This window comes from Narcine bancroftii, chromosome 2 (assembly GCF_036971445.1).
Source record: "Narcine bancroftii isolate sNarBan1 chromosome 2, sNarBan1.hap1, whole genome shotgun sequence".
Lineage (NCBI taxonomy): Eukaryota > Metazoa > Chordata > Chondrichthyes > Torpediniformes > Narcinidae > Narcine > Narcine bancroftii.
The window spans coordinates 148646654-148718742 of record NC_091470.1 but is presented as its reverse complement, the minus strand read 5'-3'; the positions used below and the strand labels follow the sequence as shown (position 1 = coordinate 148718742).

General features: G+C 39.5%; 1 long non-coding RNA gene across 1 annotated transcript; it reads left to right on the top strand.

The window, feature by feature from the left end:
• The first annotated feature begins 40393 nt into the window (after nt 1-40393).
• On the top strand, nt 40394-56668 carry LOC138752480 (uncharacterized). The gene is made up of 3 exons (XR_011350679.1): nt 40394-40615; nt 40945-41017; nt 56581-56668. It is a non-coding gene; the product is annotated as an uncharacterized lncRNA (long non-coding RNA).
• Nucleotides 56669-72089: the final 15421 nt, after the last annotated feature.

Sequence of the window (72089 nt, the reverse complement as noted above, 5' to 3'; positions counted from 1 at the left end):
GTAGTGTCTGTGGTTCATTGTCCATTCAGAAACCTGATGGTTGAGAGGAATAGACTGTTTTTGTAATGTTAGGTGTTTGGCTTCAGGCTCCTGTACCTCACTCCTGATGGTAGTAGTGAAAGCCCTGGGTGGTGAGTGTCCTTTGATAGAGGCTGCTTTCTTGAGACACTAATGCCCATAATGGCACTGGTTGAGTTATCAACCATCTTTAGCCATTTTCTGTTCTGTACATTGGCACTTCCATACCAGACAATGATATAACCAGTCAGAATGATCTCCACAGTACACCTGTAGAAATTTGCAAGATTCTAAATCTCATCAAACTCTGAATGAAACATAGTCGTTGGCAAGCCTTCTTTGCGATTACATCGACATGATGGCCCCAGGATAGATCATCAGAGATGTTGACACCAGAAATCTGTTCTTTACCTTTCCCACTGCTGACCCTTTGATGAGGATTGATTTGTGTTCTCCTGGTTTCACCTTCCTGAAGTCCACAATCAGTTCCTTAGTTTTGCTAATGTCTAATTCCCTTGTTGACATGTCTGTCCATAATCTCATGCACTGCCAGACAGAGACCACCCAAAAATTAGAGGAACATCACCTCATCTTCCATCTGGGCACCCTCAAACTGGATGGCATTAAAATTGACTATTCTGGTTTCCATTAACCCACCCCCACCCCATTTTCATCTTCTTCCCCTTGTCACCTTCCACCAGCTCTCTCTTTCTCTGTCTGCCTCCTTTCACAGATCCAAAATCATCTCACCTTTCCTCTAATTATGTCCAATTAACAACTCATTGATGACCGAGAGAAAGTAGATATTCCTATTCGTGGAGGGGAGAGGTCCCTTAAAATCAACGCTGAGCCGTTCGAATGACCTGGATGATTTAATCAGGAGCGCTTTCGCGTGGCGTAAAAAGTGCAGCTTGCACTCAGCGCAGACCTGGCATGACCTGGTCATTTCCCTGACGTCTTCTATTGAGTTAGAAATATTGCGAGACTTGACAAAATGAGCCATGCGGGTGACCCCTGGATGGCAGAGTTCATTGTGTATGGTCTGCAGTTGACCAGCGTGTGCGAAGGCACAGCATCCCCTGGACAAGGCATCTAGAGGGTAGGCAATGTCAAAATTGTAGGTGGAGAGTTCGATCCTCCATCTAGCAATTTTGTCAATCTTGATTTTACCCCTCTTGCTGAACATGAGTGCGACAGAGCGCTGGTCCGTGAGGAGCGTAAGCTTTCTACCAGGCCTTACATCTTCTACAATAGCCTGAGCCTCCTTTTCCACTGATGGGTTCCGGAGCTCATGGCATTGAAGCATCCGTGAGAAAAAGGAAACTGGCCTGCCCGCCTGATTGAGAGTAGTGGCCAGGGCTACATCCCAAGTATTACTTTCCACTTGGAAAGGTACATTTTCATCTACTGTGTAAATGGGGTCTTTTGCAATGTAACTTCGGAGGTAATTAAAAGCCATCTGGGCTTCGGCCGAAAGGGGGAAAGTGGTGGCCTTTAAGAGGGGATGAACTTTGTTGGCGTATTCCCAGGCATTCCCTCAAACCCTTTGTGGTTCCAGGGAGGGGGAAGCTCTAACAGGGGGAGAGGGGAACCTATCAGGGTCAGGGCCAATGATGCCATTCTCCACCATCTAGCCAAGGATAGCCAGTCGTGTAGTCCTGAATACCGACTTGTCAGAATTGTAAGTGAGATTCAGGGCTCTTGCCGCATGGAGAAAGCGATGGAGATTGGCATCATGTCTTCCACGGTGTGGCCACAGATGGTGACATTATCGAGGTATAGGAAGGTAGCCTTCAACCTGTACTCGTCCACCATCCTGTCCATCTGTCAATGGAAAATAGTCACCTCATTGGTAACACCAAAACGGACCGTCCGGAACTGATAGAGTTGACCGTTAGCCTCAAATGCCATGTATGGGTAGTCCTTGGAATGGATTGGCAGCTGGTGATAGGCAGGTCGATGGTCGAATAGGCCCGGTACTGCGTGATACCATTCACTATATTCGAAATCTGAGGGAGGGGTTATGTATCCAGGAGTGTGTACCTGTTAATTGTTTGGCTATAGTCATCACTAACCTGGACTTGCTTTCGCCCTTTACTACCACCACTTGCACTCTCCACAAGCTGGTGCCGGGTTTGATGATCCCCTCCTCCAGCAGGCATTGGGTCTCTTTCTTTATAAACTCCCTGTCTGCCACACTGTACTTCCTACTCTTGGTAGTGATGGGCTTACAGTCAGCAGACAGGTTTGGGAATTGGGGGGGCAGGGTGGTTGATGTTCAGCATGGAGAAGTTGCAGGTGGGTCCTCGTTTTGAGGGCCCTCTGTTCTAAACCTTTACCAGGGTAAGGGGACCAGAATACTCCAAGGTCACGCTTTTAAGGTGACACAGGAAGTCCAGACCCAACAATAATGGAGCACACAATTCATCTAAAATGTATGTGCAAAATTTACAAAATTCCCCCCCCCACCCTTCAAATGGCAGATGAACTATACAATGTTTCTGTACACGTGCCGACTGGGACGCTAGGAAGATCCAGTAATTTGAAGGGTAGATTTTTAAGTTATATTTTTGCACAGTCCGTGAGGCTATGAAACTTTCCGTGGAGCCTGTACGTGGAGCACTTGGTTGAATGTCCGTTTACCTTCACTGTCACTATTGAATTGATGAGCTGGTGAGGTCTATTCTGGTCGAGGACCAGCAATGCCAGGTCGCCAGAGACAGTGTGTTCTTCCCTCCGTCCTTAGTCGACCTGTGCAGGTACGATGATGCTGACCTCGTGGTGCGGCAAGATGGCCGCCGTCCTTCTTTCTCTGACAATGATGATGCTGAATTCAAAATCTGGCTACTGCAAGATGGCTGCCGAGCCTTTTTGTCCCATTTCTGTAGGCGGCAGGTTGCGCAGCAGGCGATCTCAGGCAAGTCCAGGGCAGACGGCTTGGGGCTGGAATTGGATCCAGGAGTAGTACAGGCTGTGGACTTTCCTGGACATCCTTCGTGCAGCAGACTTTTGTCCAATGTCCCTTCTTCCCACAGCTGGAGCACACCTAGTCTTTGGCCAGGCAGCAAGCATGGGAGTGCTGTCCCTTGCTGCAGAAAAAGCATTCTCGGGCTCGGGAGTCGGCAGCTGTTAGAGCAGGGGCCACCATCGAGGGAGCAGCTGGTCCTCTGAAGTGCTCACCTGAGAGCGCGAGTTCACTGGCCTCAAGGTCGTTGTTCTCGAGACTGGCCTTTTCCAGTGATTTGGCCAGCTCGATGTGGCTAGTGAGGTCCTTCCTTCCCAACTTGAGCAGTCACTGCCTCACGTACCTCAAGTAGCTAGAGTGTCCCAGATCTGTTCATTTTCCCAGATGCAACCTCATACCTGCACTTCTTAGCCAGCATCCACAGATCTAGCAGGTAGTTGTCAATCAACTCTCTGGACCGGTGCCTCACTAGTACCTTATTCAGGGCCTTCATGTAGTGGTCCTTCAGCACCTCAACGATGGCCTCGTACATTGGGCAGTCTCAGATGACTGTGTACCCCTTCATCCCTACCCTTGAGATGAACGTCAACCTCTTCAACTCATCTGGAACTAGTCGTGTTCAGGTAGGCCTGGAAGCAGTCTAGCCAATATGCAAACACCTCAGCCATGTCAGGGGACTGGGGCTCTATTATAAGCATCTGGGGCTTGAGTAACGCCTCTATCCTTGATTGTAAGCTAATAAAATTGTAGCATAGATAAAAGCTCACACTCGACTAGAGGGAAAACAAATGCTTTTGTTAGCTTACAACAAAGGTAGAGTTCATGAACAGGCTTCAGAGGTGTTTAGGTGGGAAACCAGGGTTATATACAGGCCCCAGGGGGAGGAGGCGGGACCAGTTGTCAGTACAGTACACTTCTAGTGAATCCCAGTTCACTACACACTGATAGTTATGAATCTACGTGGCAGAAGCATGCTAAAATCTACCATAAATTGTGTAAAGGAGCACTTCACCTCATGAATCACTCATCTACCCACTCCTTCAAGCATCTGGAGCAGAATTGGAATTCAACATTGGCTTCATCATTCACCTTAGAATCCATAGAACAGAAAGTCATCCTCAGTCCTGAATGGTAGCTTCAGAAGTCATTGTAAATTGAGTGTTTTAAATTATTCTATGTGGTTCAATAACAATTATTTTATTATGTTTTGTAATATTTGGTAACTTATAAATTGTAAATCTAAGAATGATTAACATTATCCTTCTCAGTTTTGAGTGAAACAACATCTCATGCCCAAAACACTGGTGATATATCTTGCTTCCTATCGATGCTGCGGGGCCTGCTTAGTTTCTCCAGCATTTTTGTGTATTCTCCTTCTCAGTTTTTGTTTCTTTTCTTTCATATTGACCAATTTGCTTCCTCAAAGGATAACATTCTGACTAGTTGCATCACTATCTGGTAAAGAGGTGTCTATCCTCAAAACAATAAAAAAACTCTAGAGGGTGGTTAACTCGGCCTGCGACAGAACGGGTATCCAGCCTTCACTCCATTGAGAACATCTACAAGAGGTAGTCTCTTAAGAAAACAGCCTCTATCCTCAAGGACCCCCACCTCCCAGGCCATGCTCTCTTCACTCTGCTACCATCAGGAAAAATGTACAGGAGCTTGAAGACAAACACTCAGTGGCACAAGGACAGCTTCTGCCCATCTGCCATCAGATTTCCGAATGAACAGTGAACCATAGACACGACCTTACTTTCTTTTTCTTTTTATTGCACGATTTGTATTTATTTTTTTAATCATTGAGAGATGCTGCTGTAAAACAACAAATTTAATGGCATGTTTATGACAATAAATTCTGATTTAAAAAAAAAGGCTACAACTTTCTAGAGAGAATTGTTAACTGAAATGGATATCATTCAGGTTCAAGTATTTGTCTGAATATGGCCTAACAACAAAGAACATCTTACAGAAGCCTACTTTTGCCCTTATATAATGGAGACATGGAAAATTCTCTGAAAATTACTGATCAGTGGTTTCATATCCTGCTGGTCTAGGATTACAGCTGGATCGAGATTAATTGGGAATGGCAAATGGAATTTAACTCTGACAAGTATGTGGTATTTCCCCTCAGGTATGGTGAAACTACACTTGGAGTACTCTGGATTCCATAAGATTATGTACAGTCTGGTCACCGAGCAAAAGAGAGTTATCATTAAGCTGGAGAGAGTGAAGAAAAAAAAATCACAATAATGTAGGATTGGTAGGCTTGAAACAAAGAGAGGCTAGATAAGGAAGGACTTTTCTCCCTGGGTGGGGGGGGGGGGGGGAGGGTTATGGGGTTTAAAAAGTCACGAGGAGTATAAATAAGGTAAAATGGCATTGTCTTTTTCTCAGTGCAGCGGAATCTAAAATTAAAAAGGTGTAGATTTACAGTGAGAGCCGGAGGATTTAACAGGGACCTGAAGAGCTTCTTCATGTTGGTGAATTTATGGAGCAAACTGGCTGAGGAAGTGGTAGAGGTGGGGACAATTGTAATATTTAAAAGACATTTGGATGGGTATGTGAAGAGGAAAGGTTGAGAGCAATATGGGCCTAGCTTGGTAGTCATGGACAAGTTGGGCCATAGGGCTGGTTTCTGTGCTTTCTATGATTCCCATCACCTTCCTACTCTGGGGCCAATCCAGCAACCATGCAGCCACAGAACTCTAAAGATTGAATGGCTTGTGATGCATTTGCACAATATTATGTGGGGGATGTCAGCAATCATTAAACTTAATTGCATTTTTCATGGAAAAAGACCATATTTTTGGAAAAGAGGGGAAACTATTTGACCAGTGATCTCGTCCACAGGAGATGAAATTCGCATGTAGAAGCTACTTTGAGCATTTCAAATAGATGTTCGCTACATTGTGATTAATTTGCAGCCACGTAACTTTTAACATTATCTTTAACTGCTATTTTCTCACAATAGGCAGACTAGGAAGATGTTATTTCAATAACTGAGCTCATTAAAGAGCTGGTATTTTCTAATATACATATGTGCTTATGAACAATCCAAAGAAATTCTGCACAATTTGAATGGTTTGGTTAATTAAACATCATCAAAGTGGTTTCTGATTGAGTCTTCCATTTAGAGAAGGAAAGGATTCTTTCCTAGCTGCCAAGTTGAACAAGAGCATCATTCACTGAAGCACATAAACATTACCTATGTTTATTTTATTTTAATATGTAATTTTACGTTAATAAAACATTTTATGATGGATTCATTTTAAGGTCCCAATCAAATTATTTTTTTTTAACCTTGCTGATCTTTATTCTCCTCTACATCCCTTGAAGGCCCCAATGGATCCCTTTCATTATCCCCACCTTCTTTTCTCCTCTTCCAAGCCTGGCATTCTTGACTCATTCAGGATTAGGTCTTTAGACATAACTTGTTTTGCAGTACAGAACCTTGTACATTCATGAAACAGTTTCCACCACAATCCTTCTTATGGTACAGAGTAAAATTATGATTTCTATTCAAATATTTTTGATATTGTTTACGTAACTGGTTCGTCTCATCTGAGTGTTGTCGCTAATTTGTATTTAAATGTCAACCAGGAGATCACTTCAACACCTTTACCAACTGGTCACATTTATAACAGTATATATTCCCTTAGTACTGCAACTAAAGGGCTAGATCAAGCAATGTGCTAAAAGGCAGATCTCCACAACTGGCAGGTATATTGATGATGGAGGGTTCATGTCTGTACAGTAGCTAGTTTGAAATTGGGACTATCAAAGGAGAATCATCCTAATTTAAATAGTGGAATTAGGCCTCAATAAAATAATTCCATGCACTAGCCATTTTAACTCTAAGCTTGACTTGGGTCTCAAGCTTGCAAGTGAAATCTGCTCAGGTGCCAGGTTTGTGGATTTTATGTTTTTAAAAAAATTGTTATAGATTCATGAGGAGTGGAAGTGTTTTTTTTCCCATACTGTCTCCTCTTCTGATTGGAGATACCTCTTGTTCATTTGTTGCTTGGGACCTTAGCTGTGTGCCCTCATTATTGACCTGACCCTACACCCATGATACAGATGCCTAGCTTTGGCTAGGCCTCAAACTTAGGGTAATCAGAAAAGGAATGAGAGTCAAATATCTTGAACATCTGGAAGCAGTAGAGAATACTTTGGTTTCCATGTCCCCTACTTCCATCTTCATTTCAATTAAACTTTTAACTCTGAAGCAAGTTTGTTTCAATTGACCCAAAGTGGACTCTGAGTTAAATGAATTATTTTCAACATTACTTCCAGTTATGCAAAACTCCACAAATCTGTGCTAAAAAAAAAGGCCCTTCTGTAAATATAGAATCACTCTGATAGCTCTCTAAGGGCCCCGAAAGGTATGTTATCACTTTTGGAATACATATTATATGGAGACGCACACTTGTGTCCATAACCTTCCATTCAGCAATTTTTAGGAAAAACATCACTAGGATGACCCTTGCCCTTACTCTACTTCATGCATGACCCTCTTCGGAGATTATGATGGAGCCGCCTTGATCACATATAGCCAGGTAAGGGAAGGTTTATATCTCACTAATGTTTCATACTGATCACACTGGACAATCTTTTTCAAAAGATTTGCTATTTCCTTACAATAGTCAGCCTAGAAAGATGTTACTTCAATAGCTGAACTCATTAAAAAAGTTGGGGATAATGATAGACAACTTCAAGCTGAAGACCATGATAATTTTAATTTGCTGTATCACATAGGAAGTTGGAGAAACATTAAATTAACTTTTATTGAATTTAGCATATTCAGTCGCATAATAATGCTGTCACATTGCATTAGTTTGACTGACCCAAAAATGTTTTTCCACCTATTTTTATTTGTATTCAGAATCTGATGCCTCTTGTGTCAGTGATGAACAATATAATAATAGATACAGGACTAGAATATTTGTTCTATTGCCCAGCACTGTCACATTGATATTCAAAATGCTCGAATTTTGTTGATCATTTAACAAAAGGGTTGTATTTTTGTCTTGATTCATGTTTGCCATCAGCACCCAAAAATTAATATTGTCTTGGAGGTTTAATTTCACTCCAGAACTTGATATAGTTATGACACTATCTTCAACGTACCAACAAATTTGTACTGATGTTTGCTTCCTCTAACCCAATAAGGATTCCATGCCCATGTTCCTGGATGCAACAAAGGATGACTGTTACTGGTGTTAGTATAAAATTTAACAGAATATATTATATTCCTCCAGACCATGTAAATATATTCTGCATTGTCTGAAAAGAATGGCACACTAAAGCTCATTTTACTTGTAAATTTGGACTAATAGATTTGTATTAAAGCTGCAAGTTATGCTGAGACCATCTAACATCATGTTCACATGGATTGAATTCTAAAGGATACTTTATTAACAGAGAGAAAGGAAAATGCTGGACATAACACAGGAGGTTAGTCAGCATCCAGAAACATAAAAGAAAGTTTAATTAATTCATTCTCTCTGTCAGAATTGGAAGCTAGGAAACAAGTAAACCTTTATGTAGAGGAACAAAATAAAGGAAGCAAAGAGAATCATGAGTATTTAAGATGAGTGTCAAATATATTGACCTGATTGGACAAATTGTCTGTGAATAGACGGCCTTTTGAAAGTTGACTAGAAGTTCTGGATTGTAAGTCAAAGATCATTTCACCTGGTTGATAATTAGAGCACAATAGTCTCAATGCCATCTCAGTATGTTCATATAAGGAAAACTGAATTTGTGTATTTCCATTCTCAGCTTTACAATGATATCTCCCACAGCTTAAAACTTCCTCTTCACTGTAAAAATTTTGCATTACTAAAACACTTCAAATTCCTCCCTATGGTCTCAAATTCTACATACACTTGAGAAGACATAAAAGACTGCATATGCTGGAATTTCTCCATCATCACCTCCCATCTGCCTCATGTTCTACAGATATAGCTTGACCTGCTTAATTCCAGTATTTTTGTCCCAACTTGCAATTGTCTAGTTAGTATTTCATATGCAAAGCAGTTTGCTAAGGCATTGCCAAGTTGTGGCTCATTTTCTTGCATCTGAAGGTATTTCCGGTGATGATGTTCGTCAGTGATAAAAGAACTCCATATATATCTTTAACTATAACATTATGTCATAAAGCAATTTAGAGCACATGAAGCACAATTTTTTAATGTTTATGTAAAACATAGAAAACAGGAAGCAATGTTATAATGACTATGGTTTGTTTAGGTGCAATTGGCTGAGGAATAACTATCGAGCAGGATACCAGGTGAATAATTGCTTATCTCTTCAAATATCAGCTTGAGATTATTTGCATTCTCCCAAGAGAACAGGAATATGTGCCTGATCCTAAAATGAGACCCTAATTTGAATTCACGTCAAAAAGGATGTACATCCACAGTATTACTAGTGTAGTGGCAGCACAGTTAGCATAGAGTGTCACACTTGGTGAGGTGGTTAGTGCAATGCTGTTACAGCGCCAGCGACCTGGTTTGAATCTGGCACTATCGGTAGTGTTAGGTCTGCTTTGTTCATGAATGAGTGAGTCAAACACCAGACTGAGTCGAAATCAAGGTTCTTTGTTCTTTATTGCCGGATTGTAACACTTGCAACTAACAGTGTTAGTTGGAGAAGGCGCATTCTGCCGTTATCAGCAAGTGGTGTTTTTTTTATACCTCAGGATACGTACTTAGTAAATGATCATACCATGACATTGTCCAATGAATAAACTGTTGCTCTCCTTCTCTGTTAGTCTGCTGCACATCATTCTTGTTAGTGCAAAGCTTATCTTGAGTGAGTGTACAAGGTCACATCTGCATTCTGTTACTCCTTAGTACTGGGTGACTCCTTCTCCGGTCCCATCTCATGATGTTTTTACCTTACAGTAGGAATTTGTACGATGTCCCCGTGTCTTCACAGGTTTCCTTCAGGGGCTCTATTTTCCTTCCACCTTTCAATAAATGTACGGGGATTGTAGGTTAATTGAGAGTAATTGGGCGGCAGGGGCTCGTGGGCCAGAAGCGTCTGTTACCATGCTGTATGTCAAAAATCCAATAGTTCAGGATTGTTATTGGACATTTCCAAGTTTTTCTGCAGATTGTATGATTGTTCTTTGAGAATTATTTGAATCCACAAACCACTGACTCAGAGGCAAGAGTGGCATACCCAACTGTTATTTGCAGATTAATAGTAGATACTACTGTTCTAACCTCTCAATTTGTTTGTGCATCTATCATTCTTGTGCAGATGTTGGAATATGCCATTGCATGCTATTCAATAAAGGTTTGAAACATTTCCTTGAACTGTTAAGCTCTACTTAGTTTGTGAAGAGATCAATCAATTTTATATCAGTAGCTCAATCCCCCTGCTGAAAGGACAGAAGAATAAATGCTCAGAGAAGTGGATTAGAGAACAATCCACAGGACCATAAGAATGGCAGAGATGATCACTGAAGTCTCCTTCCCACCCCATCCATGAAATCTACAGGGATCGTTGTCTGAAGAGGGTATGCAAAATCATTGAGAGCCCCTTCCACCCTGCACACAGCATCTTTCAGCTGCTCCCATCACGGAGTATCAGAGCCAGAATCACCAGGCTGAGGAACAGGTTCTCTGTGAGAATGCTGCATTACCAAAGGAACTGCTCACACTAACCAAAGTTTATTTATTTATTTATTTGTATTGATGAAATACTTGCCCTCCATATGTATTGCTTGTCTGTATGTGTGTTATGTCTGGTTGTGTGTCTGCACATTTTGCGCTGAGGACTGGAGAACACTGTTTCGTCAGGTTGTATTTGTACAATCAGATGTCAATAAATTGACTAAACTTAAAAAAAAGTGTAATTCCTGGGTTATTGAATTGATCCACCTTTGGATCTATGAATTTCTTCATTTATCCCTCATCAAATTTTAGTCACACTTCTGATTACAAAATGAGCTTTCTCTATGCACACTGTTTGAATAGACATTCCGGAGATGAAAATTCTATTCTTTTACCTGGTTAGAAATATTCAACCGACTTGTATTCCCCAAACCAAAACATAATTCTTACCATGTTCAACATAAAGTTCTCACTTTTATGCATCAATTGCTTCAAAATCTTGTCCCTTTCCAGTTCTAAAATTTGTTAAAATTCTTTCCTCCAATATCTAATGCACAGTCTGATGTTACACTGAACTATCCCTATCTTCAAGGACCCAAATTCATTGTAAGGTTTCTGTTGAGTTACTATTGGGAACTGCTAGACAGTTCCAATACCATCAACTCAACCTTCAACTCAAAACTGCTATAAAATTTCCCTAACTGGAAAATACACAGATCATCTAATGGTGAGATTAACTCAACCGTAACAAAAAACTTAAAATGGTCTATCAAAGTTTATCATCATGGTTCACATACGGTATTGACAAAAACCAACCAGTAACATTGGCATGATGACTGAACAATGACCAGTACCTTAAATGTGAAAAGAAGGAAAGGATGACAAGTGTACAAGGATGTTGAGGAAGTGTGGTAAATAAAGAAGAGTGGTTATTCACCATGTACTGCAATAAAACTATGACAACTGCCTCCCAAATTAGCCTGTACTCAGGAGTTTTATTACACAGTGCTAAGTAATTTATTTTTAAATCAAAATTTCCCTAGGTTTCTTTAGCAGCACTCTTTAAAATGTTTGCTACAAGGGAAGTTGATGCAGTACTAGGTTAGAGATGAATGTTACTGGGTAAACAAAAGAGGAAATTAGCAGAATGACAACCCCCATCTTGGCTAATAGCATCCTGAGGTCATTTCTGCAGACCTGTGGGTTAGTTCATGAAGGATTAACAATTGACCTATTGGCAACATTTTGGGAATATGTGGGGAGGGGTGAAGAGGGAGCAAGTTTGCTATAGATTGAGACACAACTCTAATTTCAGAGCCACTGAATACAAAACCCTGAGCAAATCTTTTAGTGACAGCAGGCATAAAACTTTTGCACCTCTAGTTGTGCTTTTTTTTAATAACTCACTTCCTTTTATTCTTTGTCTCCTGTATCATTTTCAGCGTAAAAGACCAGCGATTTAAGAAGGCCATTAAATCAAGTGGCCCCTCATAAATCTGACAAACACATGCATATATTTAATGGCATCTGGGCACCATAAAGTTTGCACATAGCTGAGAGTCTGGTTTAATGATGGGCTAACATAAAATGCAACCCTACAGCAGGTCTACATGCATCTTACAGACGATTGTTAATGCTGGATTAAGGTTTAAGTAACTGATTACTTCTTTGCAATGACTGTTTCAGGAAACAGACCCCTCAGCACTCTTCTAATTTAGTCATTCCAAATGGTAAACAGTTGGATTTATGCAGATAATTCCAAGTTTGATGATAGAAACATTTCTTATTCCATTTTACTGCATTTAATTTCAAAATAATTTGAGGAACCACTTTGAAAAATCCTATTTTAACCATTAAATAAAACTTAAAATAATCTGTGAATAATGATCGTCACATTTTATGGATATTTTTCTGCATTTTGTTTGAAAGTAAAATGTTTATTGTGTCCTGCTACTTTAACAAACATACATTTATATAGCACATTAAGCATATACAAATATTAAATTTTATTTACAGCACGGATGAAGCCAATTCTAGCCACCAATTATACCCAAATTTATCCACAACTCCATACATTTTGGAAGGTGGGAGGAAACCCACACAGACATGGAGAGAACTTACAAACTCCTTCGAGGCAGCGCCAAATTTGAACCCAAGTTGCCTGCACTATAATAGCGGCACACTAACCACTACATGAACTGCGCGACCCTAATTCAACTTTTGTTCTTTGCGGCCCACATCAGGATTTTTGTACAAACTGTTATTTGATGACTCATTTTGTCGAATATAACCTGTTGCTACATCATTGGTATTATTCACCATTTGAAATAGTTAAATTTACAGGACACAAATAGAACAGCACAGCACAGGGATAGGCTCTTTGGCCCACATGTCTTGGTCACCATGATGTCCAAATCAAAATAAAAACCAGGTGCTGGCACTTGTCAGAAATCCTTCCATCCTCCTCATGTTCATCGGTATATCTAGAATCCTCAAGTGCTACTATTGGATATACTTCCATCATTACACCTGACAGCCTTCTCCAGGTACCTTCTGCTCTTTGTAAAATATTCACCCGAGTGAAACACAAAAGTCTGTAGACGCTGTGATGTAGTAAAAACATCCCGGCATGCTGGAGGAACTCAGCTGGTCTTTTCAGCATCAATAGGAGACAAAGATATATTGCTGACATTTCACTCCTGAGCCCTTCTTCAAGGAATAAGCCACATTATGCTCCCTGTCACTGTCAACATCCTTTTCTTTGGTAAACACCAATGCAAAGTACTCATTCAGTACCTCACCCAGTTCCTCTGACTCCAAGCATAAATTCCATCTTTTGTTCTTGAGTGGTCCTTCCTATCCTCTCCCCAGTCTTTGTGCTTTTAATGCAAGTCTGAAATGCCTTGGGCTTTTCCTTAATCCTACTCACCAAGGTTATCTAATAGCCCCATTTAGCCTTCATAAAGTCCTACTTGCTATCTTTGTACTTCTCCACAGCCCTGTCTGATTATAGCTTCCTGAACTTTATATATGTCTCCTTTTTCTTCTTGACTCTGTCATGACCTCTCTCCTACCTTGCCATTCTTATCCTTCCTTCATACTAGAACATGTTGGTCCTGAGCTTTTATTAGCTAGTCCCTTAAACAAGTGCCACACTAATTTGTGGGTTTGCCCAATAACAGGTGCTCCCTATTAACTCTTCCTAGCTCCTGTCTAATCAGGTCATAATTTTCCCTCCCCAAATTTAATATTTTTACACAAGGCTTCACCTTGTCCAGAACTATATTAAAAGTTTAGGAAGTGTGATCACTATTCCCAAAATATTCCCCCATTGAAACTCCTATCATCTGGCCTGACTCATTTGCCATTACTTTCTCTTCTCTCCCTGACCATTCACCCATGCCTTTCTCCTTTCATCCTTCAATCTGTTCTCTACACTATTCACTTGGCTTCTTTCATCACAAAGCAATGAAAGGTAACATATGAAACCACTGATGTTAGAAATTTAAATGTGGCTGCTCGTCATTTCCACAATGCATGAATGTTCACACCAGTGCAAGCCCAAAGTTTGAACATGCATTTCTGTTGTGCTATGTGCTTCATATTAGGAAGAGAAAATCTGAAAATTGCCCCAAAGATTGATAAAAAGAGTATACTGTATAATGTAAATCAGTCTCCAGTTCCCATTGAGATGCAACCTACAGTATGTTTGTATTTTACAACAGATAATCCAATTCTACATTTTTAATAAGTATATTTACTTGATATATTTTGTTAACATAAGAGAGGAGTCAGAATTGCAATAGATAAGCAGGAATGATTTTCAAACAAATAGGTGTTTAAAGTAATTTATCATGAAATATAAATGGATGCTGTGAACAATTTGACAGGGAGTATAAATAGTGTGCTGAACACATGCAGTGATCTGAGATTCTTCATTAATATAAAATTGATATGCTGGATTCAAAAAGATTATGTTTTGGGCAGGGAGTGACTTTTGCAGTCTTCTTTGATGAATAATTCTGGATTTCATCAGAGCTTGGAGAAACTATACCAGACTTACTATTCAAGGAGTAAAATAATTGTGGATAAATTAATTATCACACTGCTTGAATAATTAGAAACAATTGTAAAAAAGGAATACCCTCAGTCTGCCTCAATTAGCAGACTCAAAGTGCAGTTATATATCCACAATATGTTGACAGACAATACAAGCAGCCAGAACAACCCTATCAATTACTATGTAACATAAGCAGCTATAATACATTCACCTGCTGTATAAAAACAACCACTTGCATTCAAATGGCATTTTAAATGTCATCCAAGATGCTTTATAGAAGCAAAAATAACCACCATAAAGCACACAAGCTGAAAGCAATATAGAATGAAAAGTTTAATTAAATAAATAAGTTTTAAAGAATATATTAAAGGAAAGGGAAGTTGGAAGAAATTGCTGAGCCGCAGCAGAAAACATCCTCTGATGAGAGAGCAGTGAAAACTGAGTGATGCTTTAAGGCCAGAATTGGAAGAGAGCGGAATTCCTGTGAGGTTGTCGGACTGGAGAAGCTAAGAGCAAGGGAGGGATATGAAAATAATATAAGAGTAGGAGATATAGAAGTGACTATTATTAGTACCAAGAGTAACAGGCACCAGTTTTAAAGAAGGTTGCTTTGGAATAGAATCACATTGTGCCAATTTTTGTGCATCTTGCAATTCTTTACTCTTTAAAAAGAATGATAGGTAAATAAAAATCAGACCATGACAGTATCATATGAAGGATTCTAAACAACTACAGTAGTGTCCAGGATGTTGTAGCATATTTGAGCACTGTATACATACTTTTTCATTGTAAATGCCTGGTCTGTGTCATTTGGAGCCAACCTGTTGGAGTTCAGTCACCTTTAAACCTGCCATCCCTAAACATGCCTTGAGCTAACACAAGAGCAAAAATAAACTGCTGGAGGAATGCAAAGAGTTGGACAGCATCTGTGGAAGGGACAGAACTGCAGATCTCTCAGGATGAGACCCTACATCAGGATTGAGAGTGGAAGAGAAGATAGCCAGTATAATGAGTAGTAGGGGAGGATTTGAGACTGGGGGTGATGAACTGAGTAAGTATGGAGTCAGGTGGGAGTGGAGTAAGAGCTAGAATATAGAACAGGAACTGGGGCTTTTGTCTGTGGCAAATTAAAAATTAAGCTAAATCTCATTGTCTGCCCATGATCCATATTCCTCCATTCCCTTCATCTCCACTTGTCAATTCTAAAAGCCTCATAAACACCATATGCTTCCATCACTAGCCCTGGCAGTACTTTCCAGGCACCAACCAATCTCCATGTAAAAAAGTCTTGCTCTACAGATTTCCCTTAAATGTTTCCCTTCTCATCTGATCTTGTATTTGACACTTATACCCTGAGAAAAATAATCAGACTCTACTGTATCATAATTTATAAACTTCTGACTGGTTTCAGTTCAGTTTTTGACACTCCAGATAAAGCATCCCAAGTTTGTCTAATCTCTTTTTCTGGTTCATATTTTTTAATCCAGGCAACATCCTGGTAACTCTTCTGCACCCTTTTCAAAGCCTCTACATCCCTCCCACAATGGAAGGATCAGAATTACAAGCAAAAATCCAGTTGTAAATTAACCAAAGTTTCACATGACTTCCTTTTATATCCAATGCCTCTTCCAATGAAGGCAAGCATGGCATGTGCCTTCTTTATCTACTTGTGTATCCACTTTCAGGAAGTGTTAGGATTGTAAATGAGGTAGGTCAGTGGTTGAAAACAGATAAGGGAAAAAAATGGAAGGAAAAGCAGGGCAGATGGTACCGTGGGGGAGTGGAAGGCAAAGTTGGAGAAAGAGGATGGAGGGTGATGAACAGGGCTAAAAAGGCTACGTGTTAATATTTGACAAGAAAAGAAGCCTATAATGGAAATCCTTTAAGAGAGCAAGGATGGTGATGGAATCCAGTAGGTAAAGTGCATGGACAATAGATGGATGGAACCAGGAGTGGAGAAGAATGGGTGATGGGTCCTGAAAATGGGTCTGTGCATAGGAGAGTGGAAAAATGTGGATCAGGAGAGAGATAAATGACAGGCTGAGTTATCTGAAATTGAAAAATTCAATGTTTGTATCCCTGTTCATCACCCTCCAGCCTGTCTCCATCTTCCCCCCTTTTTAAAAAAACTATTTTTCCCTTGTCTGCTTCCACCTATCACACATCTATTACCCACCTCCACCTCTCCCCTTCCCACTTGCATCCATCTTCTCTCCTCGCTCCTCATCCCTCCACCATTACCTATCACACACTGCTCTTTCCCTCTATCTCTCGCTCCTCTCTTTATGCCAGCTATCTTTCCACTACACTCACAATACTGATTCAACAATATCACCCCAGATCATTGACAATTTTTTTTCCTAACCCTACAGCTGTTTGTTCTTTGACCCAGAATAGTAGAATACTGCATCTGCCATCTCATGCATCTCAAACTAGCATTGGGAACATTGAGTTATGTCCACTTGAAGAAAGCTGCATGTCTTTATCAGATAACTCACTCCATCTCTGGACCAAAATCATTTTTGGGTACCAAAGGACGTGAATCCTCTACAATCTCTGCTAATCTCATGTAAAAATTAAACTTTCCTGGTGCTGTGTGAAGTAATTGGATTTCGGTAAAACTCAGAGCAATTCAGAAATTACAGACTCAAATTGGGTTGACCAAAAGTATATCTGCTTTTCTGTGGCTATGCTTTATTCCAGAGCTTCTGAATCAGAAGGATCATAGATCAATCATCCTGAAGCGAGTAGGAATTTCTCTAAATTCTGCACCAGAATATAGTAACTGAAAATCAAAATTAAAAGAAATTTGCACAGAGATACATAATGCCTTCCCCAAGAAAAAAGACAATATAAATGCTGAATTCTTAGTTACAATGCAGTACCAAAACCAAATCAATCACAATATTTAGAATGATATTAGATACATTTTTGAAGATATTTAGGTAGGGAAAGAGGATAATGCAAATTAAAATGACTACTGTGGAGTGACTCTGGCATTACCACAATGGATCGAATAACCTCCATTGACATGTTTATGTTGATGTGATTGAGCAGAAAAGTGATCAAATTTTACATTTGCTGTGCAATAGTTTTGCAAATTTCTGTATTTTATTTTGCTCACGGGGCTTTCTGCATCAGATGCACAGGAAAACCAAGGCCCTGGTTAAAAAAAAAATTAGCATTCCCAGTCAGTTGCAGTTAATTGTGGAGAAAAGGATGATATATATTGCAAATTAGTGCAATATGTTGTTTTTGCTCCACAAATCAACTCTGGGTCTGCACATGTGAATAATTTGAAATTTCCTTCTCATAGTAAATGTATAAAACAAATTCCCCACTGTGAGAAAAAATAAATACTTCAGACACTGAAAGCATTGAGGAGCAGAAGCTGCCTTCTATTACTGTACATGATTCCTAGCAACTGTTGACAGCAGATATATGAGATAATTCCTGGATATATACAATAATGATGCGCAATGTTACTTAGTCATATATAGTAATGCTATTGATTTGGTTTTTTTGTGTGTGTGATAAAGGGGAATGGAGCTGTTTCATTTTTCCTGATGTGGTTTAGAAATACTCCACCTTCTCAGTGTACATTGCATTAAGGAACTGTTTTGAAAATTTCTAATATAATCAGTATTCAGTTATGAAGGTGGGGGACATCAGTACTGTGTAAAAGTCAACCTCCCTTTTTTGGCCCAGAAAATGTGCATTTTCCATATAATCCATGTAAAAGTCAACCCCCTATTTTTGGTCCCAACCGCCTACCCACCGAAGCTCCTGATGCTCTGACTGCGAACCATCATCACAGCCACCCACCCATCTGAGTTCCCGATGCTACAAGCGAAGACTTACCACCTGGTCCCAGCCATCCAAGCTCCCGATGCCTTGAACAATGCCTTGTACTTGCCATGACAAAAGATTGACCTGTGTAAAAGTCGACCCCCCAAATTTGACACAAAAAAAATGGTCCAAAGACTTGGCTATTCTATGAGTATATATGGTAATTGAAAATGGATCCTTTTCCAATTTTGTAACTTATTGTCATCAATGAGCATTTCCATTTCAAGTGCATTATTGCTAGAGTTGAATAAAGCTTCTTTCTGCACCCTCACAGAACAATACTGATGCAACCTTGCAGGGGGAGCAGCGGACCAGTGCAGGGCACCAGTAATGAGAACACCCCTGTTGAGAAGGAAGAGCAGAGAAAATGACCCTACAGGGTGATGACCATTGGACCAGCAAGGGGCTCTAGCTGAAGGACACACACATGCGATGAATGTTGGCAACTTGCAAGTGAGGAACTCACACAGGCCACTGACCGCTGACAACTTGAAGTCAAGACTCACAACAGGCTGTGGGAAATTGTCTCATGAGAACCGGGTATCAGAAATGGGATTTGAGAGGGCAAGAAGGGTGCCCAAAGGGCCCTGGACACTGAAGGCTTCCTCATCATGTCAGAAGTTTGAATCTGGAGCTTGGGTTGCTGATTGTTTGAATTGCACAGGAGTCCGTACAGCTGCAGAGGATGAGGGAGCACTGGAGTTGAATCCATGGACACTCAGTGACTCTGAAGGGACTCTCTGTTGCTTCTCTTTCTCTGACTGTCAGGGGCACCAAGCAATGCTGATGGAGAATATTTGCCTGCCTTATGCAGTCTAAAGGCAATTTTGTGTTACATTACATTTCTGTTTTATTATATGTCAATAAGTGGGTTCTGATAGAAAGAAGAAATTTGTAGCTGACACAAAGAGCTCTTTAGCCTGCAGAAATGCCATGACCTGAATCTGATGATGCAGTAAATAAAACAAACTGCTGGAGGAACTCATTACATCAGGCAGTATCTTTCGGTCAAGCTCTTTCATCCATCTCCACCCGAAACATCGACCATGCTACCTGACTCGTAGAGTACCTCCAGCAGTTGTCTTTTGTCTTCTGTTGTCTCTTATTCCTTGTTTCAATATCACAGGTGATTTAATCCTTTCATCAGATTAGGAAAGACTTCTAAAAACCCAGAGGATGTTGAATAAAAGCATTAAGACACAAATCCAAACAGCTTTCCTCTCACACTGCTTAGGTTAAAAGGATTGTATTGCACAGAAGCAATAAAACGAGAGCGATGAAAGAACAGTTGTACAAAATATATTTTTACATAATGTTGAAGTATTAGGTTTTTATTTTATAGCTGACACAACTCTCTGGTTCATCTGCTTACTGAATGACTAGTTATTTTTTAACATATGGAATGGAGAGACCCAATGGCAGTTGGACAAAGCATGTGTGCTTTGATTTAGTACAAGGGGACACGACACAATAGGCTTTCCCTGAAGATGATAATTATGGGTATTGCTGCAAGCTAACAAGACCTTGCAGCCCTCAGACATCTCACACAACCTCTGCAGCGTCACAGGCTCCAGTTCGATCCATTGGCAATCTCAGGTCCAGATCCAAATCTCGATTTGATCAGGAAGCCTTCAGGGCCCGAGGCTTTTCAGGAGCCCTTCTTGCCCTCAGCAACCTTTCAAATCCCGGTTCCAAAACTTGGTTCCCATGAGCCAGTCTCCAGCAGCTCGCAGACAGCTGCGAGTCCTTTGACTGCAAGTCGCCAGCAGTACACAGGCTTACATTACTGCTGACTGTGCTCCCACAGTCTGCAATGCATGCAATGTAATTTTAGTCCCTGCAAATCTGCAAAGCAATGCATGGTGCCAGTGATGTGCCCGCCCACCCTGGCATTGAAGCACTGCTTTTTGGACACATCACTGAATATGAGCTTTGATTCATCATCTGCTGTCGTCCCTGGTTCAATTGCAGTTTATTCAGCATCTTGTGCAGACCCTTGGCCTGTCATACTGGGAGATTGCTTCGTTCATCATCTTGGGTCTGTCCACTGCAGTGGCAGAGATTGCCCAGTGACCACTCATTCAATTCCTTTCCCCATTTCTATGCTGTCCATAGTTTCATGCAGTTCCAGACTGAGACTACGTGCAGATTGGAGGAGAAACACCTCATATTCCATCTGGATGCCTTGTCATAGATTTCTCTGGTTTCCATTAGCACCCCTCCCCCACCTCTCCCCTTTCCCTATTTCTCCTTTTATCCATCTCTGTACTTACAGAGCCACCCTCTCTCCCGATCATTTCTCACCTTTCCTGTCCTTTCCTCCTATGTCCAATTATAACCTTTTGTATGTGGGCCTGTGCTCTTTCCCCTGCCCTTCCTTCCATTTTCCCCAGCCCTTTTATTCAGGCACCTGCCTGCTTTATGCTCAGACTGTGAAGAAGGGCTCAGGCCTGAAACATTGGTTATTTATCTTTACCTTCTCTGTTTGCTGTGAGATCTGCTGAGCTTCTCCAGCATTTTTTGCATTTTTAGTACTTCCTTGCCTGCTGACTTTCAGTTTTTCTCAGAAACCTACTGACTAATAGTAGATACAAAAGTGAAGATATTGAGCAAGGTCTGTACCAACTCCAAGAATCATGGAATCATTATGACAAAGGAGGCAAGGGTACCTCTTGTACATCAATTTTGTTAGTTCCATTTCCCTGCTCCTGCCCTTTAGTTTGCAACTTATTTTCCATTAAGTACCTATCCTGTTTGCTTTTGAGAGCTCCAATTGCCTCTGTTCCAGCAGCTCTGTCAGTAGCAAGTTCCAGATTGTTACCATATATTCTCTAAAGGTTTTTGTCAGATTTTTCTCAATTTAAAACTTTGTACTGAGGTCCATGAATAATCCGCTGATGGCATACCATCACCTTACTCTGTTTCATACTTGTTTGATGTTGCATACTTCTTCCCTCAATCTTCATTTCACCAAGAACAACTTTGGGTTCTCTTGTCTAACCTTCACAGTGAAATCCTGCATACCTGGAATCTGATTTCTTTCTGCACCTTTTCTGGGTCTGTCACATCCTTTCAAAATGGAATCAAATGCTCCAATTGTGGGCCAACCAGAGTTTTATAAAGATCAAAAATAAATATGCTTTTGTAATTTATGTCTCTACTTTTGAAGTTCAGACTTCCATACACCTTTCTAACTGCTCTCTCAACAGATCATGCCACTGGACATAGTCTAAAAACTACAACTCTGCTTTCTGCCGTTAAGCCAAATTTTTATCCAAGCTTCTAATGATCTTTTTATTCTTCGGATATTAATTTTGCTAAACAGCCTTTTTGTCATGCTTATTAAACATCTTTTAAAAATCCACTACAACTTCTACTACATCCCCTTCAGCAATCCTCCCTGTTACCTCAATTAGGTCAGTCTAAAACATTGCTCAAAAAACTACTAATACAACTCCAAAAATAAGTAATTTCAATACTGTGGATCTGCCATATTTGAAGGGGTTACTGTTGCCATCTCCTCAGCCATTTACTCTTTCTCTGACCATGTCAGATGGTTGAGAGTTAATTTCAGAGGTTTCAGGAAACTTATGTGCCCCCTGAATTATAGTCAGAGCAGCAATTAAAATCAGTCATTATGATTAGTAAATAATTTTAATAGAAAAACTATCTGGAAGATATGGTGTTGGCAAACATGAGTGGTAATGACAGTGGAATGCAGCATTTCCAATCACTGTCTAATGACTTAGATTAAATTTGAAACTTGGCAGATATCCAATATCTGTCTGTTTGGCAGGTTTAAACCTTGTCTTGAAACCACCCAGTCTGAAAGGCTACTGTGATAAACCACAGTGTGTATATCTATCTGTTGGGGAACACCCATTGGCTGATTGTACCTGTGGCCCCTCCCCAGATCCCTGAATAAAGATAATTGTTCCACAGCCCCCTCCTCAGTTCAGGACAGTCAACCATCATGAACATGACTGCATTCTATTGTAAATAAAAGCCTATCAGTTTTACATAACTTCAGTCTTTTGGAGTTATTGATGGTGCATCAATTTTATTCACAATAAATTTGACATTGGAGCAGATTCTGAAGCCGGAGAAGTTGAAAATCGACCTTCAATCACCTGAAGCCTCCACCAACTCTAGCTGTGCTGCTTTGAGGCATTCTTGCAGGCATCATCTGCCATCCTTCAATGGCTCTCCAGAATATGGAAGCTTCCTCAGACAGCGGTTGTCTCGGACACCACCATCTTGGGATGCGCTGCCACTGCCAGCACCACCAGTGATCTGACCATGGTCACTGTACTCCATGAGCACCTATCTCTACTAACATCATGTCCCGCCAGCAATCTGACCACAGCCGCTGTACTCTGTAAGCACCCATAGTGCTACTTCTGCGGCCTGGGCAAGGACCCGAGGAAACATTGCCTGGTGAAAGTCCCAAATGGCAGACCAGTATGAGCTGCAGGCCACATTCCTGTATCTGGACAATGTAACTATTTGCGGCCATGGCCTGCAGGATTATGACGCCAACCTCCAAGTATTCCTCCAAACCGCCAAACTCCTTAAACTCAGATACAATAAGGATAAATGCGGATTTTGCTCAACCCACCTTGCCATCCTTGGCTGCATCTTGGAGAATGGAGTCATTGGCCCCATCCCCGATCGCATGCACCCACTTTTGGAACTCCCCCTTCCCCTCAGCCTCAAAGCCATGAAAAGATGCCTGGTTTCTTTTCCTACTATGCCCAATGGATCACCAATTATTCAGACAAGGCTCGGCCCCTCGTTAATTCTACCTCCTTTCCTCTGGCACCAGAGACCTGTGCAATTTTCAGCTGCATCAAAGCAGACATTGCCAAGGCTACAGTGTTCACCGTGGATGAATCCATCCCATTCCAGGTGGAGAGCGATCTATCTGACTTCACCTTGGTGATCACATTTAACCAAGCAGACAGTCCTGTTACTTTCTTTTCACGCACCCTCCAGGGTCCCAAAATTCGACGCTCCTCTGTTGAAAAAGAGGCCAAACTATTGTCAAGGCAGTACGGCACTGGAGACACTACCTAGCCAGCAAATGATTTACCTCACTGATTGGCTAACAGATGATGGCTTTCATGTTGAAAAACCAGCTGTGGGGTAAAATGAAAAAAAATGACAAGATAATTGAGGTGGAGCACTGAACTTTCTACCTACAACTACGATATCTTGCACTGGCTCCGAAACATGTACCAGCGCATAAATGGACCGATTGCAAGCCCTCTACAATGATCTATGCCACCCTGGAGTCACCAGGTTCTTCCATTTTATATCAAAGTCTGCATTTTATATAAAGAGTGCAAACCACACTTCTATTGACCAGACAGAATGCAACTGATAAAGGCCACCCACCCCTTTAAATGCCTGAGCATTGATTTCAAAGGACCCCACCCCTCCTCTGACCACAATGTGTACTTCCTCAATGAGTGTTCACATTTTCTGTTTGCCATCCCCTGCCCGGACATGACAGTTGCAACAGTCATCAAAGCACTACACAGTCTCTTCACTCTGTTTGGGTTCCCCTGCTATATCCATAGCAACCAGGGGCCCTCCTTTATGAGTGACAAGCTGCGCCAGTACCTGGTAGCCAGAGGTAATTCCACGAGCAGAACCACCAGCTACAACCCCCAAGAGAATAGGCAGGTAGAGCACCACCATCTGGAAGGCCATCCTCCTAGCCCTGTGGACTAAAGGCCTTCCAGTCACTCACTAGCAAGATGTTCTCCCCGAGTCACTCCACTCAATCAGATCACTCCTTTGTACCACCACTCCACATGAAAAAAATGTTTTCCTTCCCTAGGAAGTCTTTAACACAGACCACATTGTCAGCCTGGCTGACATCACCAGGGCTGGTCTTATTCTGGAAGCATGCGAGGAGATTTAAGTCTGACCAACTGGTTGAAAGGGTCCACCTCCTCCACACCAACCCTCAATACCTATGTGGCTTACCCTGATGGGCCTGAGGACACAGTATTGGTTAAGGACCTGGCACCCTCATGGGTTCCAGAGACCACAACCAACCTCCCATACCTCCTTATTCTATCTTCACCCATGATGCACCAGAGCCATGGCAGTTTACCCCAGCCCCAATGGATGGCATGCCAGACTCATCTCCATGCATCCATCAAACCAATGCTGATGACTGCATAAAAACGCCCAGATTGTCCAGGATCCCATTGCAGCAACTCAGCCACTGCTGGCACTATGACGGTCATAGTGGCAAAAGGACTTAATTTGTGATAACTTCTGATGCACTTCATCTTCCTGGACTCATTTTTTTTAAAAGCAAGAGGTTAATGTGGTAAACCACTGTTTGTATATTTATCTGTCGGGGAACACTAATTAGCTGATTCTACCTGTGGCCCCTCCCACAGACCACTGAATAAAGATAACTGTTCTATGCCCCCTCCCCAGTTCAGGACAGTTGACCATCATGGACGTGACTTCATTCTATCGTGAATAAAAGCCTATCAGTTTTATATAACTTTGTGGCATGTTGTAAGCCAGCGCAGTGAAGAAACTGAGACAACAGGCTGTGTGTGATCTCTGGTATCAAAACTGCTTTAATTTGAATCTCACACTGCAGCCTTTAAGCCTTCTTCCGTTCCACCCCTAAAGTCCCAACGCTTGCTTCCTGATGGACCTGGACCTGGATAGACGGTCCTGCGACGCCATCTTTGCTGCAGCTGCCCTGCCGACCATGTGTGATAAGTGGGGCCAGACCGTCGCTACAAGAATGTGCGTCGCCATAACCTCAGTCTTTTGGAGTTATTGATGGTGCATCAGTTACAATCCAGCACACCTCCCAAAGACAAAAGTACATTTGAAAACAAAGTCAAAAACAAATGCAGAGCCAGTTCATTGTTCTGCTTCAGGGCTTACCTGTTGAGTGGAATCACTGCGGGCTGCCTTTCGTGGGTAAAATCCACAGTACTCATTCATGTTCCCTGCTATCCTATGCAGTTTATCTTTGACACAAAGAGCAGAATAATTTAGGCTGCTGTCTGTCCATCTAAAAGTGTCTTTATTCTATTTGGCAACCAGAAGAGCTTGAACATATTTGCAATCTGATGAGATTGAAAATGCATGTATTTATGAAATTTTCAACATTTTTCATCCATCCAGCAAAGCAGAGCTGTCATTCCAAACTTTCATGATTTGTCTACAAGCCTTTTACATTCATATCGTACTGTGTAACATAGTGGTAGGACCCATTAAAAATACATTAATGACTTTAGTTTTCATGTCTTGTTTGTTCGTTGTAGGCTTTCTTGCAATCTAGGTTTTCTCTTCAATTGGATAAAAATTCACATTTCTTAGTTGTTTTAATATTCATACATAGAAGAGTGTAAAACATGCAAAGTTCATTTATTATTTACTCCACATTTCCTTAATAACATACATTTTGTTCTCTTTTTATACTTTCTTGGCATGCTGTTTCCATTAGTTGCCTCTTCAATGATTAAGTAGCGTTCTTGTATTACCAACCAAAGAATCCAGAGCAAACCTGTACCACTCAATTAGTCCACTTCTTCAGAGCAGTACCCTGGGAACAAGAATGACTTGTTTGCAAAGGAGCTGAGCAATAAAAGTGGTCCTCCACAGTTTTATTTTTTGGAGTTATCGATGAATATTTTGTTAGATAATTCTTCGGAGATTCAAATCATCTGTTGCTTACTAGCAATCTATGATTCTAATTTCTTTGATTTGAGGACTTTTCCACCCTGAGATTACCAAAGCATCCAACCAAGCGCATAATTATGCCTTCCATCTTATTGAAAGATTGAGTCATCTGGGACTGTACTCGCTGGAATTTAGAAGAATCAGAGGGGTTCTTATAGAAACATATAAAATAATGAAAGGCACAGATAAGATTGAGGTAGGTACGTTGTTTTCATTGGTGGGGAGACCAGAACTAGGGGACATAGCCTCAAGATTAAGGGTAGTAAATTTAGGACAGAGATGAGGAGGAACTGCTTTTCCCAGAGGGTGGTGAATCTGTGGAATTCCATTGAAGCAGTGGAGGCGGCCTCTGTAAAAATATTTAAGACAAGGTTGGATAGATTTCTATATAGTAGGGGAATTAAGGGATATGGGGTTAAGGCAGATAGGTGGAGATGAGTTACGATCTCATTGAATGGCGAAGCAGGCTTGATAGGGCAGATGGCCGACTCCTGCTTCTTTTTCTTATGTTTTTGTGTTCTTATGTTCATCTGAATTATTCAGTTTGTGATTTTCCACAGCTGGTAACAACAGTCTGGCAAATGCCAAAGAACAAAACCCTGATCTACATTTTATTGCTTGATGTTACAAAGTCATTTTCAAGCAATAAAAGTGATTTAAATTTACTACTTTTTTTTATTCTTGACAGGTTCACCATTTGCTTTATATTATTCAAGTCAGTGACATTTTTGAGAAATGACAGGGAAATTATAAGCTAAATCAAGAGATATCGATCAAATATTGGCACATTTTGGAATTTTTAATAATCTTCTTCATGCATCATTATCAAGCACTTATTAATTTGTTACGCCAGGATTAGAGGCACAGAAAAAAACTATTGCGCTCCTGCATCCTTGCAACATTTTGTATTTCCTGCTTTGATCTTCAAAAGTCTGTGAAGGAGTTTCATTGTTTTAGGATTTGTGAAAGAATGAAAAAAGGCAAGATATCAATTAGATGATTAAATCAGGCAGCATTTGACTTACCTCCCATATCCCATACTGGATGGAATGAGTAGGGATAAATGAGCCTAAGCCCATATCAGAGGGGTGTCCAGTGAGGCATAACAAGACCTTGGTGGTGAGCAGGTACAGCTAATGCATCCAGAAATCCTGGCATAAACTATCCAGGATTTGTAACATAGACACTTAAAAATTATTAAAGTTACTTTAAATAATAAAACAGTAACACTGTCTTTGGTATAGTTAACACTTTATAGTTAGAGGACCTGCTCTCCAAGGGTATTCCAAAGAAAGAGCCAATTCATTTTAGACCAGTAACTAAATGAGAGTCCAAATCCTTTTTCAACAATGATAAAATCTTTGAAACTTTTGTGAGAACAGGGGAATCAGCCTAGAGGGAGAGGTAAGATCAGTGAAAAGGAGCCAACAGTAATTTAATATATTGAGGCATACACATTGTTTTCCAAGGTCACCCAGTAAAACTGTATTCATGTCCCTGGCTAGGACCACCTTCTTGGTGTATGTGTATACGATGGCATGTATTCTAAAGTCTCAATGCATCTTTCCTGGCATGTCAATGTGCTAATTCAAATCAAAACTTATGACACAGCGAGAAACCAGACAATTATCGACTCTCGGTTAAGCAATTCAAATTTCCCTCTCCTTCTTCTTTACACCCTCTCACCTTCCCTTTGATTTTATTTTCCATTAATGGGTATTATATGATGTTTGGGATGTCAGAGGAAACCAGAGGAAGCTCATGACTCAGTCATGAGAAAAATGTGAAAACTCCACATGGACATCAGCTCAGCTCCATGCAGTCCTTTTATTTTACTAAACAAAAGCAAGGAAGAAGTACTATTTTGATATTTATTTATTTGTAAGGTGGTTTATTCTTGCACCATTTTTATTTTTCAAGGTGGTTTATATAAGTGATTGCATTATTGATACTGCTGCAAAATAATTTTTGTGGCATGTTCATAACAATAAATTCAAATTCTAATAAAGCTGAGATGTTCCAATTTTCTTTGGTATTCTGAAGTACAGTAATGGCTAAATGATTCTGATCAGAAACACACAGTTTCTAACAAAAGGTTAGTCAGCCTACAGCAGAATTATCTTTGACTAATAATGTAACAGATATCTCCCAATCCCATTAATTTGACAGTAGGAAAAGTCCTTGGCAGTGACTTCATTCTTCTGATAATCAAATAATATTCCAACTCACAGGATGGTGTAGCTAAGGTTAGTCAGGTTCAGATTCAATTGAAATTCAGTCCATCGTCCTGTAACACTTTAAATCAGCATTTTATTGGCTTGACCAGAAACAAGCCTTCAAAGGTTAAGCAGAGGCTTCCACATTGGCCACTGTGATAACGAACCCTTTTGCAGGTTACTGAGGTTACACACAGCTCTCTTACTCCCTCTAGAGCAGCTCAGTATATACAAATTTGTATGCGCTGGCTCTGACATGTGACATGATAAAGACAAAAGACATTTAGTGCAATAATACATGCAACTTTGGATGACAGAAGTTTATCTTTTGTAAGGAAACACAAAAGCAAAAAGATTTGTATTAAATGGGATATCATCTCACCATTGACCTTCAAGCCCAGTTCTCGATATATAAACCTATTATTTAAAACATTAATGTATAACATGTACCCAGTTGTTCCTCAAAAAGAATGTCTTTATGTTATAATTTTGTCAAAGGAAGTCAACTGGAATAATATTATTTTGCATTAATCTACACTAAAATTACAATTTTAAAATTCAACCATGTAATATTTTCATATAAAATACAAATAAAGCCTTGATGTAACCCAAGGCCTTCGCTAAAGGGCTTGGCTTTTAAACCAGAGCCTTTTCTGTTAATGAGAACAATTAACAGTGTAAAGTATGCAATTAGGAGACACATGGGACTTGTAAAGAAACTGCATTCTCCATCGTCAAATCCACAGAATCTCCTATAAAAGCTGGCACATTGTAAAAGCACAGAATTTAAAAGGCACAGGGAAGACAAACTATTTCACTACATGATGTTTGATGATAGAGTCAGTACTGAGGCAGTTAAGATTTTTTTTCTCTTTTTCCTGCTTTTACCTGCTGGAAGATGCTGGGCTTTACATTGCTACATCTCCAGGGCAAAGCAGTTTCATCAGCATTTCACCTTTAAAGTGGTGCACATTCAGAACCATCATGGATCAGATTCCTGGGTGAGTGAAGTAACATTTATTATAAGTGGCAGTCATGCCTCTTTAGAGGTGTAAATACTGTGCAATGTCAACCATATGTACATACTGGACTATGCATCTCAATACTTTAAACACCTGCCAGCAATTAGTTTAAATCCCTGTATAGTGTGTGCATATAGTAAACATCCAGAAACAAAAAGTAGATGCTGGCACCTCAAGCAGACAAAGAATCACTGGAGGAACTCAACAGGTCAGACAGTATCCATGGGTAAAAATGGTCAGTCAAGGTTTCACATCTGGACCCTTTCTCAAGACTAGGGGGAGTGGTGGTGTTATGTACATAAAGGGGGAAGGAACTGAGGGAGGGGCCCCAGAGGTGATATGACAGAAGGTGTAAGAGGTGGAGAGACTGGTAGAAAGAGAGGCTGCTGGGAAGGGAGGGGGGGGGGTGAAAAAAAAAGTTAGAGGTGGAAAAATAAATGCAGGAGTATGTAAAGAAGAGATGGAAACAATGAAACCAGGTGGTTATGGGTGTTACGAAAATGAGAAAAAAAATCAGTGTTCTTGTCATTAAGTTTAAGGCTGTACAGAAAGAACATGAGATGTTGTTTCTCAAGTTTACATTGGCCTTCCTTCCTTCCCCTCCCCCCCCCCCTGCCCCAACAATGAATGAGGCCAACAGGAGACATATCATTGTTGGAATGGTTAGGGGAGTTAAAATGGTTGGCTCCACGAAACTCAGATTTCAACCCATAAATAGAGCATAGGTGTTTGACAAAGCAGTCATTGGTGAGACGAAATACAGATTGGGTGACTACTCCCTACAATGACATAACTGCTCTTGGCCCTTTCCATTGTCAGGGGAAGGCCAAACACAAGCATGAGGCATAACACATCATATTTCTCCTGGTCAGCCTTAAACCTAATGGCATGAACATTGTTTTTGTTTCTAATCTCATCCTTCCCTTATTTCAGGTTTATTATTATCATTCAATTATATAAGTACAACTAGATGAAACAGCATTCTTCAGTCCTTGGTATTAAAATATGCAAACAGGAATATAGACATAGCACACATTTAAAAGTAATTTCTATGCAGTTCATATTTAAAAATAAATAATATTGTTAAATAAATAGTAGAGTCTCTAAGGGATTGTATGAGAGGTTCATCAGTCATTCAGCAATCTCAAATGCAGATTGGATGACACGTCTGCTCATCCATTGTCCGGGGAAGGCCAAATGCAAACATGAGGAATAACACATCCTATTATGGGAATATAGGAAGAAGTTGTTTCTCTGTTTGATGTTCCTTGTTCTGATACTTCTGAGTCTCTTTCCTCACAGCAGTAGCTAGAAGATGATGTGTTAGGGGGCCCTTATGATTTTGAGAGCCCTCTTCAGAGAATGATCCCAGTATATCATGTGGATAGGGGAACTCCGGTGATCCTCTCTGCCACCAACTGTACCACACTCTCGATGGACCTCCTATAGAAACTTGACAGGATCGTGGCCAGTACCCTTGCTCGTGTCAGTCTTTTTAGGAAGTGCAGTTACTGTTGTGCCTTCCTGTATCTATGATAGGTCACTACTTAAGTGGGCTCCAAGAAGCTTGACATTCTCTACTCTCTTCACTACAGAATTATTGATGTGTGGTGGAGGGTAGTCATCCCTAGTCCTCCTGAAGGCCACAGTAATTTCTTTTGTCTTGTCTGTATTGAGACTCGAGTTGTTATTCTCGCATCATAACATGAGATTTTCCACCTCTTCTCTGTAGTACGACACATCGTTGTTGCTGATAAGGCCGACGACTGTTGTTTCATCTGCAAACTTGATGACTCTGTTGGAGTTGGATCTGGCGATGCAGTTGAGAGTCAATAGCATGGACAGTAGTGGGCTGAACATACAGCCCTGAGGTGCACTAATGCTCAGCAACCTGGACAGACTGTGGACTTGCCTACTCCCATTCTTTCTTTTCTCATCACTCATCCCATCCAGTGGTGTTTTCCTCAACCTGTCTTACCACCTTGTGTGCAATCACCTCTTAGCACCACTACAGCTTCTCTACCCTCCCATTTGATAAGTGATATTAAAGCTGACAGATCATTTTCTCCCATTGATGCTGCCTGACACATTGAATCTTTCCAGCTTCTTGTTGTTTTCGTTTCTCCATTAAACCACGATTCTACACACCCCAACCAGGTAAATATAATTCCTGCATCTACCCTCTCAAATATCATTTGTGATCTGTGCATGTTAATGAGATCATCTTTCATTCTTAAGATCAAGGAAAGAAGGGCTCGCACTGCCTAATCTTTCCTCGTAGGACAAATTCCTCATCTCATGAATAGATCCAATAAGCCTTCAATGCTCTCCCTCTTAATACAATTATATTCTCTCTTAGATAGAGGGATTAGACCAATCTACAAAATACCAGGTGCAGTTTCACCTGAATTCTATATAATTGATACATAGCATCTGTACCTTTGTACTCTAATCCTTTTGCAATAAAGACCAACTGTGTGGCTTGCTAATTGCTTACTATAAATGCATTTTAACTTTCAATGAATCACATACAAAACAGTCAGATCCCTCTATACACTAACACCTTTCAATCTTTTTTTTAAATGCTCCACTTTTTTATTGTTCCTACCAGTGATTGGCCAGTAATTAATCAGTACAGTTCTTGGAGAACAAACTTGATGAACTCCAAGCCAGACTTCAACGTCAGAGAGATATTAAGGAGTGCTGTGTAATGTGCTTTATGGAAACATGGCTAAATGTGGACATTCTGGACACAGCACTGCAGCCCAAGGGCTGAACCCTTCATTGTGCTGATCAAACACTGGCGTCTATAAAAACTGGAGGAGGTGGCGTTCATGTCATCATCAATTCATGGTGGTACAGACATGATGGTTATCTCCCAGTCCTGCTCCCCTGACCAGAAATATCTGGCGATCATGTGATTCCCATTCTATCTGCCGAGCAAGTTCACCGCCATCATCCTGGTCGAGGTGTACATTCCGCCCCAGGCTAATGGAGGGACTAAGCATTGTAATAAACAGCCATGAGGCAGAACATCCTGATGCCTTCCTGATCATTATGGGAGACCTCAATCAAGCCAACCTGAAGAAATCTCTGACAAACTACCACCAACATGTCACAAGCGAGACCAGGGAAACAAACACACTCAATCACTGTTACACTAGATGAAAAACACATACCAAGCTATACTAAGACCACACTGATCACCTGCTGTACTTCTACTCCTGGTGTACAAGCAGAGACTGAAAACCACAGTACCAGTAGTGAAGACAGCGAAGGTATGGTCGAGCGAGGGAGAGAAGTGAATGCAGGGCTACTTTGAATCGGTGGACTGGAACATATTCAAGGACTCATCTATAGACTTGAATGAATATGCAACAGGAGTTACTGATTTCATCAAGATTTGCATGGATGGACGAGTCACGTGATGGAGTAGTGGCTGGTCGGGGAACTCCAGCCCTCTCTGGAAAAGTTTTAAAAAAACACAGAAAATACATAGGCACAAACACGAAAATTAAAATAAAGTGAAAGTAAAGGTGGGAAGAAAATGGCAGCGAAGAAAGAAAAGTCGAAAGCAACGGGAAGAAGAGAAGAAGAAAAGACATCGGAAGAAGAAGGTGAAGGCCTTACCTGTCCGAAGAGGCCTGCTGTGGAGAGAGAAGCACGCTCCCTAAGGTCAGTTGAAGCCCCGAACTCGGGACTACAAAAATGGCTCACGGAGCCAAACAAAAGTGCGCAACCACACATGTGCGACTCCTCGCGCATGCGCGATGCGCAAGACAAAAAAAAAAACCTGACGGGAGGGGGGACCAGCTGAGGAGTCAATCTCCACAGCTGAGAATGACAGTCACAGCACAACAACAAGAGAACATAGAAAACAACGAGAACAAGAAAGAAGAGAGTAAAAAGAAATCAAGGAAACAACAGATGACCAACCCAGAAGAAGAAGAAGAAGAACACAGAGAAATGGAAGAAGAAGGGAAGGGCAAGACAATGGATATTTTTTTTTAAAGAATATATGGAATCAGTAAAAGAATGGCAATCACAAGAATTTAGTGAAATAAAAAGAATTAAAAGTACAGAAGAAAAAATGAATAGATTAGAGATGGTCATGTCAGATATAGGAAAAAGAGTGGATAAGGTGGAAGAACGAGAAACAGCCGTAGAAATGGAAGTAGAGGACTTAAAAGAGAAATTAGAAGAATCTAATAAAAAAAGTTAAAGAGACACGAGCTGTTAGCTCAGAAGATAGATATAATGGAAAATTATAATAGAAGAAATAATATAAAGATAGTGGGCCTTAAGGAAGATGAAGAAGGCAAGAATATGAGAGAATTTATAAAAGATTGGATACCCAGGGTCCTAGGAAGACCAGAATTACAGGAAGAAATGGAAATAGAAAGGGCACATAGAACATTAGCCCCTAAACCACAGCCACAACAAAAACCAAGATCCATTTTAGTAAAATTCCTAAGATATACAACAAGAGAAAATATATTGGAGAAAGCAATGAAGAAAATAAGAGAAGACAAAAAGACACTGGAATACAAAGGTCAAAAAAAATTTTTCTATCCAGACACAAGTTTTGAACTCCTGAATAAGAGAAAGGAGTTTAATACAGCAAAAGCGATCCTATGGAAAAAAGGATATAAATTTATGCTAAAGTATCCAGCGGTACTTAAAATAGTTATTCCAGGGCAGCAAAACAGACTATTCTTGGATCTGGAGGAAGCACGAAAATTTGCAGAACAACTACAAAACAGACAGAGAGATGAAGACATGTAACGAGAGCAAAAATGACCACGAACTATATGTATGTGTGTATATGGGTATATATATATATATCTATAAATATGTGTGTGTATGTATATATGTGTGTACATGAGTGTATGCGTATTTAAAAGAAAATATATAGAGTATAGATAAGAATTAATAAGGGAAAGAAAGGGAAGAGAGGAAGTAAGGAGGGAATTAAGAGAGTGACCTTTGTTGTATATGAAAATTAAAATCTTTTCTGGGGGGGGCTGGGTAGGGAGGAGTTACGGTCACTGCAAAATCAGTTGACGCTTGTGAGTGAATTTGCAAATCCAAATGGAGAGGGGAGATGTGGTTGCCCGACAAGGGATAAAGGGCAACTCAGGAAGGGGAGGGGATAGTGGGGTTAAATAAATTTTAGATAGGAGAATAAGGGAAATGTTTGATGTTTTAGAAATGTTGTCTTATAAAGTGTTCAAAAAAAGAAAGCAGAAATGGATAAGAAGAAAAGTTGATGATGAGGAAAGGAAAGATAAACAAAGTATGAAATGGCTATGTTGAACTATATGACGGAATACATAACCAAATCAAAAGGAAGAAACTGCTAAATTTACTGAAAAAAGAAAAAATTGATATAGCATTCGTGCAAGAAACACACTTAACTGAAGTAGAGCACAAGAAATTAAAGAGAGATTGGATAGGACATGTAACAGCAGCGTCATATAATTCAAAAGCTAGAGGAGTAGCTATATTAATCAGTAAAAATGTACCAATTAAAATAGAAGAGGAAATAATAGATCCAGCAGGGAGATATGTAATGATAAAATGTCAGATATATTCGGAGTTTTGGAATTTACTCAATGTATATTCATCTAACGAAGAAGATCAAAAATTTATGCAAGATATTTTTTTGAAGATAGCAGACCCGCAAGGGAACATACTAATAGGAGGGGATTTAAACCTTAATTTGGATTCAAACATGGATAAAACTGGGAAAAAAATTAACAGAAAGAACAAAGTAACCAAATTTATAATTAAATCGATGCAAGAAATGCAACTTTCGGATATATGGAGGAAACAACACCCAAAGGAAAAGGAATATTCATATTATTCGGGTAGACATAAAACATACTCAAGAATAGACCTATTCCTCTTATCAGCTCGCATGCAAGACAGAGTTAGAAAAACAGAATATAAAGCTAGAATATTATCGGACCACTCACCCCTGATATTGACAATAGAGTTAGAGGACATCCCTCCAAGAATGTATAGATGGAGATTAAACTCCATGCTACTTAAAAGGCAGGATTTTAGAGAATTCATTGAAAGACAAATTAAAATGTACTTTGAAATAAATACGGAATCAGTGAAAGATAAGTTTATACTATGGGATGCAATGAAAGCGTTCATCAGAGGGCAAATAATAAGTTATGTAACCAAGATGAAGAAGGATTACAATCAGGAAACAGAGCAGTTGGAAAGGGAAATAGCAAATATAGAAAAAGAATTAGCAATGAAGGAAGACACAACTAAAAGAAGAGAATTGGCAGATAAAAAAATAAAATATGAAACACTACAAACATACAAGGTGGAGAAGAATATAATGAAGACAAAACAGAAATATTATGAACTAGGAGAAAAAACGCACAAAATTCTAGCATGGCAGCTTAAGACAGAACAAACTAAGAGAATGGCATTGGCATCAAGGAAAAAAGACAAACAAATCACATATAATCCAACGGAGATTAATGAAAATTTTAGAGAATTCTACAAACAATTATACCAAACTGAAAACGAAGGGAAAGAAGACAAAATAGATGAATTTTTAACTAAAATTGAACTACCGAAATTACAAATAGAGGAACAAAATAAATTAACAGAACCATATGAAATAGTAGAAATACAAGAGATAATAAAAAAACTACCGAATAATAAAACACCAGGAGAGGATGGATTCCCAATAGAATTCTATAAAACATTTAAAGATTTATTAATTCCTCCCCTCCTGGAAGTAATCAACCAGATTGATAAAACACAAAGCTTACCAGATTCATGCAAAACAGCAATAATTACAGTAATACCAAAGACAGGGAAAGATCCACTCGCACCAGCGTCATATAGACCAATATCTTTACTTAACACAGATTATAAGATAATAGCTAAACTATTAGCAAACAGATTAGCCGACTATGTACCAAAAATAGTAAATCTAGACCAAACTGGATTTATTAAAAAAAGACGAACAACAGACAATATTTGTAAATTTATTAACTTAATTCATGCAGTAGAAGGAAATAAAGCTCCAACAGTAGCGATTGCTTTAGACGCAGAGAAGGCCTTTGACAGAGTAGAATGGAATTATTTATTCTAAGTACTACAAAAAATCAGCTTACCAGAGAAATATATTAATTGGATTAAAGCATTATATAAGGGGCCATTGGCAAAAGTGACAGTAAATGGATATATATCAAAACAATTTAACTTAAGCAGATCAACAAGGCAGGGATGCCCACTATCGCCCTTATTGTTCACGTTAGCCATAGAACCATTAGCAGAACTGATAAGAACAGAAAATAAAATAAAAGGGATAAAAATAAAAGACAAGGAATATAAAATCAGTTTATTTGCAGATGACTTATTTGCAGATACTTAACAGAACCAGAAATATCAATAAAAGAATTACATAAGAAATTGAAGGAATATGGAGAAGTGTCGGGGTACAAGATTAACGCAAATAAAAATGAAGCAATACCAATGAATAATGCGGATTTCTCAAAATTTAAGAAAGAATCACCATTCAGATGGCAAATGCAAGCAATACGATACCTAGGTATACAAATAAATAAAAACCTCGGCCATCTATATAAACTCAATTATTATCCACTAATGAAAAAATTACAGGACGACTGAGAACATTGGAAAGACTTACCACCAACACTAATAGGAAGGATAAACTGTATTAAAATAAACATTTTCCCAAGGATACAATACCTATTTCAGGCATTGCCAATACACTTGATGGAGAAATTCTTCAAGGAGTTAAAGAAAATAATAAGGAAACTTTTATGGAAAGGGGGGAAACCGAGGATAGCACTAGATAAATTAACAGAATGGTATAAACAAGGAGGCTTACAACCTCCAAACTTTAAAAATTATTATAGAGCCGCACAATTAAGATACCTATCAGATTTTTATCAAACAAGGGAAAAGCCAGATTGGACTAGATTAGAACTAGATAAAATAGTGGAGAAGATACCCGAACATATATTATATAAATGGGATGAAAAATTGGTACAACGTCGGAATTCTCCAGTATTACATCATCTGCTCAATATTTGGAAGAAGATTCATGTAGAAAGGAATAAAACAAATTACCAACTACCAAAACTAATACTGACACAAAATCAGCTAATCCCTTTTACAATAGATAACCTTTCCTTTAGAGAATAGGAGAAAAAAGGGATCAAAAGAATAAAAAATTGCTTTTCGGGAAATAAATTATTATCCTTTGAACAAATGAAGGATAAATATAATATAACTCATGATACAGTGTTGGCATACTACCAACTGAAATCCTACTTGAAGGACAAATTGGGAAACAGTCTGAGGTTACCAGAGGGAAGTAATTTTGAATATGTGATTACAGACACAATGATAATCAAAAAATTTATAACAAACATGTATATTAAACTACAAGAAAAGGAGAATGAGGAAACAAATGGTAAAACTAAACAAAAATGGGAACAAGATCCAAACAAAAAGATAAAGAAGGAAACATGGGAGAAGTTATGCTCAGGAACTATGAGAAATACAATAAATATGAGGTTACATATGATACAATATAACTGGATACACAGGCTATATATTACACCTCAAAAGTTAAATAAATGGGACCCAACAGTATCTGACAGATGTTCTCGCTGTAAAAAGGAAATGGGAACAACAATTCATGCAATCTGGACATGTGAGAAAGTGAAAAAATTTTGGGAAGATCTAAACCAGATATTAAATAAAATCACAAAAAGCAATATACCAAAAAACCCAGAGATCTTCCTCCTAAGTAACATAAAAAACAAAGAATTTGGACTTGATTTGGATGGTGCACAAAAAAGATTTGTTAGGATAGCCCTAGCTGTAGCAAAAATATGTATTATGTCAGCCTGGAAATTAGAAGATAATTCGTGAATACAACAATGGTATAGAGAAAAGAATAAATGTATTCCATTAGAAAAAATAACATATAATTTAAGAAATAATATTACAATATTTGAACAAATATGGGAGCCATACATGAAACATAATAGAGAAAACCTACCAGGGACATCTACCACCTAAAATGACAGAAGGAGAAGAGAATGAAAAGAATTGACTCAGTGGAATTTCTTGTTTATTTTCATTGAGTGACAACATTGTTTGATGGGTTTAATGTATCTTAGATTCTGAACTTTAAATGAATGGGATGGAAGGTAGGGAGGGTGGGATGGGAAGAGGGAGGGGGGGAGAAAACGACACTATATATTTGAAAAGGAAAATGTATGTATCTTGATCAACGTGGTTTATAGTGTGAAAAATAAAAAAATTTAAAAAAAAAGAGATGCAGCACTTATTGCCCTGTCCTTTATGAACAATTTTTCTGCACTCACCATCCATGTATTCCATTCTTCATGCACATGGTCTTTGCAAGGCTTGTTCAAGTAGAAATCTAGAGGTTGCAATATAGACATCAAACCACCTGAGATAACTGCCATGTAAGCATTATTTAGTGGTATTCTACTTTTAATGTTCTCAGTTAAGTAGCTTCGAAAGATATCCCAGACCAGAAAACTCTGTTCCTTTTGTAACACCACTTGGCTGCTTGTTCCACGCATCGTCTTTCCATAGTTTTACACCATTTTCATCCATCCATCCTTTTTCATGAAAATATACAAAAATACCTGCTGGAAATTTTATTTTAGGTTTAAGTTTGCATTTGGAAATTACTATGGGTTTTAACTTCATCCCATCGTCCATGCATGATAACACCACCATAAATCTGGTCCTTTCATGGCCTGTACTTCTGGTTTGCACTGTTCTCACACCTTTACATTCCACTGTTCGATATCATATCAATATTTGCCAATGCAAACTGGTCTTTCTGCCAGTTACATATAATAAACTCGTGAAAACATAACTTTTTTATCAATATCTTTTGGTAGTTTATGAGCATTTTTTTGTTTTTTGTTGTAATACCACATTTTTTTTGTTCATGAAATCATCAGTGAAGTCAGGTCATACATCTGAGTGCTACTGGTACCACGTTGGGTGGTCGGCAACTAAAGCAGCTACCCTACCAGGCTTGCCTGGTGCGGAGGGTGGCTAGACACACCGCAGGATGAAAAACAAGACCTATCAAAGGGCAGATGAATCCTCTCTTAGGGTCAACGGCCATCTAGCAAACACATGTCGTGAAGCGCAGAAAGGGCATCCCTTGCATTGACGTTTGGTCTTGCCATTCACTGCAATAAAACTTCCCCCAGCCGTCTTGGACCTCACCATGCCACTGCATCCAGGAGCGGATGTCGAGTGGGTGGGGTCCAGACCTGTGCAATCCCTATTCACCTAAATCCATTCACGCACATGGTGTTCCTTTCTGAGGAGTCAAGTATTCTCATATCAAACCCCACAAACTGATAGCCAGAAGTTCATGAAATGGTTGTACCAGCCTACTGTAGCTTCAAAATCTTTACTGAATATTGCATGTGACTTTTCCCACTTCAGTGCAAATGCTCTCACTTTATTTTGTATAACTATGTAGCAATTGTACCCATGCTGAAATGTGATTTTGCCACTCTGACCAAGGAAGGAGACCTCTTCTCATTGAACATTGCTTCTTGGTGGTATTTTTCTTAAAGATCTTCTTTCTTTCTCCAATTTCTTACCAACTTTACATATAATCTCAAATTTTCTTTCAATAGCACAGATTTCTTGGCTGTTTCTATTACTTATAACTTAAAACACAATTCATACTTTCATTGTTTTCCTGGAGGCTCCATGATAAAACCACCCTCAATTTAGCCAATTATTACATCATTACTAGTTTCTATAAACAAAAAAAATAGGATAAGTGTAGTTAGAAAAGGAGTCTTCTCCCTGTTCAATATGATTATGGCTGATCTCTGCTGACCTCAACTCCTCTTCTGCACCAGCTCCCTATAACCATCAATTCCTTGATCCTTCAAATATTTATCTCTCTCCACCTTATCCGACTAGCTTGCTCAGAGATTCACTACTGAAGTACACCAGTATACAGCACACTGGGAAATACTGCACAAAGTTGGGTGCAGATGCCTGGAATGATCCTGAGACTAAGATTTTCCAAATGAGAGTGAGCATGGGTGAGTGAAAGGAACTGAGCTCTCTTATAATAATGCAGTTATTATTAGTTGGGTGAAAAATAAAAATAATATCTATGATGTTTCTTTAACATGAGCATTAAAGCTGAGAATTCATACAGGCATTGCATGATTGGTGAATGTCCTACACATCAAACACTTTGCTTGTTCTAAAACACATCACATGGAAATTTCTTGGCTTCATATTTCATGGAGGTTCCAAGATTTATGGATAAAAACACCAAATACATTCATGCAGTGTATAAAAGTTATGGTCTATGCAATGTATTTCTCCTGTGCCTCTCTTAAAATTTCTGTATCCAATTCCACAGATGGTAGATCTGTTCTGAAATACTCAGCTGTATCCAAGAGAAAAACCTGTCTCTCTGGCAGTATATTATAGAGGTAATGACATAAATATTCTTGCTATTGCTGACTGAAAGCACTTACTGTATATTGCATTCCTGTTGTTCTCCCTAATTTCCTTTAAAATGCATTAATATATACAAATTTTAGCTGACAATTTGAAGCTCAGCCAATATCTTCTTCATTACCTGGCATGATTGCTAGAATTCAGATATCCAGATAGTGTCTGCCTTTGGTCTCATTTCAAGGTCAAAATTCAAGCCCAAACTGTATAAAGGTTAAGTCAGTGCTGAACCACAAACAGGTGACATTACATTTTAGATAGTGTCTGATGTAAGAGTGAAATCTCAGACCCAATAATACAAAGGACATTATTCCAATGGTCCCTTGTTCAACCCGAAGCCACGTTTGTTTTTAGTGTCACATGTCAGCTCTAGGTTGGTTAATTGCATGGAAAACTGTTTCTTTTCCCACTCCAATGACTTTAACACAAAAATTTAGGTTAACATTAAGGAACCTTTGTTCTTTGAAATGCAGTGTTTTAGAAGAGATTTTGAAACTCAAGTTTCAAGTCAAGTTTATTGTCATCTGATTGTACAAGTCTTCTTTCTTTGGCTTGGCTTCGCGGACGAAGATTTATGGAGGGGTAATGTCCACGTCAGCTGCAGGCTCGTTTGTGGCTGACAAGTCCGATGCAGGACAGGCAGACACGGTTGCAGCGGTTGCAAGGGAAAATTGGTTGGTTGGGGTTGGGTGTTGGGTTTTTTCCTCCTTTGTCTTTTGTCAGTGAGGTGGGCTCTATGGTCTTCTTCAAAGGAGGTGGCTGCCCACTGAACTGTGAGGCGCCAAGATGCACGGTTTGAGGCGATATCAGCCCACTGGCGGTGGTCAATGTGGCAGGCACCAAGAGATTTCTTTAGGCAGTCCTTGTACCTCTTCTTTGGTGCACCTCTGTCTCGGTGGCCAGTGGAGAGCTCGCCATATAACACGATCTTGGGAAGGCGATGGTCCTCCATTCTGGAGACGTGTCCTACCCAGCGCAGTTGGATCTTCAGCAGCGTGGATTTGATGCTGTCGGCCTCTGCCATCTCGAGTACTTCGATGTTGGAGATGAAGTCGCTCCAATGGATGTTGAGGATGGAGTGGAGACAACGCAAGTTGTACAAGTACAACTAGATGAAATGGCGTTCTCCGGTCCTCGGTGCAAAACAGGCAGACACGTAACCAGACATAGTACCCATACAGACAAATAATACATATGGAGGACAAGTATTTTATCTAAATAAATAAGAGTCTCAGATAGTTAGTGTGAGCAGTTCCTTTGGTTGTTCAGCATTCTCTCTGTCCCTGCAAAGAAGCTGTTCCTCAGCCTAATGGTGTTGGCTCTGAAACTTTTGTATCTCTTACCCGACAGGAGCAGCTGAAAGATCCTGTGTGCAGGGTGGAAGGGGTTCTCACTGATTTTGTTCACCTTCTTCAGACAACGATTCCGGTAGATTAAGTTGATGTGGGGGGGGGGGGGGTGGGTGGATGTGGGAGAATCCAGTGATCATCTCTTCCACTCTTATGGTCCTGTGGATTGACCTCTGATCCATTTCTCCGCCATAACCATATTACATGTGATGCAGCTGGCCAGGACGCTCTTGATAGAGCTCCTGTAGAAGGTTGACATAAGCCTTGCCCACTTCAGTCTTCTCAGGAGGTGCAGTCACTGTTGTCTCTTCCTGACAAATGAAGAGATGTTGAGTGTCCACGATAGGTCACTTGTTAAATGAACTCCAATTGACTTCATGCTCTTCACTTTCTCCACTACAGAGTTGTTGATGTGTAGTGGAAGGTGGTCATTCCTGTTCCTACTGAAGGTCACAATCATCTCCTTTGTCTTGTCCACGTTGAGACTCAGGCTGTTACTCTTGCTCCATTTCATGAGATTTTCTATCTCTTCTCTGTAGTGCGACTCATCATTTTTGCTGATGAGGCCAACTACTTACAACCCCCCAGTACGTTTCGAATGGTGGGAGGAAACCAGAGACCCTGGGGAAAACCCATGTAGACATGGGGAGGACATACAAACTCCTTACCTATTGCACTGGATTCAAATCCCAGTCCCAATTACTGGTGCAGTAATGGTGTTGCTCCAACCACTATGCCAAACATGGCACTCTGTGGAGAAATGGCTTAACTAGATTTAATTGACTGGATTACACTGGAGCAAAATTAGATATGGTGGTTCTTAGGGAAGGAGATTGATGTGCAATTTAGTGAGGACAGCAGCATTTGGTGGAGAGGGAAGCAATGCCAGTTTAGCCCAAGGCAAGAATCTTGATAATAAGTTGCTTCTTCGACCCCAACCTAGAATTTTTCAGAAAGAATGGAAAAAATTATGGAAAGGAATGTCAGGGGAGAGCAGCCAGCCAGCCTTGTGGAATTTAGGGAACTCTAAATATGGTTTCAAGTTTGGAGAAGTTCCTAACGGCATCTGGAATTACCTTTTGGCAGAACCTTTGATCCAAATGCATTGTTGGATCTTTTCTCCCCTTCCATCTTATTTCTTAAATATTGAAAACTATCATTTCTGAGACTATCACAACTACACTGTACTCCATCTCAATCATATTAAGTTGGTCAAAATTCCTCACGATCCAGACATTGTTTCACCTGTAACTTCTTTCAGTGTTTCTATTCTGGAATGATTCTGATCAAGATGAGCATAAGGCAGGCTTACTGGCTTCTTTGTAGATTTTACTATGGCATTTACTGATGACAAATATAATTATAGGATAATTACCCTCTTAAATAAATAACTAAATGATAATGCTGAATGAATTCAAGCCAGGATCTTAATCCCTTCAGTTTCTTCTGTATCTTTCACTCTCCCTGTGCATCAAATCTCAAATTTATCATTGTAATTTTTGGCTGATCAGTCCCTCACTATTTTTTTTTCTTTTGCTCTGTTCTTTTCAGAGAAATTGGAAACAGTGGAAAGAGATCGGGGGGGGGGGGGGTCACTTATGTGCTATTTGAAATAAGTTTATAGGATTCAGCAAATTAGTGAAAATAAAAGTTATATCCAGCAATGTTTTCCTTTCTGTGAACATTATGTTTTCAGAGGTTCAGAAAACTGATCCAACTCAAGTTAGATGTAAAATAATAGTTAAATACAAGGCAAGTCACTTTAGCATAGTATTCAAATTTCTCTCACCTCTTGGCTGGAGGGACTTCAACTATTTCCATGAAGTGGGAAAATTGGAGGTAAACGTAAATTGGAATTGAGCTATGTATGATCTTAATGTGCCATCTGAACCAACCCACATGCATGTTCAGGTTAAAATTCTTTTCATAAGCTCCATGAATGCCATCTGGTAACTAGATCATTAAACCAGCACAGCTGCTTATTAACATCCTCCCCTGCACACATCTTATGGATGGGTACTTGTTCAAATACAAATATTGCTTTGACTCTGGATGCATATTGTAAAATATTAGATGTCCTTTCATCACTGTCTTTTGCTCATGTTCATGGAATTTGAATATATTTGTCTTAATTTTCTTTTGGCTGACAGATGATCAACATTGGTTTAGATCTGTATTTAACGGTATCATAGAGCCTCAAAAATAGACTATTCCATCCTGACCACAATTTTGTAACTTCTCCTTGATATTTTTAATTCAAAAATGGAAAATGTACTCAAAATAATATTACTACAATTTAATTTGGAATATTCTAGGAAAGTTTGCATTTGCATTGACTTATATTAAAATGTTAATCAGCTGTTATGAATACAAAATGCAAGGTGACAGTTAAATTTAAGGTTAACAGATGACTGCTATCAAAATCTGCTGATTTGTTGGAGGTACTGGCAGGGAAGAGAGGCTTGTGGGTCTCATTAAAGGACCCAAACCCCAGCAGCTCATCAGCAAGTCATTAGATAAATCTCACAATGCACAGGCGGCCCTTGTCTGCCTGTCATGAAGCTACTTATGAAAAAAATTACCCTGCATAAAGGTGAAATTACGGGCATTGTCATTTATTCACTGTCTGATGAGTGATTTTTCTCTTTGCAAAATTCTTCTTGAATCTCCTTTCAGCTTGACCTTATTCCAGGAGCGTCAAAGAATCCAAATTAAAGATGAGCAAGAAAAGTGGATAAAACAAAGAAAAAAAATCACTAGCTTTCACACAATTAACGTGCACATTTTCACAATCTTTGATGTCAGAATTAGGATGTGAGAGTATTTTTCGATTGCAGCATTAAGTCTATACCAAGTTCTGTGCTTCCAGTTATTACTCCAATACTGTGTCACAGTGAAATCAATCAGAATTTATTGTCATGAACAAGTCAAGAAAATCAATGTTTTGCACCAGCAACACAGTTCAAACATAAATATAACTCTCTTACAGCATTACTATAAAAAATAAAATAATAATAATCCCACAAAAAGTAAGGCAGTGTCTTTGGTTCATTCGGGAATCTGATGGCAGTGGAGAAGAAGCTGTCCTTGTGCCGGTAAGTGCTCGTCTTTCGGCTCCTGTATCTTTTCCCCGATTGTAGCAGAGTGAAGAGGATATGGCCTGGTGGTGGGGGTCTTTTGAGGATAGAGGCTGCTTTTTTAAGACACAACCTCATGTAAATATCCTCAATGGAGTGAGGTCTGGTGCTTATGAAGTCACAGGCCGAGTTAACAACCATCTGGAGTTCTTGTCCTGAGAGTTGGCACCTCCATACTAGGCAGAGATGCAACCAGCCAGAATGCTCTCCATGGTACACCAGTAGAAGTTTGACACCCTGTAGAAGGTGACATACTGAACCACCTCAAAGAATAGACAGGCAAAGCCTTCTTTGTGATGGTATCAACGTGAAGACTCCAGGACAGATCCTCAGAGATGTTGATACCCAGGAATTTAAAGTTCTTGACTCTCTCCACTACTGAGCCCTTGATGAGGACTGAGTTGTGATCCCCTGACTTCCTCCTGAAGTCCACAATCATCTGCAGCCTAAACAAATCCAAAATTGTGTTTCAGCAGACATAATTTCCCATTGGTTTACCAAAAACTATGTAGAGCATCACTGCAATACGCAAAGGTGAATACTGGTTGCCACAGAATTTTCAGTCATTGTTGAATGCTTTGGGGCTGTCCTGATACAAAACCAGAGACTACTGAAAATACTCAGCAGATCAGACAACATTTGTAGAGAGATGATGTTTCAGGCCAATTGCCTTTCTTATTTTTAGCATCTGCCACATCTTACTTCCGATTAATATTGGTTTGGCAAGTAGCAATTAATTCTCCATTTCAATTTTTCTGTATGGAGGTCTTACTGTTGGGGAGTACAGTCATGTTACTTGACATTTTGGGATAACATGGAATAATTGAGAAATTAAATTTTGGAAATTAAGATAGGAAATTTGAGATGGATGGGAATTGTAAGACTAACTGATTTACAGATAAAATCCTTAGGTAAAATACAAAGTAGATGTTGGGAAGCTTCCCTTAACAGAATTGTCTCATCTGAATAGATTACCATTACAAATTATTATCGGAAGAATAAATTTTCAGTTAAAGAGACTCAATTTTAAGTTATTTAAGATTACAATGTATTGATGTTTTCTTTGGGTTGAATGGAACTTTGCACAATTGCCTTAAGTAGATGAAGGGGATTTTCCTCAGAATTTTTCCTGTTTTTCAGGAGATCACCTGAAAATACATTTTTCTGCCACATGCCTGGTTAGCATCTCCCTTCCAACCACTGTTGAATCCATTTGACTATCTCATTATTAATACCCAATGATTGAATCTTCCTAACTAACCTTCCATGAGGAACCTTATTGAAGGCCTTACTGAAGACAATATAGACAACACATCCACTGCTCTATTCTCATCAACATTCCTAATCTCTTTCTGTCAGATTAAGATGGATCTATAGAATTCTCTCTGGAAGAATCAAAAAATTGGCTTCTGATTGGGGGAGCGGGGGGGGGGAAATCACCCAGTATTTTCATGTGGGCACGCACTCATCCATGCAAATCTTAAAACATCAAACATTTCCCTTATTCTCCTATCTAAAATTTCTTTAACCCCACTATCCCCTCCCCTTCCTGAGTTGCCCTTTATCCCTTGTTGGGCAACCACATCTCCCCTCTCCATTTGGATTTGCGAATTCACTCGCAAGCATCAACTGATTTCGCAGTGACCGTAACTCCTCCCCACCCAGCCCCCCCCAAAAAAGATTTTAATTTTCATATATAACAAAGGTCACTCTCTTAATTCCCTCCTTACTTCCTCTCTTCCCTTTCTTTCCCTTATTAATTCTTATCTATACTCTATATATTTTCCTTTAAATATGGATACACTCATGTACACACATATATACATACACACACACATATATATATATATATATATATATATATATATATATACCTATATACACACATACATATAGTTCGTGGTCATTTTTGCTATCGTTATATGTCTTCATCACTCTGTCTGTTTTGTAGTTGTTCTGCAAATTTTCGTGCTTCCTCCAGATCCAAGAATAGTCTGTTTTGCTGCCCTGGAATAACTATTTTAAGTACCGCTGGGTACTTTCGCATAAATTTACATCCTTTTTTCCATAGGATCGCTTTTGCTGTATTAAACTCCTTTCTCTTCTTCAGGAGTTCAAAACTTATGTCTGGATAGAAAAACATTTTTTGACCTTTGTATTCCAGTGGCTTTTTGTCTTCTCTTATTTTCTTCATTGCTTTCTCCAATATACTTTCTCCTGTTGTATATCTTAGGAATTTTACTAAAATGGATCTTGGTTTTTGTTGTGGCTGTGGTTTAGGGGCTAATGTTCTATGTGCCCTTTCTATTTCCATTTCTTCCTGTAATTCTGGTCTTCCTAGTACCCTGGGTATCCAATCTTTTATAAATTCTCTCATATTCTTGCCTTCTTCATCTTCCTTAAGGCCCACTATATATTATTTCTTCTATTATAATTTTCCATTATATCTATCTTCTGAGCTAACAGCTCTTGTGTCTCTTTAACTTTTTTATTAGATTCTTCTAATTTCTCTTTTAAGTCCTCTACTTCCATTTCTACGGCTGTTTCTCATTCTTCCACCTTATCCACTCTTTTTCCTATATCTGACATGACCATCTCTAATCTATTCATTTTTTCTTCTGTACTTTTAATTCTTCTTTTTATTTCACTAAATTCTTGTGATTGCCATTCTTTTACTGATTCCATATATTCTTTAAAAAAAATATCCATTGTCTTGCCCTTCCCTTCTTCTTCCATTTCTCTGTGTTCTTCTTCTTCTTCTTCCTCTGGGTTGGTCATCTGTTGTTTCCTTGATTTCTTTTTACTCTCTTCTTTCTTGTTCTCGTTGTTTTCTATGTTCTCTTGTTGTTGTGCTGTGACTGTCATTCTCAGCTGTGGAGATCGACTCCTCAGCTGGTCTCCCCTCCCGTCAGGTTTTTTTTTGTCTTGCGCCTCGCGCATGCGCGAGGAGTCGCGCATGTGTGGTTGCGCACTTTTGTTTGGCTCTGTGAGCCATTTTTGTAGTCCCGAGTTCGGGGCTTCAACTGACCTTAGGGAGCGGGCTTCTCTCTCCACAGCGGGCCTCCTCGGACAGGTAAGGCCTTCACCTTCTTCTTCCGATGTCTTTTCTTCTTCTCTTCTTCCCGTTGCTTTCGACTTTTCTTTCTTCGCTGCCATTTTCTTTCCACCTTTACTTTCACTTTATTTTAATTTTTGTGTTTGTGCCTTTGTGTTTTCTGTGTTTTTTTAAAACTTTTCCAGAGAGGGTTGGAGTTCCCCGACCGGCCGCTACTCCATCACGTGACTCCTCCGTCTGCTGCATCTCTTGATGTGCTGTGTAACCTCAGCTCCAATAAACCATCCCATATATCCTGCTTTCATTTTGCAGCCTCCGAGTGTCTAAAGTTGGATAAAGTGAAAGTAGAGACTGTAATAAAATCGTTTAAAAAGTGCCATATGTCTTGATGGAATGGAAGATGATTTTTTTTTGTGGGACACTGACAATGAAGCGGAACCTGCCTCATCAGATCCAGACTGGGATCTGTATGATGACAGTTTAAACTGTGAGATGTGCTTGCTGAGATCTTTGCCTCCTGACAATGATCATGGTAGTGATTTTGAAGGATTCTAATTTTTTTTCCAATAAAAATTTTGTTCTTATATTTTAGTAGCATGAAAATTTGTTGTAGTTGTTTTTTGATTTTTCGAAGGTCAACGTATACAAATCGGCATCGAGTGGTTTTCAAGGTTTGACTTGTACGTCGAATTAGTGTCAAGTGTTTTTATTTAGTTGAATTTAAGGTCTCATTTTTGTATCTGGTGTATGTTGAACCCCAACCCCCCCCCCCCCCATTTCTGAGTGATTCAAGACTCGACTTGTACACTGAAATATACAGCAACTATTTTTATTGGCAGATCATAAAAATCGAAATATGGTACACTGCAATTACTGGTTGGCAACTATTCAATGAATTGAATCTGTTCGATTAACTAAAATATCAGAAGCTAAGTAACCAACACAAGAGAGGCTAATGTCTGCAGTCAGAAAAGGAGGAGAAGAAATTAGTTAATATTTGTCTATGTAAAGGATACCTGAATTAGATCAGAGATTTTATTGCTTGATCCTTTGGAAAATTTAATGGAAGACTCACCTCGGTAAATGAAAGGCTGACAGCAAAATTTAAAAAGGATTATTTTCCCTGAACATGATACAAAATGCTTTTCCAGATGTGTAAGTAACCAAGTAATAGGAATATGGTCTTTAAGTTTAAAATAAGCCAAGATAGCAAGTTAAACACCTGAGAAACAGGTGCAATGTCAAGACCCATAGCATAGCCAACATCATGTTAAAAATGGGGAAGATGAATGAAGAAAATCAGTAATAAAATGATAATGGCATGATTAGGTTTTGAGATCATGTTGAATTTAAAAGGAAGGAAATACTGAAAGAGATGAGAAGTTCCAAATTAGTGGTGTTGCAAAGAGGAAGTCAGAAGTGTACACTGTGGTTAGACACACTGAGGCTGCAGAATGAAGGCAGGATAAGTGGGATGGTATATTTGCAAATTAAAATGAAGAGAAGAATAAAGAACAGAGTACAATAGTGAGAACAATGGCAAGGGGGTAAGTGAGGGACTTTAGGAAGATTTAGATGAAGAGATTACATAGAAAATATGAATAACCCCACAAATAGCTCTGGATTCTATAAAACATTTACTCTTAAACATAGAAGCCTTCTAAGCAGCTAAAAGATATTTTAACATATGATGTGTCTTTTCCATATCAAGAATCAAGCCATAGATTTTAAAATGGTTTACATTTTTACGACAGTTAATAGCAGTCACATCACACTGAGCTAAGTAAATATAATGTCACTGGAATGTCTAGACTTCTAGATCAGTTTTTGATGGAATACAAATGAAACCCTTCGGTAATTTATGCATAGCATTCTTTCTTTGTGATGCTTTTTGCACTCGCTACTCTCTCCTTCAATGCGGCCATATGTATAATTAAACTGGATTGTGCAGAATGCACAGTCTAATGTCATCAAATGTTAGCAAAAGCCTGTAAAGGAAAATCCATTCTCTGTAATGTATCTTAGCTGTGCAACACAGTTCATTGGGCTCTTGATGAATGTGTTGCTGCTTCGTGCATGAAGGCCAGTTGCTTTATTAATGGTATTTTTACGGGCTGAGATAGGACTAAAGACAACAGCACTATATTTCAGTTATGTGTTGAACCCAGACAATGTACAAGAATAAAGTCCACTAACCCTTTCAAAGCTGAGACCATGTCGCTCAAATAAATTTCTCTCCTATTGTAAGCATGTGTAAACTAATGTGGGATTTTATTGGAGTATTGAATAAGATGTGCACCATCAGGAAATGAAATCTCTTCAGATTAGATAGGTTTACACCAACACATCCAAGTGAATATTAAAGATTCCAAAGTCATAATTAGAAGAGCACAAGACTGTCCAGATTTTTTATCCACTTGCCCCTTTCAATAAACACAACCAATATAAGTAAAGTACTTTGCCAATCAGTGTATGCTGTTAGTGAGTCATTATTCGTATAAGGTGACGACTTGCATTACAAATTTGTTTAAATTTGTAGAATCATTCAGCCTGGGGTTTCACCACTATATGGCCTTCTAAGCTCCTAATCTAACAGGCTAAAAGTCGAGGTATCCCACCAGATGTATTAAATGAGAAGAGGATCTAAACAGAAGCACACACTGAAAATGCCCAAAGTCACAAATAATATTTATAAATAATCTTCCGCCTACATGGACCCACATTCACCACAACATGAACCTAGTTGACCCCAACCTATCTTTTTTTTTAAGTATTCTTGCAATACTTGCAGGTTTACAAATCAGCTTCTTGTCATGTTTATTAAATTGTATCAAAGTTCACTTGCCCTTCACAGAATGCATTTGGTTTCCACTGTGTTGTTTGTTGAATTGTGTTATTAATTTGGGTCCATGAATGAATGAGATTTTTTTGGTGGGGGGGGAAATAAGGGTAATGGGGAACATATTGTCATGAACGTATGTCACAATGTTTGTGGTTTTGCAACAGCAGTATTGTGCATAATAGATGCAAAATTGCTGTAAATTACATTTAAAAATAAATTTGTGCAAAAGAGAAGAGGCAATGTTTGTGGTTCATTGGTCATTCAGAAATCTGATGGCAGAAGAGAAGATGCTGTTTCTGTACTGTTGGGTATTCATTTTCAGGCTCCTGTACCTCCTTCCTGATAGTAGCAATGTCAAGAGGGCATGGCCTGGGTGGTGAGGGTCTTTGAGGTTAGTAGATGTCCTCGATGGAGTGATGACTGATACCCATGATATCTCTGGCTGAGTTCACAACTCTAGTCTTTTCCTGTCCTGTGCATTGACACCTCCATGCACAGTAATTCAACCAGTCGGAATGCTCTCCATGGTACACCTGCTGAAACTTGCAAAAGTTTTTGGTGACATAGCAAATCTCATCAAACTCCTAAAGAAATATAGCTGTTGGAATGCCTTCTTCATGATTGATTCAACGTGATAGCCCCAGGAGAGGTCTTCAGAGATGTGACACCCAGGAATTTGAAGTCCTTTACACTGTCCACTGCTCACTCCTCAATGAAGACTGGTTTGTGTTAGACCCTTCTCCCACTTTAAGCCTTCTTCTTCCTCTTGGACACCTCGTCCTGATCAGCTGCCTGCTCTGGATCTTTTTAATTTCCAATTGTTGCCTAGACACAAATTGTCTCAACTGCACCCCCCTCTCTTCTTTCAGTCTCACCTCCTCTGTATGCTCTTCCCTCCACCCTCTCCCTAACAATCCCAACCTCACTATCAAACCCATAGTCAAGTGGTGCTGCTGTGGTCTGGCACACTGATCTCTACCTTACCAAGGCCACAAGACAGCTCTCATACACCTTCCCTTACTTACCCCTTAAACAGAACCCATCAAATAACATAAAGCCACTGTCTCTAGTACTATCTCTAACCTCCATCTCTGGTCATCTCCCTCCTCCTGCCTCCAACCTCATTGTTTCCCATCCCCGTACTGTCCAGTTCTACCTCCTACCCAAGATACACAAGCCTAATTATCCAGGTAGACCCATTGTTTCTTCATGTTCCTGCACCACGGAACTAATATCATCTTACCTCAACCCCATTTATTTTCCCCTACCTACTTCCACAATACCTCACATGCCCTCCATCTCCTCAATGACTTCCAATTCCCTGAACTTGAGTCCCTCATTTTAACTCTGGAAACCCATTCATTTTACATCTACAACCCTCATATAGGTCTCATAGCCCTTTGTTTCTTTCTTGACAAGAGACCTAACCAGTTATCCTCTATTCCACCACCCTCCTCTGCCTGGCAGAACTTGTTTTCACCCTCAATAACTTCTCCTTTCCTCATTCAAATTTATAGATATCAAAGGAGTAGCCATGGATACCTGCATGGGTCCCAGCTATGCCCACCTTTTTTGGGCTTTGTGGAGCAATCCATGCTACACAGGTAAGGCCCCTCAACTCTTCCTCTGCTACATTGACAACTGCATTGGTGATGCCTCATTTACCCATGATGAGCTTGTCAACTTTATTCACTTTGCTGCTGACTTTCACCCTGTCCTCATATTCACTTGGTCCATTTCTGTTGACACTCTCCCCTTTCTTGATATCTCCATTTCCATCTCGGGAAACAAGCTTTCTGCAGACATTTTTTACAAACCTTCCAACTCTCAAAGCAACCTCAACTACCCTTATTCACATCCAGTCCCCTGCAAGGATTCTACTCCTTTCTTTCCATTCATCTGTTTCCATTGTATCTGTTCCCAAGATAGGTTTTCCAGTCCATATCATCTGAAATGTCCTTCTTCTAAAAACGTGGCCTCCCCTCCACTACCATCATCTCAGGCCTTAGTCACATCTTCTCCATTTCCCACTCATCTGCCCTTGCCAACTCTGCCCCCAGATGCAACAAAAACAGGATTACCCTTGTCCTCACCTACCACCCCACCAGCCTCCTCATCCAACACATTGTGCTACATAATTTCTGTCACCTACATCATGATCCCACCACCACACACATCTTCCCCTCTCCTACCCTCTTCACCATCTTGAGGGATCACCCCCTCCTTGATTTCCTCATCCACTCATCCCTTCCCATGAATTACCCCCTTGGCATCTTCTCCTGCTGCTAAAGGAAGTGCCACACTTGTGTCCTTCCTCATTGTTAAGAATCACTCCATTAACCATATACTCTGACTTCCGCATCACCATTCTGGGCCTCAAACAGTCCTTCCAAGTGAAGCAACACTTCTCTTGTGGATCTGTGGGAATAACCTCCTGCATCCGTGCTCCCAATGTGGCCTTTTCTACATTGGAGAGACTGGAAGATTGCTTCATTGAGCACTTGCGCTCTGTCATCAATGACAGGGATCTCCCAGTGGCCAATCATTCCAACTCTGCACTTTACTCCTGCGCTAGCATGTCTGATGGCCTCATGTATTGTCAAACCAACACCACCCATAAATTGAAGGAGCAACACCTAATTTTCCATCTCCAGCTGTATGGCATTAACATCAACCTCCATTTTCTGCTAGTCTACTCCCCTGTCTTCCTCTCTTCCCGACCCCTCAATCTCCTTTCCTCTAGCTCCCCACCCCCTTCCCTCTCCATTCAAAGAGCCATCCCTTTCCCCTTGTTTGCTAGTGTTCCCTCCCTCCTGCCTGTAGGACTGTGCTCCACACCCTGCCCTTCCATTACCCCACACTATTTTGTTCAGGAGCCTGTCTACATTTTGCTCGTACCTTGATGAAGGGCTCAAGCATGAAAAGTTGGTTATGTATCTTTATCTTTGCTTTAGAAAGTACACTTTTTGACCTGCTGAGTTTTTCCAGCATCACTTTGTGTTCTCCTGGTTCCCCTTCCTGAAGTCCAAAATAAGTTCTTTAGCTTTGCTAACGTTGAGTGCAAAGTTGTTGTTGTGATACCACTCAACTAGCTGATTTTTCTCACTCCTGTACGCTTTCTCATTGCCGTCTATAATTCTGCTGACAACTGTGGAGTAATTGCCAAATTTGTAGTATATTTTGATGAGGAAATTTCACTGCTCATCTAAATATAATCCATCATCTAAATCAAACTGACACCAATTAACAATTCATATTAAACAATTAAAGCAAAACAATTTTGTTTTATAACATGGGATGCCACTAAATATACCTGTGTTCCTCTATGCATTAGCATGTCAAAGATGGCTAAGGGTACTTAGATGAAAAGGATACCATTGCAAAGTAGTAAAGCGACTGAGCTAGAATCTGAGACCACGATGAATAATCCAGAGGCAATCACCCCAATGTTTTGTTCATAATGCATTTTAATATCAGGCAATAAAACACTTCCTTATTTTGGAACCTGAAGTCAGCAACCAGCACCTCAACACCAGGTATGAAACTCCAAGGATTTCTCTGTTCTCTCTCTCTCTCAAATATATGAATTGGTGCAGTCCTTTTACTGCAGTGTGACATTTTTTTATTTCGCACTTCATCTGGAAGCCTCTTCGCACAAGATCACAAAATGAGTGGTTTTTCAATAACAATGCCGCAACCAGCAGGCATTGTTATTTTTTTTTAAAAATCAAAATTTATAGCACGTTGAACCATCAACATTCCAACATTCAGGAACATATCAAATTTTTCAGAGCTTTGCCATCAATATTTCCTTGCATTAATATCCTGGAGAAGGCGGGGATTTTTGAGCATGAGGGGTGGAGTTTATTATGGATCTGCCAAGTTAGAAGAGGATAGAAGTTGGGATATTTTGCAGAAAATAACTCACTTCTTGGCTTTCAAAGATATTCTACTATCCAAAAAAAGCAAACGCCTGGAGCTGTGAAGTTTGAACAATGCTCAAAAACTCAACATCATCCTACATAAAGCACTCTTTTCAATAGTTTCCTTTAAGTCAGAGTATATGGTTAATGGAGTGATTCTTAACAATGTGGAAGAACAGAGGGACCTTGGGATCCAAATTTATAGATCACTCAAGGTTGCCACGCAGGTTGATAGGGAAGTTCATAAGGCTTATGGTATGCTGGCCTTCATTAGTAAAGGGATTGAGTTCAAGAGCCATGAGATAATGTTGCACCTCTATAAAACTCTGGTTAGACTACACTTGCAATATTGTGTTCAGTTCTGGTTGCCTCATTGCAAGAAGGATGTGGAAGCTATGGAGATTTATGAAGGTAATGCCTGGATTGGAGGATGTCCCTCATGAGGCAAGGTCAACTGAGCTAGGGCTTTTCTCTTTGGAGTGAAGAAGTATGAGAGGTGATTTAATAGACGTTCACAAGATTATCAGGGGCATAGCTAAGATGGACAACCAGCACCATTTTCCTGGGTGAAGTTGCAAATACCAGAGGGCATCTGTTTAAGGTGAAGGGAGGAATATTTAGGGGAGCTGTCAGAGTTAAGTTTTTTTTTACTGAGTGTACTGGGTGCTAAGAATGCTAGGGGTAGCAGTGGAGGCTGATGCCATAGGAAATTTAAAAGATTCTTAGGCACATGGATGCAAGAAAAGAGGGTAAGGTCGAGAGGCTTTAGTTTGTTGAGTATGTTTCTATTGTGGGCTGAAGGGCCTGCACTGTGTTCTATGTTTTAACTTGCTTTAACATTTGGTCATACTCTTTTTACTGCCTGCAGAGTGTATTGCAGAATGTTGACCAGGCTTAGCCACACAACAACTCGATTGGGTCATAATTTTGGGTTCATTTATTGTCATTTGGTCAAAAGTCCTGGATCCTGCTACTCAATAGCCCCACACTACACAGTAATTCAAACAAAAGACTCCTAGGTACTTTCCCAAGAGCTGGAAATGATGCTGCTCTTGGAATCATAGGCCATACACCAAAAAGGAGCTTTTTTAAATAAAACTTCTCAGCACCCTTTTTATGAAGCAGCTGAAGAGCCGGAAGATGGATGTTCAATTCATCATCCAATGCTCAATTTGAATACAGATCGTAGAGATGAAAAGTTCAGTAATTTTGTGTTTTATCCATTTTTAAAGAAAAAACAGAAATAAACATACAGAAAATGGATCAGAAAAACTTAAAAAAACAGGCTGTGCAGTGATATCTTTGCAGTTAAAGATGATAATGGGGTAAGAACCATCTAACATGTACAGTAGTTATATTTCAGTTTATTGGTAGGTTATGGTTGCCATGCATATTTATATTTAAATATTTATAAAGTTTCTATTATTCTATTAACTATTTATTGATTTATTACTTAAAAGATTTATATTCAACCATTAAAAATAACTAAGCTGGAATTCACCTATAAGAGATGTCAGATACCATATATTGCAGCAAAATATCTAATGTGGCTTTTCTCTTCAGCACAGAGTGACAATTATTCAGGGTCCATTTTTTTAAAACTGCACACAATGCAATTCAGCTTGAAACATGGCACCATGTGATTAGGATGTTGAGGTAGCTAACTTTTCATTTTAATTGTTGGTTTATTTTCAACAATTTTCATATCAATCTATTGATTTAAGTTTTTTGTAGTCATTGTTTCAATTCAATAGATCACACAGCATAGTATTAGATTAAGATTTTGCCTTATTGTAGGAATACTAATTAGAATCTAAAAGCAGATATCTCCTCCACTGTTCCCAAATACAGGTCACCATTTTTTATTCCTGAACCCCAGTAAACTCTTCACACTATTCCTGAATACCAGGTCACACTTTCACCATTCCAATCACTGTTATTCTTCCAGTCTACCAAACACCAGTAAATCTCCCAATGTCCCAAATACCATCCTCCAGATAATTTCTCCAATGTCCCAAACTCCAGAAAACCTCCAGTGATGTTCATACAGTTCTAATCTTTAGAAACATGCTTATTTTCGGCACGCTTGGTGTAGCAGTTAGCACCATCTTGTTACAGCACCTGTGATCAGAACCAGGGTTCGAATCCAGCACTGTCTGTAAGGAGTTTGTATGTTTCCCCCCTTGTCTGTGTGGGTTTTCCAAGGGTTCTGCTTTCCTCCTAATGTTCAAAACGTACTGGGGGATAATTAAGTGTATTTGGGAAGTCGAGAGGGGCTGTTACCATGCTGTATGTCCAACTTTAAAAAAAAAATTTTATTTATAATTTTCCAGATTTGATCAGTTTTCAACATTGTCATTATCAGTGATTAGAAATCTGCACCGTCTACAACTTCTCCATATCCATTCTATACAGGTTCCTCTACCGAGTCCAAGCTGATCTCCTCTCCCTCCCCACCACCCCACCCCCCCTTGACACCTAACACTTAATGCTCAACCAATCAAAGAAAAATACTAGGATATTAAAAATACCTACAACAAAGGAGTAAATCATATTGGGGAGTTGTAGGTCTGGAATGAGACTAACCCCTTGCCTCTCCACCCCCCCCCCCCCCACTGGGGAGAAAGCAAGGTAGGCAGGGCAATTGAGGTGCAATTGTCCTCTTTACAACCATGCTCCTATGGAGTTTAGATATGGTTGGCAAACTTTTTCAGAGTACTGTACCTTCCCCTTAAGTTGTAGGTAATTTTCTCCAGGGGAACACAGGCTTGCATTTCTTTGCTCCACTGAGCAATTCTCAGGCAAGGGTCAGACTTCCAGGCAACTGCTATGCACTTCCCAGCCACTGTCAGTGCGATCATTACAAAGTGAATTTGGAATTTGGACAGCTTCATTTTAAGTCTTATGTCCATGATGTTTCCCAGAACAACTCTGGGTCCTGTAGGAATTCCTTACCTATTGTACCAGCCTGTACCTCGCATTGATGACTGCAGTCATGCCAGCCCAACACAGGTCAGACCAGCACTACTCATCAATTGTTATTCCTAAGTCTAACCACCACCTTAGTCTTGATTTATGAAGACCTCGTTTAGTTCCTTCCTCTTGGAGCAGAAAATACATTGCCGAAATAGATTTCCGTGTGTTTCTCCCTTCGAATCATGGTCTCTATGTCATTGCACTTTGGTAGGACCATGGTTGGACATAATTTGTCCTGTAGAAAAGGTAGCAGTGGAATGTCTTATTTGATAAATTATACTTCTACTGAAGTTGTTCCAATGACATTAACTTCCCCTGCTCATAACAGTCCTCTATACACCTGATGCCATTTTGATGCCAGGTAATAATTTTATACTTTAATATTCATCAGCTTCATTATTGCTTTTTTGTCCTCTTGCTCTGTGGCTTTCCTTTTCCTGAAAGTTGTGAAGAAAAATGGATCACATAGGTATGGATCATGTAACTATAGATATATCATTGCATTTCACTGAATCAAAGAACAGACTCATTTTGGCCCATCTTGCTTCCAAGAGAACTAACAATTATTCCCACCCTCCCACTTTCTCATCAAAGTCCAGCATACTCTTTTTTTTCTAGAGTATGCATCCATTTCACTTTTGAATCCACGTCCACCACACCGTCAAACAGTTCATTCCAGATCAAAATCATTTGATGTGTAATAACTTATCCGTATCTTGTGTTGAATATTATCCTCTAGTACTGACCTTCCTGCATCTTGTGTTGAATATTATCCTCTTGTACTGACCTTCCTGCAATGAGAATAATGTTCTTTGTTTACTACATCAGAATTTTATGTAAAGTTAAAGTTTCCCTTTTGATTCCTCTCCTTTCTTCAAATCAATGGATATTTGCATAAGCCCTAGCTACATCTACCTTTTCATTGGCGGTGTGAACCAGTACTTGTTGCACTGGGAACAACCTGGCACTATTCCCCAACTCTTTCTACACAACAGTGATAATTGGATTGGTGCTGCCTCTTGCACCTGTGTGGAAAATGTAATTTCATCAACTTTGCCACTAACTTCCATCTTGCTTTCAAATTTGCTTTGTGCATACCCAACACCTCTCTCCCCTTTCTAGATCATTTTGTCTCCATCTTGGCAAAAAACTATCCAGAAAATCTATTTAATTATTTATTTTAATTTATTCCAAACCCACTGACTCCTGCATCTGCTCCCACAGCTTCCTGGACTACACTTCCTCCCACCCTGTCTCCTGTAAAGAGGCCATCCTTTCTCTCAATTCATCTATCTCTGTCACATCTATTCTTCAGATGAGGCTTTCCTTTAGAGATAAATGCAGTACATCTTCAAACTATCCTTCCTAGGAAACATGGCTCCTCCTCCGCTACCTTCATTGTGCTTGATGAAGCCTCCATGTCCCACATTTCTGCCCTCTCCCCACCACCCCCAGAATGAGAAGGAATTCCTTTGGTTCTTACCTTTCGCCCCCATCAGCCTCTGAGTAGAGTACATTATTCAATATTTCCACCAGCTACACTTGCCCCTCCCAACATTTCTCTGCTTTTTGCAGGAACCAATCTATCTATGACTCCCTTGTTCATTTTTGCTTCGTCACTAATCCCTCAACTTTACCCCAGGCACATTTTGCTGCAATTGTAGCACAGCTGTCCCTATACCTCAAATATACTCATTTATACTAATCCTACACTAATTTAATTTTATTATCCCTACACTCCCATCAACTCCTCCAACATTCTCCCAACAATCTATGCAATTTACTGTGCTGAATTAACTTACCAGCCTGCATGTTTTTCGGATGTGGGAGAAAAAGGAGAAGAAGATTCACTCAATAGAAGAGAGACAGTGCAAACTTCACGGAGACAGCACTGTGGCTTATGAATGAACAGAGGTTACTGGAGTAGATCTACTAGCTTTGGTTTTGTTCTAGTCTATTCATGATTGAATAGCATGTTAGTTTTCACTTTCAGCTTTGTGGTTTAGATGGCCTAGTGGTTGACATAACATTTGGAAAAATTAAATGCCTGTCAATCTATTACTGATTATGGAGGTTGACAAAGAACCAAGATTAATCCCTAACTTTGTAAATCTTCAGTACACATGTTAATCTTGGTGTACAACCCTATTCATTCTGCTTAATTTTCATCTCACCAGTGAAACAGGGAGATTTAAAAGCTAACTTCTTACCACTTACAAAGCAATCAAGCAAACTCCAGGAGCAGCATCTTTAAATAGCAGAAGCCTCCCCAAGAGGCCTCGATGATAGACAGATGCCTGATGGGCCCCGTCAGCACTAATGGTCTGTAAAGTGCACAGGACATTGTGGAATAGACACACTGAGTGTTTCCCTATGGCAATAGTTATACCTGCATGGCTAACATCACAAGAAATTGTCTGATCTGTCACAGACATTAGGAAGTCACTCTTCAAAACCTGTTGAGGTTTAGTCTTCATCACATAAGATAACATGTCACCAGCAGTTATTCTACAGGAATTTTTTTTAATTACATGTTATGTAATTATAAATGATAATGGAAATTGTATGAAACAACACCAGGACAGACAAGTCAGACTACTTCTGTGCTGTGAAACGCTAAAATAAGCAGACACTGTGATTGCGGGAAAACAGAGAAATGCTAGAAGAAATCAGCAGGTTTTGTAGCGTCCATAGGAGACCCAGTGAAGAAAGGCTACATTGAAGAAGGTCTCGGGCCCAAAACATCAGTTTTACATCTTTTCCTCCTATGGACACTGTGAGCCCTGCTGAGTTCCTCCAGCATTTCTCTCTATCATTTCTGTACTGTCTCATCAATGTAATGAACCCCCTCTCACACTCTATCAGTCACAGTTGCCTCTCTGGAAGTTTCCCTCTCCTTCCTCGGGAATTTGTTCTGTAGCACTCTTCTTATGACTAACTCCTTTCCTGTCCAAAGACCCACTTCCTGAATGTGCTTTTGCTCCTTTTCCCCCCCCTACCTCCGATTGTTTGCTGGAAAGTGCTCACAGATTATCTTTTGTGCTTACACAGTGCTGTAGGAAAGGAAGCTGTTTTTCTTTCCCCGTGTACAGCTCATGAACAAGGCACATCTCCTTCACTCAGAAATATGATGCACAGATCAAGGGAAAATGAATATGTGACCAGTCTGAATGAAACCGAGACTGATTTATTTGTTGTGCATGAGATTCACACATCATCATATCTTCTAGTGTGGCCATAAAGCCGGTATAAAAATAGCTAATGAACACAAAAGGGGTGGGGAGGGGAAGGGATTAGAGAGAAAGTGGATGTGGGGAACAGCAAGGGTGCTAGAAATAAGTACAGTATACTTTCCAGTGTTCGATTGGTGTGGACATTTCTCCAAGTGGCCAAGTAGGCCCTTGTGATTCAAATTTAACCTAAATGAGTTTCCATAATGATCCAACTGTTTTGGGAGGGAGAAGAAAAATGATGAAAACAAAATACAAAGAATACTGCTTAGAATATTATCTCTGAAGTGAAATGTTGCAATATATGTATTGAAATATTCTTCTTGGCTTTGCAGAAATGATTTTGAATACATAAGTATCTATGTAATGTGAAAGATGGAAATGATCAGCTCTATTTCTAAAGGGCCCAATGGATTTTAATCTTGCTGCTTGAGATTTATCTGCTGTTAAGTGTCTCTTCACAGTATGCAATGTCATGTCTGCTTGAGCTGTCACTCGATAGGCGATGAAAATATAATTGACTGTCACAGAATCCAAGGAAAAGTCAGTATTGTGTCAAATATAAATTTGATATTAACTTGCCAACAGAACAAAAAACTGTTCAGGTCTTTTTCTTACTTCTTCAGAAGATGTCCATATACCACCTGTGTCCATTTGAGGGTAGACAGGGAATATCGGACAGCTCTTTGAATGCATGGGACATCACAATTTGCAATTTATGTCTCCAACCTACATCTCCTCACTGACATTTCTTGGCAATAGATGATAATCAGAAAAGCGAATGCTATCTGATTTTCTAAATCTTCCTACTAGCACTTTGAGTCCAACTTTCTTAGACTTGCATTCTCACAAATGCACATGCCTGGAGTAATCATATCAAAAGTGATCATTCCCATCTGATGCTAACATCAGTTTTATTTCACATAGGACATACTCCTGATACCTCAATTAATATCTCATGGAGATTATGCACATGAGGTGCTACAACCAGGAACAAATTCTGAAGACCCATAACTATGGCCAATATTAAGCCAAACAGAACTATGCCCATACCAGTCACATTTCCAGCATGGCATGCAAATGAGATCACTCCATTAATATCTTGTACTGGGTATACACAACCTGTATATCTTACAGTGTATAACTGCACCTGGCTCACATAAATAGTTGTATTAAACACAAGCCCTACACTCCTGGTGCCCATTCTAGTTACATTTCACAGTGAATATCCACACCCAGTGCCTGATCGAGTTGCACTTCACACAAGCTAATCACATAATATATAAACCAGTAGCATTCACTAAAAGACAACTTGCCCTTTCTTTTATATCATCCATTTTTCAGTTGTTTCAGCCTCTCAAATAATCGTGTCTCACTCCGTCTCTCAACTGGAGAAAGTGAATGATGAAAGGACTAAGTTGTAGATGAAAGTGGAAAAAATAATTGATCAAAAGAAAAATTGTCCTTTGAAAATATTAAGGGGACAAAATGAAGTCCACGTATTGAGGTTCCTTTCAAAGTCAGATTCCAGTCTATTCGATCTTTACAATGAAACTTCATGATTTCAAAAATCTGTTTCTTTAACATGGTACTTTCAGAAACAATGTGGTGATCACAATAGCAGATGCTCATTAGTTCTGATATTTCATGGCTTTATAGTTTTCAAGCTCTTTAAATTCATTGGGAAATAAATCCTGCATTTTTAAAGAAATCGATTTGACTGCTGTTTCTTCAAAGTATTGAACAGTTGCTAAATTAAATTAAAGTTCAATCAGTACAATAAGGCATGAGGAAAATGGGAGGGAGAGTTTGGCTTTTTTCCAGGCTCTTAATAGGAAACAATTGTTTAATGTGCTCTGACTGCAATTGTACCCAACCATGCGTGTAAGATTGAATTTGCTTGCCTGATCTCTGGAATTAAGTGGTGTGAACTTCAACACTGTTATTCACTTTGTTGTTTTGTGTTCATCAAGGCAAGGGTGCCGTCAATGAAGAAATGAATACTTTCCATTTCAGGCAGCAAGTTAATGTTGAAATTAGTTTACATTATGCTTATTTTTCTGGCATAAAATGGCCCCAAAGCAAGTCAGTTTGAGTTTGGAATTGTACGTAATATTTGTTGCTCTGTAGTCTGATCTCTTAAGTGCAAGTACAGCATCGTTAATAAGACAAATTCACTTCACCTAAGACAAAAGAAATGATATCCAATAATTGTTGCTAGCAAGAAACATTGCCTGTAATTGATCCTTAAAATCAAATGTCCAGATCCTGTTTATTTTCATCTTTCACCTTGTTATGTATTTTTACCTTTGCTCAGTTTCCCCAGTATTGTGTGTTGTTATTTCAACCACGGTGTCAATAGATTTTCCTGTTTATTTTCTCATTGGTATTGACAGTGAAAATGCATTTGGATGATGAAGCTTTAAACTTTCTGTGCTTCCACATCCTTAGTTTCTTAAATGCCCCTAATGTTTCAGCCTCCACCACTATACCTGGCAAAGCATTCCAGGCAAAAAAAAGCATGTATCCGCTAAACCTTTTTTCCAAGATGGCAGCACGGACTCAATCTGCTGCAGCTTTTCTCAGCTAAAGTTGTTGCAAATGAAACATAGATGCTGGAGCTGTACTCACCTTTTAGTTCAATGAAGTTGGACTGCAGTGAGTCAATGTGATTCAGGGGAGGGCACCGAACAGGAGCCGATTCGTGCAGATACTGTGGATTCATGAAGGACTTGATTGTTGAAGAAAATGGACTCCGAATGCAGCCAAGTGGAGGGTTCGAGCTGCTTGTGTCGTGGTGGTCTGGCAGTTTTCAGACTTCTTCGGGTCAATGCTGGGGTTCCTGGTATCGAAAGACAAGGACTGAAAGTGGAGCAGCAGAGCCAATGAGGTGTTTGGGTATGACCAGGAGCTGCAGAGTGGTGCTGGAATTGAAAGACTCAGAGACGCTCTTCCCTGGGCCTTGTGGCGATTATAGACGTCTGGAGGTTGCTTTGTTCTAGGCCTCGTGGCGGCCAATGTCGGAGTTTGAGAAGCTCCATGAAATGTAACTGTGTGGTGTATACTCTCCCTAACGTCAGTGGACTTTATAACATCTGGTCCATGGGGAGTGGTTGAACCTGACTTGGGATGGCAACGTGTGTAATCTGCAGTGGTCTCGGTGATTAGGGGAAGCATTCTTCTCCATCTGAATAGCGAACATTTTAACATCTTGTTGCAACCTGACTTACTGTACCATCTCTAAACTCTAGTAACTAATCGTGTAGTACTGTGTAGTGAGGCAGGTTTTGTAACTGTAAACTGAGATTTTGTACGTTTCATTGGCTAGTTTTACTAAAGTGAATCATCATCATCTTAGCTGCAGGTGGCAAAGGTTGCTTTTAAACTTGATGGAATCCAATATCACAAACAAACAATTCATTTCAGTATGTAGGCTCAGTAATGCAAAGCATGCAATACCTTGTAGAGACCATTCATTATTTCAACAAATGTTCCTCCCTTTCTCCTGAATGACTTGCCTTTGCTGGAGTTCAGCCCCCATTTCTTTCCCAAGTGATCCATCTTGAATGCAATAACATCATTGTTTATATTGCTATGGATAATGCATTACATTTATGTTTTGCTTCCTGCTAGAAAGCAATGACTGTACCCACAGGATTAGTGCATATTGATCAGACAAGAATACTGGGATATTTCCCCTTTAACATCAAACATTGCTGGCCCTTCAGCCCTTGATGTTCTCCCTATCTATATATTCCAACCAAAAATATACTAAACCTTTCCTACCTTGCAACCCTCTATTTTTCTTTCATGCATGTGCCTATCTAAGAGTTTCTTAAATGGCCCTAACGTTTCAGTCTCTACCACCATCCTGGCAAAGCATTCCAGGCACCTACAACTCTTTTTTAAAATTGCCCCTTATGCATCCTCTAAACTTTCCTGCCTTCACTTTTTACAGATGTCTTTTGGTGACTGTTATTCCTGCCTTGGGGTAAAAGGTGCTGGCTGCCCGCCTTATCTATGCCAATTGTAGACCAATTGTTCTTATTTGTGAAATTAGATCATCAACCCAATGATGTTAAGTTCAAATCCCATCAGTGAAATTTAGTTCAATAAATATTGTGTTTGTTGATCTTAAAAAATAAATTGATGATGAATTCTAGAAATTATCATAGAAATTTTACAAGTGACTTAGTAACCTTTAAAGAAAAAGCCATACTTTTCAACATGGTCAATTGTAATCTCCAATCCAAGTCTGCGAAGATGAATCTGTATAGTTGGACAACCTATCCAGCCACAAACAGTACAATATTGAGACCCAACCATTGATGTCTCATTAGAAATTGTTCTAAAGTCATTCAGCATGTGGTCTTTCAGCTTTGGCCATAACCTCAGAACATAAAACAGTATAGCTCAGGAATTGGCCATCTTTCCACAATGTCGGTGGCGACCATAATACCAATTTAAACTGAATGTTATTTATTTATTTAATTTAGACATACAGCACTGTACAAGCCAATTCAGCCCTACGAATCTGTGCTACTAAATTTACACCCCATGAACCTACACCAGTATGTTTTTGAAGGGTGGGTGGAAACCGAACCCCCTGGAAAAAGCCCACGTATGGGGAGAACATACAAACTCTTTACAGACAGCATGGGATATGAAGCCAGGTCCGGACCCGATTGCTGGCACTGTAAAGGCGTTGCAATAACCACTACACCAGCTATGCCATCCATCTTCCTGCACGTGGTCTTTAATATAACACTATTCCCTGTCTGTTAATGTGTCCATCTAAATGATTCTTAAATGTTGCTATCATATCTGCTAACATCTCTTGCCCTTGCAGTGCATTCCAGACACTTACCACTCTCTGTTTAAAATTCTTGCCTCATAGATTTCCTTTTAAATTTCCCTCTCTCACCTCTGGAAAACCCCTCTAATATTTTGACATTTCCATCCTAAGTTAAAGACCCTGACTGTCTGCCTTTCATAATTTTATTTATTTCTATCAGGTCATCTCACAGCCTCTGAAGCTCCAGAGAAAACAATCCAAGTTTGTCCAAACTCTTCTTGTGACTAAAACTCTAATCCATGAAATATCCTGTTGAATTTCTTCTGCACCCTCTTCAAAGCATCCACATCCTTCCTGTAATCAGCAACCAGAACTGCATATAATATTCCAAATGTGACCTAATCAAAGTTTTATGCTGCTGTAACATGACCTCCTGAATTTTGTACTCAGCACCCCAAGTATACTGGTTGCTTTCTTTATCATTTACATGCATTGCCACTTTCAAGGACCTCTGAACTTGTACTCCAAGATAGCTCCATACATCAATACTCCCATATACCCTGCTGTTTGCTATATACTTTCCCCTTACAATTAGCGTCCCAAATTCAACACCTCACACTAGTCCAGTTCAAATTCCCATCTGCCATTATTCTGCCCATATTTCTAACTGACTTCTCTCCACTGAAACTTTTGGTAACCTTCTCCACTTTCTGAAACTGGATATGTTTGTGTGGTCTACATACTTACTAATCAGCCACCTACATTTTCCTCCAAATTATTTATTTTCATCACAGAGCACTGATCATTGTGGAAACCCACTTGGCAGAGAGCTCCAATCAGAATAACAGCCCTCCCACCTACCACCCTCCCCTCATGAAGTTTGTGATAATCTTTCCCAGAATGCTCTTCCAAGAAAATTCCCAATCATCTAGCCTCGCTCATTTTCCAATAGAAAGTCTATTACAACCTCTTTCCTGTTTTAATTATCTGCAAACCATGTCAAGAAACCTTTCCAGATGCACTCCAACAAATTCTGTTCCACCTAACATTCTAGTAGAAGATTATAGCACTCCTGGCATTGTGTTACCTGGGTTTGCACCTTTGAGGTTTTTTTGTTTTTAAATCCAGAACTAAATAATGCATCTAATCTACCAATTCTTGAAATCCATCCATAGTTTCAACTCTTCCTTCCTCTGTAATCCCTTACATATATATTTTTTTTATTTTAATTTTTTGTTTTATTTTGAGATGCAATACCGTAACAGCCCTTTGGGTCTACAAACCTGTGGCACCATACAGCCAACTTTTGGGGGCTCCTTCACGCCCCTCCTTTCATTTTTGGTCTTATTTTAGTAACTTTTTGTTTGTCTCAAGATTAATTTTGCCTCATAATGTTCTTGTGGGACACGTAAGAGAGTTTTACAATGTAAGTGGTGTTTCATAAATGTAAGATGTTGTTTCTTCTCTGAAAGAAGTATTACACGGTTGTGTTATTGAGCATGTCTGAGATTTTATCATTGTGTGTGAGGAGTCTGGTTGTGCAGAATGTACTTTGAGAAATCAGCAAGGAATGCACCTGATGTCATTTCATATTGATAAAATAATCACAGCTTGTATTTACAGTTTATTATTTAACTTCAGTTCATCCGTTCTGTCAGTGAAAGTCTTAGTATTTTGAAATCTAGCCGCCAATAAAGAGACTTTGTGTCTTTAAGATTTGCGCTGAAATATGATTCAAACCTGTGCTTTGGCTCCTAAACTGACTCTAATTATCTGCTACCTTCTGTTCTGTGGTCCCTGCTGTGATGAAAACCAGCAATGCCAAAGCAAACTGGTTCTTAATTTTCCCTGACAGCCTGCCTTAAACATAAAGGCAAATCTCTCCTCTAATTAAAAGCACATTCAAAGTCCAAACAAATTAAGTACAATTAAATCCTCTGAATTATGAGTATCTATCACTTGGAAATATTTTTGTAAAAATTACCACATTTAGATCAAAGTCTCCTGCCTCCTAGTTTAATTGCATCATTAGGAGCATTGCAACAGGCTTCATAAATATAAAGCCTGCTCGTTTCTCTGGGAATACTGAAGGGACAGCCCTCAAGCTAATTGTTTCCATATTTCCATAAGAGGTTCATCTGTCTGAGCAAACGTAATGGGACAGACTGAGAGTTTCACCTAATTTGGTCCCCTATTATTTTACACATTGATTTATCATTTTTTGAGGGTGCTATTTTTTTAAATAGCATTCATCTGAACAGCCTCCTGGTTTTACAAATTCCATCAAATATCAGACTGAACCCATCTGCGAGATTAAAATTTTCCTGTCTCAACGAGCACCAATCAATTATTGATAAAGCAACAGTCTTTCATTATGTCAGCTTACACAGCCTGCATCTCAATCAAACAACTGATAGCACAGAGTGTTGCAAAAAACACAGCTATATTAATGGCCATTGAGGAAATAATTAGCCATACGATCGGCAGGCACCTTGAATCGCCCAAGTGGTTATGCAAATAGAAAGCCTGCAGAATAATTCATGAAATCTGCCCCACCTCCTTTAGTCTTTGTCTTTCTTTCATGCTCCAGACTCTCCTCAGACTGAAAAGAGTTCAGCACTTGTGTATGTTCAAAATGGTTTTCCTAATCACATGTTCTGATGTGACTAAAGAGAGATTAACTACAACCCTGTAACAAATGGTTCTGGACAATACTTAAATAGCTCTCCATTAATACTGCAGCACATTTCCCTTTGTTTGTTTTCCTTAGACTCTTTCCAGAAACACCCACCATTCCCACGCCAAAAGAAAGCAGGGCATCAGTTCCCAGGCTTCTGACAGTACATTCTGCGAGTACCCAGCAGGAGGCACACAAGAGCCATGTAGTAGGATGATTGTACATGACTGGTCTTTTCGCAGTGTGTCATCTGACATCCATACTGCCACCACCAGCAAAACCCTCCTCTACATCTCTCCTTCCAACTCCACCTCCTCCCATGTTACTATCATGGGCTTCTGGCATGTCATTATTACAATGACAAGGTTAGGAGGTTTATAATAGAGGTGTTCAAAATCATGAAAGATTTTGTCAATATAAATAGGTTAAAAATACATTTTGACAGACAACAGCATTAGTAATTAGAAGATGATGTTTTCAAGTTGTTGCCAGATGAAGTAAAAGGATGATGAGTTGTTGAGATGGTGAGTTGCTGTTATGTGGAGTTCAAAGTCTGAAAAGGTGCTGGAAGCAGATTCATTAATAATCTTCAATGGGGAATTGGGCAAGTATTTGAAACTGTGAGAACTGCAGACAGGGAGAGCTAATTGAACGGTTTCTTTCCAGGACTCGATGGGCTAAGTGGTCTCCCACTGATTCTATAATCCTGTCATCACCGCACATTTACTTTTGTGTTTTGCTCCATCCTCGCTGTAATTTTTGTTAAAGTCTTATTGGTTGAACCATACTGGCAAAGAACCCAGTGACTCTGGAACTTTCCAGTCCCATTCAATGTCACTACACAGAAATTTTTAGAGGGATTTTGTCCTTTGCTCAGGTTTGGGCTAGCTTTCTCCTATTTTGTTGGAATAAAATAACATGATGTTTTCCAGCCCTAAGCTCATTACAAGAAAGTGACTCCAGAGTGAAGCAACCTTCTATGAGGGGCTGATCCTCCCCCTGTGTATTATTTCATTGAACTACAAAATACAAATTTGATGTTTGGGGTATATTTTAGAAGATATACAGTATGTCTTTTTATAATGGAATTGGACATAGGTGTAGAAAGTGCATTGATCTACAAATTTGCAGATAGTCCCAAACCTTTTTATAAACTGTGAAGTTCTATCCAGAGGGGTGAACTCAAAGATCTAGAATCATTAGAAATTTAATGATCTCACCTGATTGACAAAATTTTAACACATTCTCAAATGCTATTTCCCATGAATTCTACTTCCAGCATCACAAACAGCCCAATATCCAATCTTACACTTCATCCAGCCACCAAAATCTTTCAGCACTCATGCTTAATGTATGCAAACACTTTCCATGTTCCAAAGCAGAAAAGGGTAACACAATTACAAAATCCCGAGAGGCCAAAATCATGATGGGATGGTTTGCATTAAATTACCTTGCAGGACAATGTGTGTTTTTCTCCATTTAAAGCAGTGGTTTACAAACTGCCCCCCTAAACTCATATTCCACCTGAAGCAATCCCTGTGCCATAAGTGCTCTCTGATTAGTAAGGGATTGCTTCAGGTGGTATGTGAACGGGAAGGGAAGGTTGAGAATCACTGCTCTAGACCCAATTGTTACTGAAATATTTTGCTTGAGAAAAATTGTCATTGGCCCATTTCCTTTGAAACTGTGCTCATAATGATTAAAAAAAGTGGTTTTCAAACTTTTTATTCCCACTCACATACCACTGATTTAAACTTATCAGGCTTCCACCAGCCACACTGCACTTACCAGCAGAGATTGAGGAGGAGCATTGAAAGATTGGCACTAGATGCTGAAGGAATGGAATTTCTCTCAGTTGTGGAATACTGAAAAGTTGACACAAGCTGCCTGCAAAGCAATCGCTTTCTGCACAATTTTTTTGTAATCTTAGCAAAGTCTGGTATTCATTTTTGTCAAAAAAATGTAATTACCTCTGTTGTAAAAGGGAACCCCAGTGATCTTCCTTGTGCAACAGTGAACAACAAACTACTGTTGCAAATGCATCCATTTCTAGTCAGCAGGAGTCTATTGCATAAAAAGTTTCATTGTTGTAGTCACCATAATACAGTATCCTGCACTAATGACTGTAATGGACATGAGATTTCAGCAAGGATATACTTACTGAAGGAATAATTTCTCTCGCTATGGATCAGGTAGGTGAATTGCTCCCTGAACAACACAGGCAGATATGGCCTCCCAACAAGTGACTATTACACATGGTCTTCTTTCCCTGTCCTGTTCTGCATGCAGTCTATTCACTTGCCCAGACATGTTGTATTCCAAAAGGAATGCCTAATAATGTAAGAAGGTTGTATTGAAGGTATCAGATTTTGATGAGATCACACCGAGAGTTCTGCTTAAAGTTAGAAACAGTGGAAGGAATTCAAAAAATAGATTAACAGGGATGATTTCAGAGAGTAAAGTTATTCTTGTCAGTGATAGATAGACTGGGAAACCTACCCCCTGAAAAAAATTGGGCCAAGATGGGCTGATGAAGACATTTAAAATTGTTCAAATTGTCAGTCGAGCAGACAGAGGAAGCTTTTTTTTAATGTGGGGAGAAACAAAGCTAAAGATAGTCAGATAGGAGTTATTCAAGAAATCACACATGAAATTCAGAAGTAACCTCTTGATCCAGAGAGTGGTTAAGATGTGGAAGTCACCAGCACAGGAAGTGGTTGAGGTAGAAATGCAGGTGCATTTGAGGGGAAGCCAGATAAATGAGGAAGGAGTGGAGTTTGATGAGAAAGGATGGGAGGAGGCTTGACTGTAAATCCCAAGTTTGGTCTGTTGGGAAAAAAAAGCTTTTTTTGTGCTGAATATTGAATGTTTTATCACAAATGTCAATTGAATTTGATGAGATCTTTCTTTAGGAAATTAGGTAAACACAAAAAAGAATGTTTTGAATTATGTGGAAAAAGAATGAGGGTGGAATAAATGCCTGGATTGAGTAGCTAGCATAGATCTTAGACAGAAAGCCTAACGTTAGCCTGTAATTTTGCAATTTGTATGCTTCCAGCCCCT